The sequence below is a fragment of the Vanessa atalanta genome, chromosome 5 (genome assembly GCF_905147765.1).
Source record: "Vanessa atalanta chromosome 5, ilVanAtal1.2, whole genome shotgun sequence".
Classification (NCBI taxonomy): domain Eukaryota; kingdom Metazoa; phylum Arthropoda; class Insecta; order Lepidoptera; family Nymphalidae; genus Vanessa; species Vanessa atalanta.
In genome coordinates this window covers 1,454,015-1,514,962 of record NC_061875.1, presented here as the reverse complement: position 1 = coordinate 1,514,962, position 60,948 = coordinate 1,454,015, and the positions used below count along the sequence as shown (strand labels likewise).

General features: G+C 32.2%; 4 protein-coding genes across 4 annotated transcripts in view; all 4 read left to right on the top strand.

The window, feature by feature from the left end:
• Positions 1 to 9,092: 9,092 nt before the first annotated feature.
• Positions 9,093 to 16,908, top strand: LOC125064095 (cytochrome P450 4c3-like). The gene is made up of 10 exons (XM_047670883.1): positions 9,093 to 9,249; positions 10,455 to 10,544; positions 11,643 to 11,753; positions 11,989 to 12,174; positions 12,673 to 12,869; positions 12,943 to 13,012; positions 13,473 to 13,674; positions 14,400 to 14,548; positions 16,104 to 16,289; positions 16,736 to 16,908. The coding sequence occupies exons 1-10, from the start codon at positions 9,093 to 9,095 to the stop codon at positions 16,906 to 16,908; spliced, it is 1,521 nt and encodes a 506-aa protein (XP_047526839.1).
• Positions 16,909 to 22,940: 6,032 nt separating this feature from the next.
• LOC125064293 (putative gustatory receptor 28b) lies at positions 22,941 to 25,344 on the top strand. Its single transcript, XM_047671255.1, has 4 exons — positions 22,941 to 23,930; positions 24,016 to 24,084; positions 24,566 to 24,655; positions 25,276 to 25,344. Exons 1-4 carry the CDS (start codon positions 22,941 to 22,943, stop codon positions 25,342 to 25,344), a joined length of 1,218 nt encoding a protein of 405 aa, XP_047527211.1.
• A 3,938-nt stretch (positions 25,345 to 29,282) lies between these two features.
• On the top strand, positions 29,283 to 40,686 carry LOC125064094 (cytochrome P450 4C1-like). Its single transcript, XM_047670882.1, has 10 exons — positions 29,283 to 29,744; positions 31,024 to 31,113; positions 32,528 to 32,638; positions 32,980 to 33,165; positions 34,332 to 34,528; positions 34,605 to 34,674; positions 36,797 to 36,998; positions 38,607 to 38,755; positions 39,766 to 39,951; positions 40,269 to 40,686. Exons 1-10 carry the CDS (start codon positions 29,588 to 29,590, stop codon positions 40,439 to 40,441), a joined length of 1,521 nt encoding a protein of 506 aa, XP_047526838.1. The 5' UTR covers positions 29,283 to 29,587; the 3' UTR covers positions 40,442 to 40,686.
• Positions 40,687 to 45,432: 4,746 nt separating this feature from the next.
• LOC125064292 (probable tubulin polyglutamylase TTLL2) overlaps positions 45,433 to 60,948 on the top strand; it is a 17,948-nt gene continuing 2,432 nt past the window's right edge. The window contains exons 1-9 of the mRNA XM_047671254.1: positions 45,433 to 45,513; positions 45,668 to 45,790; positions 48,858 to 48,961; positions 52,390 to 52,540; positions 56,629 to 56,791; positions 57,357 to 57,470; positions 57,614 to 57,819; positions 59,355 to 59,503; positions 60,941 to 60,948. The exon at positions 60,941 to 60,948 is cut by the window's right edge and continues 20 nt beyond it. Coding sequence (XP_047527210.1) covers positions 45,433 to 45,513; positions 45,668 to 45,790; positions 48,858 to 48,961; positions 52,390 to 52,540; positions 56,629 to 56,791; positions 57,357 to 57,470; positions 57,614 to 57,819; positions 59,355 to 59,503; positions 60,941 to 60,948 — 1,099 coding nt within the window. The remainder of the gene's footprint in view (positions 45,514 to 45,667; positions 45,791 to 48,857; positions 48,962 to 52,389; positions 52,541 to 56,628; positions 56,792 to 57,356; positions 57,471 to 57,613; positions 57,820 to 59,354; positions 59,504 to 60,940) is intronic.

Here is a 60,948-nt window from a genome sequence, read left to right as displayed (position 1 = left end):
CACTTCAGCTAAAGGTTACAATTTAACCCTTGACTGTAAGTGGAATCTGAAGATTATTTCATAAAAATGTGTTTACAAACAATAATACTATCGCATAATTAGTAGTTTTTAAGCACGCAGTTAAATTGATTTTTTTTAAACGAAGATCTGCTAGATCTTGTCATTACTTTCAATCATGTTTATTGAGATTATTTGAAGGAGTATAGCTTTCTAATGCTCTTTAATACTCTACCATATCCCCAATTTAACTACCAAATTGAAGTTCATCCCAGTAGAGTATCTAATAAACAAAAATTTTAACAGAAAAAAAAGTCGACTTCAATATACTGCTATTTCAAATCAATTAATATGCACTAAAAAGTAAAAAATAATAATTGCGTATTCTTCTACAACTTAATAACCCACTTACTGTTTATACTCACTTATATGTAGGTACGATCTATGAGTTTACCACGCAAGAAGATAGGTAGGTCCCTACCCACTTTAAATCTAACTCAACATATACTGATGAACCAATAATCAAAATATTTTTTAGAGTTCTAAGTTAAATGAAATGAAAAATATTAGGCTGCTTAAAAGTCGATTTACGATTACATAATACAATTATTGATATAATTATTGTTATTTTTGGAGTCGGTGTCAGCCACGAGTACACGCCATTTTAGTGAATTTGACATAACTACTCTAACTATTTTTTCTTAATTTGGGTAGACCCACTAACCGTGGTGCTTATATGAGACAGCGCTGTTTAAATGAAGTAAACGAAGTCAGAAACGCATATCAAAAGATAAAGACTAAGAACTAAGACTAAGATAAAGAAAGACTTGCGAAAAGCACAAAAATAGACGTAAATGCGGCTTTATATGAAAAAAAAAATTAACAGGGAAAATATAAAGAAAACAGTCACCGTTTCGGCTTTATTATTAAGCTGAGCAGTTAAAGTCCTTAGTCCTTTTTACCTTAATAAAAAAAACGTTGCAAAAGAGCAACTATATGTTGCACTAAGTCGTGTCAAAAGTTTGGAAGGCATAGATTTATCAGATTTGGAGGCCGACAAATTATTAGACCCAACGATGATAGATCGTTGACGGAAATAACGAGACTGCGAAATCTGTCTTCCGACGGTGAAGGTCACATATAATGTCGTACATCATAAGATCACACATCATGTTGCAATGCAGCAACGAACGTAAGCACATTAAAATTTGATTATAGACAGTTAGAAATTCTGCCACATATCGCACCCTTACTGTGACTCAAATATATATAAGAGATTCGGCCGAGTATCGGTAATTTGCTTCTCAGAATTGAAGAGTGCCGTTACTTTGTCATGGATATCATACTCAGAATCAAACCAAACTTTCACCAAACTACCCTTGAAGTATATATTTTATAATAAAAAAAGAATCATCAAAATTGGTTGACGTGATTTTCAGTTATTCGTTGATTTGTCGCGCATATACTTAATGCAAATTTAAGACTTATATGTTTTTTTTTATTGATGTTATTTTATCAGAACTAGATAAAATTTTAATAGGACCACACGGGAAGCACTAGCTTTCAAATAAAATAAGAATCATCAAAATCGGTTCACCCAGTCGAAAAAAATACATTCGAATTGAGAACCTGCTCCGTTTTTGAAGTCGGTTAAAAACGCAAAATCCAGTTGCAGTTCGGTCAAAGTCGGATCGGAATATAATGGTGATCGTATTGTAACCGATAAGTATAATTGTTTCTCGGTTAGGATAAAGCTGAAGTTAATTTTTGTGATGAATAGTTGAAGTTGTATCAGAATAGAAGTAGAATTGTCCCCCCCCTTTCCGACGGCGGCTTCAACTATGTGTGTACCTTAAGTACATAAATGAGATAACTATAACTTGACATAAAAATAAAACTCTTACATTTGTTTTATAGAAACAAAATAGATCTTTTTGGTTTTATTAGTGTATAGAATAAATATTTATAATATAATGACAAAGTTCCTATTTTAGCCCCCAAAGGTCATGACATCGTATTGAATTTATTTACCAAAAAAACTCCCTATTCACGATATTTCATCATTCGAATGGATAAAAGTGAAATTTGAATGGAAAAGATGATTTTTTGAGAACCTCGGCCATAAAAAGTAGCAATTATTGTAGATATTACTATTTTAGACAGGAGAGTAGTGTGATACTCAAAAACAATGCGTAGCACGCAGCGGAATTCAGGGCTTATCTTAATATTATATTATAGGTACAGTCAGAGTAAGAAAACCTTCGTCAGTTTTCAAATTCATTCCTTTATCAAGTCGTAAACTCTTAGTACCTTTTGAATCTAAAGCACTAAACAGACAACTGCATATAAAATTAAACTAACATAGTATGATAACTGGGTTCAAAATAGTGTAACATCTTTGGACTACGTCTAGTGTCATATCAACATAAAAACTTTTTTATGGCCTAATTTGTCATTACAAATTTTAATTAGATATGATATCTTCTACTGAATTGTCAAAGTCTCTCATTGTCATATATTTTCTTGCAATATCTTGCAATCTTAGAATAAAAACGCTTGTAATATTATTCGGCCGTTATTTTAAGTGACGGTTAATGTAATGATGTGACGTGGATGAGTGTATAAATGAGTGTGAATAACGATAGAACCAAAGCAGCTGTCGTAGAACATTGCCGAAGTGTCTGGAAGGGCTTCAGAGGAATCGAAATATACTCTCGCCTTGTTGGTTCAATGCGACAGCGACTACAAGCTGTGATTGATACGAATGACGGATACACTCGTTTTTAATAAAATAAGATTTGTTTAAATGAATAAATTTTACCATAATTACTATTTATTTTTGCTATTTTATGTACTACTTCCTTCCTGTGGTTTCACTCGCGTTCCAGAGAAATTTTATGTTTTTCTGGGATAAAAAGTGTCCTATATTATTCCAGTACATATTCTATCAGTGTGCCAAATTGTATCCAAATCCGTTCAGTAATTTTTACGTGAAAGAGTAACAAACATACATCCTAGAGAAATCAGCCAGATCCATACACACAAACTTTCGCTTTCCTGTTTATAATATTAGTAGGAAGTAGGATTACTACTATGTACTCTCTTTTATAAAAGACAAGACAATGTTCTAATGTCCAATGTTACACGAGCATTCACGAAGGGCTATGAGGTTTCGTGAAAAGTTATTTGTAATTATCATCCCGATTCACGGCGACCGACAGCCAACCGGAACAATTAGAGGCTTACTAGATGCGAGTATATATTATTTTACTCTATCTTATTATTATTATAGCTTTTAAACGCTATTTTACTCTTTGCTAGATGCGACTTATGATGACATTGTGACGCAATATGTCATACTCAATCGGTAAAGCAGATTATCGCTCATACTGAGCACACGAAAAAAGATCTTAAGGTGACGAACCTTTTCTTACCCTGACAGTACATAATTATAGGTAGTACGCATTACGTACTTTTTCAGATGTTATAAATACGACTGTATCTTTATGTATTGTCAACACACCTGGCGCTTGTTTAGTGATCTTTTAATCAATCGTCTACGACTAGTTTTGATAATTGAAATATATAAATAAATTTTAGTTACAAAACACATTGTCTATACACGTAGAAGTCTTGTTGGTTATTCGAGTCGGTTCTCATTAAATATGTGTATGTCAGTCCTCCTATCCGTCATAGTGGTCTCAAATAAGTAAAAATATCCCGGTGGTACTGTGGAATTTCCATGCAGGATAGTTCAACAGTACGTTCGATGGAGCGCCATGTCTTTTCGCATTAATATTAATAAGCCAACACGGTTAGCGATCCCTATTAACAGTATACTTGACAGTTTAAAATTTTATATATTTTGAAAATATCAAATCTTTTAATTCAGTGCTCTGTAAAACCAAATATATGAATTTTATAACACTCACACACACACACACACACACACACACACACACACACACACACACACACACACACACACACACAACACAAATAATTCTATTTCATGATCTTTGCTCTGAATATTTCGATGTATAATATTTATGTACGAAGGCTAGATTTTGTAATTTTGTTTAGTTTGAACTAGGAATTTTAATGTCTTCACTTTTAAGAGAGTTAATATATTATTATTATTTTTTTATTACAAACATTATCCTTGGTATCATTACATATAAAATAATTGTTTAATATTAAAAGTGTAGAGGTTACCTATTTGTCTTTTGAATTTTATTAGTACCCTCTTTCAACTTAAATCTATTAATTATTTTATTTATGTCAAAATACATAAAATCATTGCTATAGTGTGGAGTCAAATTATATAAGCATACACTTTTTATAAAAATGAAAATTCTATGCATCTGTTTAGATATGTGAATATGGAAATGTACTAATTATAAATTCGTATATCTTTTGTTTTTAAATTATTGAGTATGTAAACAGTTATAAGTAAAAAAAAATTGCAATTTTTTTCAAGTTAGAGATGCTTAGCTTAAGGAGATTGTTGACTGCATGTATGAATATACTCGATTATTTGTTTTTGTGCCAAGCCATACTTTTTATATACAAATTTTAGAAACCTCTGTAGGCTAGGAATTTTTAATTGTAGTTGTTTTATAGCATCGACATGCTATAGAACAACTAACAACAACTACATAATTATTTTTTTGTTATTTCTTATCACACGATTCAATCATTGTAATTCATCAAATGTAACCGGTCTTTTTGCATTTTGTAAATGCTGTGATATTTTTTAGTTTTGTTACTAAATTTAATAATTTTATGTATTTTTTCACCTTATTATGTTAATTCATATGGATTTGAATAATTTTAGGGTCATCAAGGGATCAGAGACATGCGTAGCTAACTCGTTATATAACGTGTTTTGTAACTCACTTTGGGCACTCACATTTGTGAAGGTTGCACTTTTAAGAGAAAAGTTCTTGACTTTCTTGTCTCTTGATATTCTTATTATTAAATTCCTGCTGAACTATGAATAATTCCACGTGATTATTATTTGAATCAAACTTAGTTGAGTTGGATAAAATTCATTCGAATTCAGATATTAAACTCAATAGCTCCAAACCGTATTTTTAACGGGCTGTAATCAGTAGTGGGACCTACACCCTCAGCTGCTGTACTCTAATATATAAAATTAGTCGAACTTAAAATCTAATTTTTTTTTGTATCATGGTTGTGTATTGCTGTTGGCCCTACTGGTCTTTACAGCGTCACCGAACGTTGGGGCGAGTGTTAAGACTCTGCCTTAGAGTGAACCCTTTTGGGCTCGAGAGTGACGTTCGTCCTGAGGGTGTCCCCTATGAGATCGCACCTCGGCTTAGAACGTAGTCGGTGGGGTGTGAATTTAAGCACTGATAGAATTTACTGACGTCACGGCCGCCTCCGTGACGTCGCCAATCTGGGTCCTCGTTTCCGCCGGCGGAAACGCTGTGAGTGTGAGTTGTGTAGTGTGGTGGTTGTTTTCCTTACTACTAATGGCGCATTTGCGATAATGAAGCTATCGTCTTCGTCGTTCAGGACGTGCATAGGTCGCCTGAGTCTGTTAGGGAAAATCTAATAATTACATCTTTCTTTTATAGTCCAATGGCACATTCTCGAATTTTATATTTTGATTAATAAATTGATTAATATTTTGCTATTTATATGATTTTATAGCATTGTTTATAAAGAAACTCCTACTAACTTTGTGCAAGCCCAACCGGGTAGGTACCACTCACTTAACATATATTCTTCCGCCAAACAGCTCAGTATTGTTGTATTTCGGTTTCATGTGTGAGTGAGCGTAAGTACAAGCACAAGGGAAATAATATTTTTTTTCCCAAGGTTGGCGGCGCATTAGCGATATAAGGAATGATTAATATTACGCCTACGCCATTTTCTATGGGCGGTGGTGACCGCTTACCATCTGATGGCTCATTTGCACGTCCGCCTACACATAAAATATATAAAAAAAGCTTGACATATTTAGCTTTCATAAGTGGCACGCAATTATAAAATTGTTATTGTATACAGGTGCAATTGATGGCTATTTGTAGCATGTCATATCTACGTAGTTGATCTGTATTATGACCACAATATCACATTATAGTATATTACTAGATAGTTTTATTTTTATTGAAGAATAAAAACATTTCATACATTTTTGTTTTACTATTATTGTACAATAAGTTTTCTTTTTTACAAATTGTAACTTTGGGTAAATATAAATTGAAGTTTAGACGTTCGATGTTTAAGAGAAAATTGAAATTTGTTTTGAGGTATCTGTTATTAAAGGAATTAATTTTGTAAGAGTAAAATGGAGGATAAAAGTTTGTATGCCATTATTTTGTCGCCGTTTTTGGCAAATTAAATAAAACGTTTAATAAGAACATTAAATCTCATCAGGAGTTTACGTCTTTATTGTAGTTAAAAATATGGAGGTTTCTAACTAAAAAACTTATTCCTTGCTACGACCATAGAGTAAATAAGTAGAGGACATAGGTGAGTAGATCATCAAAATAATTCGACAATTTTCTATGCGTAAAAATCAATTCCTTTTAGTCTCGCTAAAACTCTAAAACGGCTTGAAATATTTGAGTAATTTTGGTTTGTTATTAAAGGGAGCAAAAGATCGCTTTAATACGGCGGTGGTTTAAAATTAATATGTATAGCAAAAACCCTAAATAATACAAAAAAATAAAAAAACTAAATTTGATAATTTTACATGGACAACGTCACTTCCTATTCTTACTTTACTATATTTTTAATAGCGTTCCTAGGTTATGAAAAATTACAAAGAGCTTTTTGTTCTTTTTTTTGTAAAAAAATTATAAAAATACGGTTAAGTGAATTTAGGTCCATTGGACGATTATTTATTTTGATCTGTTATTGTCCTATATTAACTTTGATGATATAGACATATGTATAACCAAAAATGTTAGCATTATCTCGGGAACTTACTTTGAGATATAAACATTCACATAATTTATTGACTGTAAATATAATGCCGAGGAGAAAATTAGCTAACATAGGTCGTTAAAGTAATTAATCATATGTGAGACGAGCAACCCTTACAAACCGAACTGACGATCACCCAACGTTTCATAATCATAACAGGCGTATTTGAATAATGCTTTATACTTGAATAAAATAAATTAGATTTGGTAACCGAAAACTTCAGGCATTTAGATAGCCAATAAGGTGTATGAATGGGAAATGCCGTCGGGTATACGACGAGAAAGTATGATATAAGATAAGACGATCTGTAATGGCTCTTACATATTAATATGAATTCTATATCTCTCGCTTAGATTTTCAGTCCATAGTTTTGATCTATCATTCATTCTTCTGAGATGAAAGAGTTACTGGGTGCGTTTTTTAACCTTGTATTATTATATATATTGGGTAAAGCGTTTTCTTTATGTAGAATTATGTAATTTCTAATGGGTCACCTTATGGTAAGTAACCACATCCTCCCATATATATTGTAATGTTCACAACTCACTGACTCACTACTAAACGCAATAGGGCGCAGGCGCACGTCCCATCAGTACGGTGACTAACACCCGACAACCTGATTGACGACTACCCCCTCCACTTGTGTACATTAGACAATTATATCTATTGCATAGATACAAACACATGTTAGAGACTAGCCCTAGCCACCAATACGGTGCTACGTCATAGGATATCATAATTAATTATATCATTAATAATATCACATTATTATTATTATTACATATTATAAATATATACAATTATTATTGTAATTAATTGATCAATAATTTGTACAACTTTAGTTAATATTATTTTATATGGAATAACATTTAATACTGGCATGTAACACTATTTCTTATTTTAAAAGTGATTGAACTGTCATAAGGTAAACAATTGGCTGATTGTGATCATTGTAAAAATATAGAGAGAGATTGAAACATCATTGTATTTTATTTTGCCATCCCGAACTACTGAAATTACACACTACATTTATGATGTAATATTAACCATTCCTTAAGCCGATACTAAGTTGCTTTCTACGGGAACTAAGGTGTTATATACCTTTTGGGTATAAAGAATTACATAAGTCTTGTCATTTGTACAACTTATTTATAGACAAATTGATAAAGCGATATCTAGACGATTAGCCCAGAATTCTACCACCGGATAATCATCAGACTGCATTATTAACAATTGCATTTTTTTTGTAAAAATATTATTTAGATAATAATATTTTAAATAACATTTCCAAATATATAAGAGTTTATTAATGGATTAACTGGTTATGCTATAACTATGATGATATTAAGCATTGATGTTATTTTTTTATGATAATGCATGTTACGTCATCAGCCTACTGCTGTCCACTGCTGGACATAGGCCTTCCCTAGAGCGCCACGTTGCTCGGTCTAATGCTTCCCTCATCCAGCTTCTACCGGCGATCCTGCGAATGTTGCCGGACCAGCGGCTTACGACTTTACGCCTACGGAGACGCGGATGTTACGTGGATTCTATAAAAACCGGCCATTGAAAGAGTGCCGCACCATTGACTAGGTTAACTGCAGTAGGTAAAAACAATGGCAAATTTTTTGTATAGGAGTCCCCCTTAAATATTTATTAAATTTTTATTATTAAAGTAAAAATACAACTGACTATTTGTTGAACGTTTCAAGTACATACAAGTTGTCATTATTGATATCGAACAAAAAAGGGGAAAAAATCGCCCTTAAATATGCTTTTTATTTTTAGTATATGTTGTTATAGCGGCAACAGAAATACATCATTTGAGAAAATTTTAACTGTCTAACTATCGCGGTTCTTGAGATACAGCCTGGTGACAGACAGACGGACGGACAGACGGACGGGCAATCAGCGAAGTCTTAGTAATAGGGTCCCGTTTTTACCCCTTGGATACGGAACCCTAATAAAAAAGCAATATCCATCACAACTAATTATCATACAGTACATAATAAATATACAGCGTCAGTCATGTCTTGTCCTTATATATTTGAGCGGTAATTTATTTTCACACATACGCTTACCGCACTCTGAAATATACTCGCCTGGCATTCGTACTCAAATATTCCTTATTAAAAATGATCGCCTATACTTTGTTTGTGGTAGTTGTGTTGTGGATTATAATGTACAGATATCGAAGGAGAAGAATGTATAAGCTGGCTTCGGTCATTCCTGCGCCGAGTGGCGAGTTGCCCGTTATAGGAATAGCGAGTCAATTGACGGGTAATACAGAAGGTATATACTTCATTTTACTTTACTTTCTTAGATAATTTACAGCCTGCCATTTAATACAATAACTAGCAATTTTCGCTTTATCGTCGCTAAACATTTATTTTTTATCAAAATGATTTACTCTTCCTTTTTTTGATTTCTTCATTTGTTTTTTGTTTTTTTTTTTTTCTTAAATTCACAGTTACTTATACTTGATATTTTATTTAAAAAATACTATTTTTTATTTGTTGAAATTATTTGCTGAAAACCAGTGCTGCGTTTTGACGCAGCTACACTAAGCCGGCCTCTTTTCGACTCAACATTTTACACAAATTTTAGCTATATGTATTAGTCTTCCCTACTTTATACACGTAAAAGTAGTTTAACGAATAAAAAAAAAAAAAAACAAATAAATTATACAAAATTGAAATTATACGTTATTGAAGTAATAAAATATAATTATTTTTATTTGCATTAATTAGCGATCATTAAAATTCAAACTGTTAACTTCTTAGTTTAGTGGTTTCTACAATTTTAAACAAACAAACAATTATTTATGCTTTTATGAGAATATTTTGACACATACATTGATATTGCTCAACGGTCCACCTTAATGAGGTGATTTAAGAAATCATCTATAACAAATATCTCTAAGAAAATTTACCTAAATATCGTAGTAAATTTTCCCTTACTTTGAAAGACTCTGCTTCAGCAATCAATAATCACACAATAAGAGATGTATACGAACCGTTGGACATTTTTTGGCGATATAAGGAATGCAATCGTGGCCGGGTGGTGTATTCGATGTTTTGTTACGAGGTTGATTATGTCTTCTTTTTTGTATATCGGTTCAATGACACAGAAATAAATCATTGTTTAAATACACAACTCCTAAACAAAGTTTTAGTAAGGCCCAAAATCTATACCGCGTATTAGTTCGTTTTTAATTAACGTCTATCTTTTAACAATAGAAAATATGATCATCTAATATTTCTTAAACATATAACACTCTATTTCTCTTCACCAAGCTTGTTCTAGCTTTTACTAAGAGGACTGGTATCGTAGAGTATCAGAATACAGATTGAAAAAGAAAATGCTACCAGCAATCATGTACGGAGCTATTATAAATTTTGAATAATATATATTATTTGACCAATAAATTTAATTTAATTTTGTAGAATCGAATTTCTTGAACGTAAAATTAGATATTAATTAATATTTGATTTCAGATATAATGTTCTCATTACAAAGATTCAGCTACTCAGCTATGGAAAACGACGGCATAAGCAAATGCTGGTTGAATCACCTTCTTTACTTCGGTAAGCGTTATTTAATTATTATTATTTTTTATTTATGAAAGGAAATATTTGGTGTCCTATCTAATTGTCCACTTCCTTAGTTTTAATAAATAAACTTATATTTAAATCTAACTTAATAATATTTTTAACAAAGTAGGAAATGCGTATTGTATACTAAACTCTGTAAGTCAAGAAGTGGTCAACTCCGGTCACAAACATAAGCAATGTATGGGCTATACATTGGCATTAAAAAATTTATATTAAAATTAATAAATATATATCATTTTATATACCAATAAAAGTAGGAAAAACGTTAAACAAATCTTAGATTTACGTATTTCATGCGATTTGCTAATAAATCAGCTATATTGTGAACTACTACTAAGAGTTTATGATTAATATATCTTTATTTACACTTAACTATTTATTTCCATTTTAATTTTACTTCCGAATTTCCGATCACGTTTTTCTAAAATCCATAGTTAATATAATAGATTAATCAAGCTCTCAACAATAATATCGTGTCTAATTGCTATTATGTTATGGTTGGGATAGAGTATAGGAATATCAGTCCTTACATAGAGTAATAAGCTTAGTTTTTTACTGAATACGTCGTAACAGCCGTTTTTTAAGAGACTTGGTAACTGTGCAGGTGATTTTATATCGCACAAGCGTGGGCATATAAATTTTGTAGTTTGTACACTCCCTCGCCTCAGAAAGCACGTATAATGCCTTTAGATTTGCGCCGGCAATATTTCTTGTCATAATAAAAATATACTTTATTCAAGTAGGCTCCTACAAGCACTTTTGAATCGTCATTTCACAGAACCATATTAATTCGGATTTTCAGATTGAAGACATATAGAGTTGTGCACATGCTTGTGCACTTTAATATGTCCTGCGCAGTTGGCTAGTCTCAATTGAGCCCAAAATCAGTTAAGAGTAGAAGGTTGGTCATCATCATCAAATTTATGACAATTCCGGACTTAGGTACATTTCTCATAAGGTGTTGTTCGTTGAAATAATTATCTCTTTAGTTCCCTCTATTTAGCCTGATATTTCTTAGGATTTTTATATGGATAAGAATTAATACAGAATAGTCACATATTTTCTCAACAGTAATATGCAATCCTGTCGATTTAGAGATGATACTGAAAAACAGCCTTGAAAAAGATGACGTACATAGATTTTTGCAAAAGATCATCGGTTTTGGCGGTATTTTTGCACCAGGTAAGTTTTAAATTAATGTAATGCAATGCAAATGCAATGAATAGTAAAGCTCAGGGGCGAGATAGCCTAGTGGTTACAAGGCGACATTTTACAAGTGTTATTCATCAGTCCGCAATGGAGCAGCGTGGTGAAATTACCCATAAACCTTCTCCTCAAAAGGAGATATCTGTTAATTATTTTTCTTACTTAAATATATAATGTTGTCCAAAAAATGCAATTGTTCTCTTATTTTTAGTTTCGATATGGAGACGGCGCAGAAAGATCATGATTCCAGCTTTTACCCCAAAAATAATAGAAAATTTTTTTGAAGTTTTTTCGGAACATAGCGCGAATCTTTTAGAAAAATTGTCAAAAAAAGCTGGAATAGGTTATTTCAGTATTTATCCATTTTTAAGTGCTTATACTTTGGATTCAGTTTGTGGTAAGTTACATTATTACAATATTAGAGCATGAAGTTCACGCTTGTCACGTCTTAGAATCAATTCTAGTAATTATGTATGTGCGAAGCCATTCATAACTTCTTAAAAATTTCCTACCGGCCAAGACTGACCGACTACGTCTACTGCATTGAGCAAAATCAGCGTATTTATCATTAGTATTCGCTTGCCATTATCTCATTTTAAGGTGTAGTGTAGACGCTGTTTAAAAAAACGATTTTGTAGGAAGATTTACCTGCCTGATACAAACTTCTTGGAAATGCTTTTAAAACCCACTTAACGGTGATCTACTCACTAGTTGTTAGATCCTCAACGGTATATGTAATTTGATGCTCACGTTAAGTATGTATGTATTGATGGAAGAAATTAACACAATATTAAAACTCTTAATTGGATTTTACGATACTTATTCAGCGAATCAAGCTTTAAAGTCTTTATATTTATGTGAATTTAATTATAAGATATTCATATTTTGTTTTTAGAAACAGCAATGGGGGTTAAAATTAATGCGCAGAACGATTCGAATACACCGTTTCTGACGTCACTAAATTTACTTATGGACATTGTATGTAAAAGAACTTGTCATTTATGGTTACAACCTGACTGGCTGTTTAAATTATTTCCACAATATTCAAAACATGAGGCGGGAATCAAAATCTTACACGATTTTACAGATGATGTAAGTTTCTATAAGCATTATCGAGTTTTACTTTATAAAATAAGTATACATTAACGTATTATTAAATTAATAGGTAATACAAAAGAAACGAGCCGAATTAAAGAAAGACAAAAACCTTCAGCCGAAAGCCGTTGTCCATTACAGTACGTATGTTGATCCAAATATAATATTAAACATTATGATATGTAATTCATTTAATGATAATCGGGGTTTAGTGTCTTTGTTTTTAACCAAAATCACGAGTAACAAATTTCCTATATACTTTTTGGACACCTCAGTCAAGATATTTCTTTATAATTTATATTTTTCAGATTTATCTGACAAATGTTCCCAAGTCGTAAATCTTTACTGTTTTAAGACTTATATAAAGTCAACAGATTGTTTAACGAATATATTTTTTTGGTTTATACGTAATATTAATTATTCATTACTTTACGTTATCATGAATCTAAGTTTACTGTACGCAAGAACATGTGAATTTCTTATTTTATACTAATCTTGTAAATAAATCAGATTATAATAATCAATAAGCGGATTTCGCTTGAACATGATTTGCGCCAACGGCCTGCACAGCGTGTCCTTGTAGTTTTCTATAATTTACAGATTTAGAGGATTATCAAAGGAAGAATTTACTTGACCTATTAATATATCTCTCTGGAAGTGAAAAAGGATACACAGATCTTGAACTACGTGAGGAAATTCTGACTTTGACTATTGCTGGCACAGATACCACTGCCGCTTGTTTAGGATTCACCTTACAGTTGCTGGCTAGGTATCCAGAAATACAAGAAAAAGTATATGAAGAGTAAGTACGCATATGTTTTATGTACGTATTGTTGAATAAGCAGAAATAAGAGTTACGTTAGAATTAGGTATAGATGCACGCACTATTATTTAATTTGATCGATATAACTAAACATTAAGAATACAGTTATTAAATATTAGTTAATTATTTATAGTTAACTTCTTAAGTTAATTTAGCATTTTAAATAGTAATCATTGCCTAAAAATTCAAGAATATGTACCTGTATTGAAAAAAAAAAGTTAAAAGCCTACAAAATAATGATTTATTCAAAATACCCTTGAAATGAAAATAGTCTTTTATACAATATTTCTACCAAATTTATTTTTTCTACGTTACGTTTGTAATAGTAAGTTAGCTGGTGTAATTACAAGCACTAAGTACACAACTTTTTAGACAATATTGTTAGTGGTACCACTTACCATCAGTATCCAAGTGAAGCCAAATTGTGTGCGGAAGGTTATTATACAATTTACGATTGAAAGCGCACCTGGGGAATGAAACGATCGCCTCCTGGGTATATATTTTCACATTGAATATATGTAAATAGTAATAAAATTGACAACCGATCAGGGTATTTTCGTTCGGTAGTGTAATTTGACAATCAATAAGTAAGTGTAATGCTTGTTATATTGAATAAAGGAATTTAGTTTGTATTCGATCACGTGTGCTCCACTGCCTATCTGAATGAAAAAAATGTTTGATATAAAATCGGAATTCTGTTTCAGGCTATCTGATGTTTTAGACCCAAAACGGCCAATTGTTAAAGATGATTTACAAAAATTAAAATATTTAGAGAGAGTCATTAAAGAATCTCTAAGGCTCTTTCCTCCCGTACCTTTTGTCGTTCGAAAAATAGAGACTGACATTGCGTTACGTAAGTATTATAATTATGATATATTATCTTGTTGATAGCTTATAAAACTGCAAGAACCAAGATCTGGGTTTAGCTAATAAGAATTTATTATATATAGGTATTTGGTAAATAAATTGTAAATAGTTAAAAAAAGGAAAAGGCTGAAAGTAGACACTGTTGACTCTCCCATGTCTCGGAAAGCACAGAAAGCCGTTGATTCTGTTCGTGAACTCCTTCCCGTCATGTCAAATTTTTAATGACCGGAAAGCTTTAAGAATTTTTATGTAATCATTAATTTTTTTATATATAATATTTGTTTGCGAACACATGTATTTAAGCGCTAAAATATGTCGCGCGTATATTATAGGCTGTCATCAATATACAAAAAAAATAAACCCTAACAGTGGAGAATTTATTAACTTTACCGAGATAACCGTCCTTTGCCCAACATTTCGGTAGACTTGGAACTACTGCTGAAGCAGTTTACCTCTCCCGCTTTACGAAAGAAGGGTCACTTTTAAATATCAAAAATATAATACACCACCAAAATTGAAATAATGAATTAAATGTAAAGCCACCGAAAGATCAAAATACAGATTAAACCTACGTCATTCTGCAAAAAAATTAGATTTTATCTGTTTTACAATTATTTTTATGTACAATTAAATTTTATTATTCTGCATTGAAATAAATATGTACAAGCTTCACACATTTTTAACTTCACACATAATGTATTGTTTATATTTTTTATTCCATTGTTTAAATTTTAATATAACATACATAGAAATTGTTAATTCAATTCGCAATGAAAATGCATTGTTGACTGTATGACGTCATTCTAAATTCTGCATGGCGGAACACCCAAATTGGCAGATACTTTTTTAATTCATTACTACAATATGGGTATTAAATGAAAGGGCTTACTAAAAATAAGTCAGGCTGCGTTCTATTACCCGATCTGTGTCTTCTGCATATCAATGACTTATTGCAAATCAGAAACATTCACTGCTATGCAGAAGACAGTACCGTAGATACCTTATACAACGACCGTGCTAATATTGCTCGGGAAAACGTCGACGAATACCGGAACAAACTTGTCTGAAATCGAGTCTTCGTTAAACAATGTCGGACCGGGGCCGGCTAAACCTATTCCACTTCGGGCCAAAAAAGGCGCAAGTTTGCGCGCTAACCGATAAAAATCACCATTTGTCGTATCTCTTCGTTTTGAGAACATTCTGATAGCCGCCACAGCCGCACAACGGAATACTTGGAGTTGATGACTCGAGCCTCGTTCAGTACCGTGGTCAATTGGAACGTAAAAACAATCTGGCATAAAAAAAGATCGGTGTGTTCAGCAAGGCCAGACAGTATTTCACGTCAGCCCATCGCCACTCTGCATCTTCCACGGATTTTTTTACGGGGAATATTCCGAGGAATTGTTTGAATTAATCCCGGCTGCTGAATTTCACCTTCGGACATCTCTTCAACATTCTAAACATATATATATAAACTCATCAAGCAGAGTCGTTTTATAAATAAAAAAAAAAAAACTTTTTTTTGTATTATTTTGTTTTAGCGTCTGGGCGAGTATTGCCCGGTGGTTCAGGTATATTGGTGTCTATTTGGGGATGTCACCGTGATCCAAAGTACTGGGGTCCGGATGCCGAACACTTTGATCCGGACAGGTTCCTTCCAGAGCGTCTGAATTTGAAACATGCCTGTTCTTTTATGCCATTCAGTAATGGGCCAAGAAACTGTGTCGGTTTGTATAATTAAATAGAAAATTATGACATTGATATGATTATATGCGTTGTAGTTATTTTTAGTTAATTTAAATTGCCTTTCAAAAACATTTATTTTAATACATTTTATCCAAGAGAACCAATTATTTTACAACCTAATATTTTATCCAATAATTTTATTCCACTTGGAGAAGGTTTCGGATTTAACCATAATAAATCCCTATGCCTAGAAATTGATTCGGTGTTTTAATCAGGGTCGTGTGTGAATATCAATGTATTTGATGTATTTATGTTCGTGAATTTATTATGTTGGCATGACTTAAGAACCAATGATGATATTCTCATCAGTGTAATATTACCTGTCGCATAAGAAACCCTGTTGATTAAGACGATTATTTTTCGTAAAATTTGATGCAGCGGATTTTTATATAACATTGTATAAACTGTAAAGCATTTTCTTTTTCAGCTACCCAATTCGCTTACACGTCGATCAAGACGTCACTATCGACCCTACTTCGTAATTATAAAGTCATCGGAGCACCAGAGAAAGGTCCGATACCTCAAATCAAAGTGAAACTGAACCTTATGCTGAAGGCTGTTGACGACTACCAAGTTTCTTTGGAAAAGAGAAAAATTTGAACTGTCGACATAGATGTTTTTGTTAACATAAATCTCACTGCAGTAGCGACATATATATATTATAGTAGACAGAATTTAACTTTTTCCATGGAAGTCTGTCTTATCTCGGATTATATTATATTAACTTTTAATGCAATATTTGTTATAGTTTCACATGAAAATCAAATAAATCAAAATGCAGTTGTCCTACATAGCCACCCATTTACGTAGTGATATAGGTCTAGGTTTCTATATGAAAAAATAATATTAAATATGATTAAATCTCCATATTATTTTAGTATAACTATGTGTGGAGTGATATACTAACAAAAAACAATATTCTTACCAATCCTTCTCACTTGATAATACAATACAGCAGTTACCCGTCCGCTTCAATGGGCATTAAATATTTTTCACACTTACTCAAATAATGTGTGCCGTTATGTGGTAAAGGTTACTTGTTTTGGTAAATAACATTATGATATATGAAATTTTAATGTAATATTATATTTTTTATATATAGGAGTTTCCATGAAATTCTTTTGTTAAAAATTGAATAAAATTATCAAAGCTCAGTTATATTATTTTTTTATCTTACCTAAATTATACTAATTTAAATTTATACCAACTAGTTCTTTAACAATTAAACAACAACAAATAAGACTACTGGTTAACAGGATATCATAATTTTTCTGGTCCATTATTTCCAACAATGTGTTAAAGAAATATTTTAGTTAATGAATCCCTTTTAAAATATGATTTAATTATAAAAGTGCATTTAATAAACCTGTTTGATTGTAAGCATATATTTTCCTACTTATGGTTCTATATATTTAAACTATTTGATAATTTTCCCTAATAATTGATACATGTTGTACTAAGTCTCAAATAAATGTTGTTGTATTTTTTTATGAGATATTTTAAAATTGTTGGCTAGAATTATATAAAAAAATGCACAATATGCCTACTTTAACTTGTATGCCATATTTTTCCAAATTCCCAGTAAATGTAAGTAGGTATATTAATACTTGGCAATGCAGAATTTTGATATAAATTTTTTTTTTGAAATAGATGTTTTGGAATTATTTTTTCCTTAGATTATAATGAGCATTGGTCTTAATGCTCTAAGTCGTCATAGCAATCACAATTTGTAAAAATTTTCATATATTTATCCTAAATAAATAAATTAAATATCTATATCCATAGTTCGAAGGTTCAAAAAAATTATGTGGAAATCCTCGCTATTATTACCTTGAGTGCGGGTGCCGCTTAAAAATTAAATTAAATTTTGTTTAAAGAGTTTAGTTTGTTTCAGATAGATCATAGTTGAAAATATAATAGGTATACCTATATCAATTATATTCTACGCTTACCCCCAAACTCCGGGATAACTTGTAGTCACATCACACTATTAAACTTTTAACTTTGAAATATTAAGGAACTCTTTTTACTCATCATATTCACATATTTATAATTAATTAATTATTTAAATCTTTACTGCTACTGAGAACTGCGACATTTATACAATAAGTTTTTCAAAATGGCGCGAAAACTTCATGTCGTACATTGGTCAACTACTTTCTAATAATTAATAAGAGAGGAAGACACCACTTATATCAAAACATATAGTTTTGATATAAGTAAGAAAGAGTCAATATACTCTTTAAAGTGTTGCAAGTAGTACAAATTAAATAATACGTCTGGTGTAAAATAATAATGTCCAAAATTGTCAACAGGTTTCTGGTTTAGAATATAATAGTAATTAATTGTTGCTTAAGAATCAAAATTAAAATGCACTTTATTCAAATAAACTGTTCCAAGTACTTTATCATTATAATTAATAACTATATTACTATATACCACCGAGAAGAACCGCCAAAAAACTCAGTAGTTACTCTTTTCTAACATTTGATATACATTACGTTATTATTTATTAAATATAATTAATACATTTACATAATAGCCTGTCTGAAAGTCAACAATATTAGATTCATGCTTTTTTGTCATCTTTATAGTCTTGTTTTGAATAATTTGCTTTATTTATTATTATTTTTTAACAAATGATTTGGATTCATTATTCGGCAAATCTTTAGAATGTTATTATTTAACCGAACACCTTGCCCCAAGAAGGCTTTTGATTGCGGAGTCGAAAACTTGGCGTTATACATACAAGCACACGAGACGTAAAGGTAAGCTTATAATGATTATTACGGATTCTATGAAACTTTTTTATTATTCTATTTTTTATCTAATTTGATTTTGAATATTAGTGATATTCATTTCATAGGTTTGATACTGACACCTTTGACTACCACATGCCGTCTCGAAAAAATAATTATCCTTTTTTCTTCTCAATTCTTTCAAAAACAGAATAGTAGATAGTTCGTAGAAAGCTATACTTTCAGTGTATTTATATGTCTTGATAGGCTGTCAAAGCTGAAAAGGCGTGGCGTCTTTATGAACCTTTTCCCTAAACCGTTCCTTTGTCCGAAGTCATATCTTCCTGTTACTAGTTTTTCATTTTCACTAGTTCCCATCTGTTACATTCTAGCTTTAGCGTGTCTTTAATTATTGGCGAAACGCTAGGCTTTCTTAATATATTTTATTACCTTTTTCTACCCCGAAAAATATCGCATTGCTTTGCCTAATGTGTTTTTCTGTCAATAATTATTTTGTCATGTGTGGAGTTAGTTCCCATGATTAGTTCCAGTTCCTCTTGCACTAGTTTTAAATTTTGATCTATTCAGTGATACTTCTCTGTATCTTTTCTGTAACTCGTTTATCTAATTTTAGTTATTTTTTCTAGAAAAACTTTTTTCTATTTGAGGCATGGGACGCCCTCTCTATTGAAAGCAATGCTGATATATCGACGACAGTGATCTCTTTGCTAGCATTTCGCTTTATCGAAGACAGATGTCGCTTTTCCTTGCGTCTTCTTGTGAACAGTATGTCGCTAGATGTCGTTATCGGATTAGCTTTTCATAAATTTTTATGTTTTGGATGTACTCATCCATACTTGAAATGAATATATATAAATATTCATTTCATACTTGAAATGAATATTTTCGGCCACGGCCAGCTCTGCGGAGTTGTGGTAATTCTAGCTATACGAGCCAGTGTTTCGAAGTCTGTCTTTAATAATAGTATCCTGCTAGCAGGCTTGAGCCTAGTAAGGCGTAGGGGCAGGATTTTAGAATTCAGACGTGACGCACTTTGTCTCTCTCACGGACTTGTGGTGGCGCGCAAGCATTTAGTGTGTGAGAGAAATTGAAGCTTATACTGGTCGGTATACTAAATATAAAGATATTATTAATTCTTAAAATGTCAAACGTTGTATTATTAAAAACGGGTTTAAAAATATAAATGACCTGGATAAATGAATGGATTTGTGACCGTAATAACAACTATACCTATTTAAAAAATGTTAGAATATAATAATTAAATATTTACGATCTATTCCAGTTATAAACATAAGTTTTTTGTAGAATTGTATTACTTTGCTACTGTTATTTTTTGTAAATATTCTAGATTTAAACTATGGAGATGATATTGTTGCCTTTTAAAGTTAAAACATTTTTTGACCCACGATGCGAATATGTGACATGGAAAAATTATAACAAAGGCGAGAAAATTATAACTACATATTCTCGAGTTAATATCGAGTTGACCATGATGTACCTACTATCTAGACTAAAGAAATAATCAAATTAATATAAAAATATATAAATTAGTATATATTCATAGTGATATATTTTATTTGCCTTGTTTTTATAGTACTATAAATATTTATTGTCAACACGTTGGTGTAGGTACCTCCACTTACGATATATAAAATTATTTAAATTAAAATATCAATTATAATTCCTATAAATCAGTATGATTTGAGATTGTATTCGTGTTCATTTTAGCATATCTGTAGCGACCCATTTACATTTAATCAAACAAATTCATCTTCCTGCCCTTATCCCAATTTTACTTGGGGTCGGCGCAGCATGTCTACTTCTTCCATACTTCTCTGTCAGACGTCGTCTCACAAGTAACATTCTTTCTAACCATATCGTCTTTCACACAATCCATCGTTTCTTGGGTCGTCCCCTACCTCTATATCCATCCACATCCATACTCAAAACCTTTCTCACAACATGGTCCTCATTCCTCCGCATAACATGCCCATACCAAGACAGCCGGTTTCCAGATAGCTTCTCGGTTACCGGTGCCTCTTTCAAACTTCCTCTTATGTACTCATTCCTTACTCTATCCATTCGCGTAACACCACACATTGCTCTCAGCATTCTTATCTCCGCCACATGCAATTGTCTTTCAGGCATCCCTTTTATAGCCCAATTTAATCAAACAAATTATGTATACTATATTCCCATCAAAGAAGGAGTAAAGACAAACATATTCAATACTATTTGCTTGTAGCTCTGCTATATTATGTACTACAAAGAGTTTTTCATTAATATATCTTTATATATCTTTATTTATAATACAAATCGTTTCCACTTAATTGCACTTATGGCCTCATAAACAGCATCAAAGTTTAGGATTACTTTCTATTAATATCTTTGATAAGTATGAAAACTTTTTAGATTAAACTAAATGAGAATTTCACAAGAAAAAAAAACAAAATTTAAAAATAGAACTGAAGTAAAATATAAAATTTTAGCCGGTAAAATAAACTTAATGCATAGTCTTAAATTCGTGTGTTATTTGAGTAAAGTTGAAAAGTAATTTCTTTTTGTTTTTATTTTTTTCATTTGCAATTTAAATTATTGTTACAAATGTCCTTATAAGAGTAAGTAAGTAGTTGTTTCAAATAACAATTTTATTTAACTTCAATTTAATTTCTTTAACTTCAATAACATTGGATTTTCATTCAAACTATAATCCCCTGCTTTAACCCTAAAAAAGGGTTGATTTCTCAAAATATTTTATTAGTGCATCTCCACACCATCTATAGAGCATACTTTTTAAATTTCAAGTCTCTTACTTCAAAAACATATTACTTTCACAAACAAACTTTCAATCCCTATTTTTCCCCCTTAGGGATGGAGTTTCGTGAAATCCGTCCTTTGTGGATTTCTACACCCTATGAGGAACCTACCTGCCAAATACAGGAATTTCATGAGGATGTAGTAAATAAATGTCGAAAAGGGTGTATTTATTTAACAATGGTAATAAACATGGCGCTATTGGCGCGCGTGGATTTAAAAACTAATCAAATTTCTATGAAGATAGCAAAGTAGCCAGACATATAAGTTTCCACGTTTTATTTATCTATGGGATATTTTCATTTTTGTTTACATTAACAGCCAGTAAATTTCCAACTGCTAGGGCCTCCTTTTAGGAGAAGGTTGGGAGCATATTCCGCCAAGCTGCTCTGAAGCAGGTTGGTGGAATACACATGTGGCAGAATTTCGTTGAAATTAGACACATGTCGGTTTCCTCACGATATTTTCCTCCACCGCCGGACACGAGATCAATTATAAACACAATTTAAGCACATGAAAATTCAGTGGTGCTTGCCTGGGCTTGAACCCGAAATCATCGGTTAAGATGCACGCGTTCTAACCACTGGGCCATTTCGGCTCATTGTCTATGGGACAGCACCGCGAAATATGAATACTGTATTTAAAAAGAGTCAGGAGAACCTTAACGATGGCAACACAAAGTTACCTTAGGTCTTAAAAAAATAGTCATTACAATTAATGAAGCAATTTGTTAAAGCATTATTAGACCAAGTCTTATAGTATTTAAAAGACATACTATTAGGGAAGTGGCGTTATTAGTCGATATGAGTTTAAAAAAAACGGTGTCTATTCCTAAATGTCCCATAAAATACTAAAGTTATCAACTTTATTGGTCTAATGTAATTTTGTAATGAAGGTAATGTCGTATTTATTTCAAATTGTGTAATTAATTGAATTAAAATGCTTACTGCTGATGTTATAAGCTAGCTAAGTCATTTAAAGCTTAGGAACGGTCGGTAGCGGAATAAAATGTTGCTTCGTTTGCTTAAGTTCGTAAGTAAAAAGCTTAGACCGAAGCATATGCATAATATCGTGGATGCTACATATTTAATTCGATATGTGAGAAAATTCGCAGGAGCCTCCGTTCTTACTATTGAGAGTAGTTCAGTCGGTATCATTACCACCACATTTTCACTTTTTGGGTGTATTTCATTCATGTTTTGGTATTCCTTATATTTTTATTGCTTATACAAGATCCACGCGGAGGACCAGACTATACTTCGAACTTTGTACAATACAAAGTTACAACATTACGGAGATGAAGTTGAGAGATTTACGAACAATATGTTCATTTTATATGCTATATGGAAGGTTCCATTTGATTTGAGCGGCAGCACAGTCGATATGCAAGTGATAGTTGACATCGATAGAGCCTTGAAAGCGTTTGGTGAAGATGCGTATTGTTCGAGACATTGGCGCTTGGTCTCCGTCGTTTGTCTTGCACAGATTTTTATCAGTGTAACTCGAATTTTCAGTGTCTGGATGTCACTTCTTACTTTAGGCTCAAAAATGCCAATCGAGAAAGTATTCCAAATGGTTTTTACCGATTCTATTGTTTTTATAATAACGACACAATACTGTTCTTACTTGTTGATTTTGCGAAGAAGATATAGAATTCTGAATAAAGTACTGAATTCTGTAAAACGGAATAATGTCACAGAGTTTTCCGTAATCGGTTTCAAGGATCAAAGATTTGCCGATAAACCATTTCTAGTACAAGAAAAGCATGTTTCTAAAAAGATCACGGCTTGCGCAAAGATTTATAGCATGATATATAAGGCTACAGAAACTGCCAACGAGAAATTCGGTTTTGTCATATTGTTGACGATGATGATGACTCTGCTACAGATCATTTTGTACTTGTATTATTTTATGGAAGCAACTGCCTCTGGATTATTCCATGATTTCCAAAATTATCTAGATTTCTTAATTTACGTTTTTTGGCAAATCGGATATGCCTTAAGTATTATATATGTGTGCATTTATTTTAGTGATGCCACTGTTAAAGAGGTGCGTGAGGAAATATTAATTCATGGATTGCGATATAGTGAGAAATCTGTTTTGCATATGTTTTAATTTCTTTTTATTTTCACAGGCTCGGGTTACACCACACGTAGCACATGAAATTATAAACAGTGGTGTAGACTCTACAGTTACATCGGAGGTAATTTAATTTTCATAGCAGCCATAAGAAATTACTATTTGATTTTATTCTTTATGTAGTCTTAACAATCAAATTCTAAACATTAAAAATAACTTATTACATTTTAAAATGACCGACTGTCATACAACTCACCTCCTAAGCCGGTGAGTTTTACAGGATGAAATTTTGCACAAGATTTCCTCATTTAAGCACCAAGAGAGATTTTTCCATTTTTATTTTTTAAAGGGGTTTAAAGTCGTATTCGTAAACATACTACTGAGATTTCCTTTGACATTTATTCAATTTGAATTTGAAGCGTCCTATGTACAACACTACAATCGTATAAGCTTGCCAATAAACCGACGAACCGGTGTAATTAGTTATAGGCATAAAAGGCATCACATATTAGTTCCCGTAGCTGGCAATGGTTAATATTACTAACAGGGTCATGCTTACTTGTTTCTATTTTATAAGACTAAAATAAAATCATCAAATATTTTAGGCAGTTCATTTATCGCTACAAATTCTACACCAAATACCAACATTTACAGCGCATGGCTTATTCAAACTGGATTATATGATGTTGTTGGAAGTGAGTATTTTTTATTATTTAATCAAGTTTAATAATGTTTTTGTTGACTTGTTTTTTATCGTATTTATAGAACAATTGAAATAAACAGTAAAATGTAAAACAGTCTGTTAATTTTCTACTGCTAGACTAAGACCGCTTTTGATTTCGAAGAAGGTTTTGGAGCGTATTTATAAGCATGTATGTGTATACGCTTGCTTTGCTAGTTTGGGCCTTGACTCATATGATCTAACGACTGTATCATGTTAGCTTCTATTGAAATCTAATCATCAATGAATGAACATAAAAATTCACTTAGATTATCTCAATACGGTAAACAGATGTAATTGCTTATACCTATTTTGTTTCATAAACACCTGTGTGTCTAGAAGTTTATTTTTTATCTATGCAATAACAATGTAACAGCGAAATGGAAGATAACATACTGCAAGTGATTTTTTTATATTGTATGTGTGCTAATCTTTATTATTGTAAAGAGATATATATAATTTATTGTATATAAGAGTTAAAAAGAAATGCTACTTACTAACATGTCCGAGCTTGATATAAGAAGAAATAAAGAGACACTTACCAAATGTTGTAAAACTTCCTTCAAAAACATTCATTCGATAAATTTGTTTCAGGGCGCTCGTTCTGTAACTACTTTTCTCGTGATTCTGCTGCAGTTCGTTACGGACAAACATTCCAATTAAAACGGATAGAATTACATACATTTATGTTTAAAATAAAATAAATCCACTTGGAATTAACATAAGGCTTTTATTTATAATACTTTCTTATTTGAAGTCTGATAAAAATACTTTTAAAATTGTTCTTCGCGGTCGCCGCACACATCCTGGTTATTATATTTATTGTCACTAGCGATTGCATAACTTATTATTCTAGGAGAAATATGAGGGAATTCCAAGAAAATAATTACAGTATATCATTCGTAACATGTATAGGTGTCGTTACCATATCTAATAATTAATCTAAAACAAGAAACGCATTAATCATTTATAACCAGGGCCGGACCGTAAGTTTAGGGCGCCCTGGGCTAACACAACTTAGGGGCCCACTTAAGACATATCTGAACGTAGACTTAAAACCATACGACCTGTTTAAATTAATAAAATTATGGATTCTTTCGCATTATTGTCTATTTTTGACTTTGACTTAACTTAGCTGGGTCCCCTTGAATCCATGGGGCCCTGGGCTGAAGCCCAAAATGCCATATGGTAGATTCGGCCCTGTTTATAACTTAATAAGTGTTATTTAGAAAACAGATAAGTTAAGAAGTTTCAGTCTGTAAATGTCCAACTGCTAGGTGAAGGAGAAAATTTGAAACTGATTCCAATACGACACTCCTATGCAGGTCGTATATTAAAATATATATACATATACTTACATTTATTTCTTACATCGCCGCGTATGGGACTAATTATTATTAATTAATACAAATCTTATATATTAATAGTGAAAACCGAAAATTTTTGTCCCATTGATTATAGGACGATGGCTGCATATAAAAAATCGTTTAAAGTCTCATTTTGAAGAGAAGAGAAAGAGAAAGCAGATGCGGAGAAAATTAAAGCGGATTCTTGATTGTAATTTACTAAATGCTTACGATTTAATAAATAATTAATTTTAGAGAGCGGTACGGAGTACGGCTGTGCAAAAAAAATAATACAAAGATAAACATTCTAACTGAACTAATATATATTATTTGATATTAAAAAAAATCATTTAAAAGAGCCTTCATCATTTTGGCTCTAAGCTTCTTAAATAATCTTTTGAATCGTTTTGCGGGAGACCCACTAATTATGAACCTGAAAATTCATTGGACACTCACTGACTGGACTCGATCTACCTGTACAAAAGTCATTTAGTTAATATGAAGATTATATAATATAATTATATAATAGAAGATTAATATATACAAATGGTTTATCAAAGATTACATTTTATTTTAAAGAGTCTCACCGGGTTTTTCTTTGAGTAAGTGCACTGGCATTTTTATGACATTGGTGCCGATATTATGTTGCTGGCCACTTATCAAACTCCTCCCATTATTCGTTTTTAAAAAATAAGGGGTTACACCCTGTTACTCTATTATTATTTTTCTTCGAAACTAAAGAAGATTTTTAAATAAAACCAACGCCTACTTTAAATTTAACTGTTGAAATAATTTAATCCTCGTCACTATTTTCTCATAGGTACAGTAGTACAGTAACATTTGTAACATCAAATATATGTGGTAGCATTTCAGCAGCCTTTAATATTATCTGTTGGCTATAAAGTGGGTACAGTTGTAATATTTATATCAAAATGTCCATAGAAAAGGTATGGTATTTCTAACAAGTAATCATTCATAGCAGGTAAAATAATTAAATATTATAATTGTATGCTAGAGAAGTGCTTTTTATGCAGGACTAGTTTTATTGATCGTTTTGCATTTGTAAGCTAAACACAACTTATAAATGAACTAGTATGTGTTTAAATTATCACATTTTCTGTCTGAGAATAGAAGGGTCTGCTTTGTTATTTCCTTGAATATTAATGAATATTATTATTATATGTTTAAAGTAGTATTAATATGATGAATGAACTCAGACAATGATATTCCAGAGCTGTGCCTCCACAGGATTTTAGGATGAGATTTAATATTGTGTATATTTCGCACCACGCTGATTTTCTTAAATTGTTTGTGTTTATATTCTTTCAACGTTTTGTCCCAGATGTTTTATTTCCAACAGGCAAAGCAACAGCATCGACGTCCATTTTGCACGAGCGCAGAAACCGAAGTGATGCAATTTGAGTTGCTCTGTGGGGACCGCGGGGTAGGAGGGAAGCCCATTGGTGCCGGCTTAACAGCGTTCACATTATGTCCGAAATATGTCCATGTTTTAAGACGGCTCTACGACGGCAGCGGCAAACGCACTGTTCCGTTCCTTTTCACGGACCTGTCTATATCTTTAGACGGATACGATTTTTGATCCGATATTTTGACTATCTATCTATAATTCTATGTATAGACCAGTCATTATTTACCTTTTGAAATGTAAATGAAACCAGTAGGATGATTTTTGTATATATTCTAGGTAGAGTAAAGTAGGCTTATAGAAGCTTAACTAGAAGTTGTCGACCTCGATTTCCTATGTGACCCTACTTGAAATGAGGGTTGAATTTGGTTATTTTATGATAACTAGGCTGTGCGTCGTGGTACGAGAATTATGATAAGATACTTTTTTGATGCTTAATTTACCCTCTACAATTTAGGTTCTATAAATTTTTAACCTACCTTTGATGATTATTGTGATATCGAATGTGAAAGTAAATAAAATAATGTTTTAATTTTTTTGGTATTTTCATTTTTCTTATGGTATACATATATTGAAAATTCGTATTCGTTTATAATGGCTGTATTAAACGACGGAAATAAATGCAAGGTTAAATTTTTGTTTTTTTTTTCTTGTGTCCTGTACTCTGATGATTGTTGTCGATACGAAAATGAGCGAATTTATTTATGTAACGTTATGTGGTAATTCAGATACTTTTTTTATGCGTACCGTTGAAACTTATGGTTTTTATTAACTCGCTTTAGGCAATACCCGTGGAGGTTCAAATCCTTGAGGTGCCGTGCCTTTAAGTAGTATCTACTTCTATGTGCAGTATCAATGGCAGAAAAAGTGAAGATACGCAATCCTCAGATTTACATTTTGCATATTCCATGTTATTTGTTAATAGCTCTTTCTTATATGGACTATATTATGCGATACACACATTACTTGATTAAAATTTCTTCAATTATAATACAACAGATACATTATAAATTTTACAATTCCACATCAACATTAAGTGCTTAAATATATACAAATATGAATTAAAAATAGTTACTGTAAAAATCTTGGCTGGTTCGTTTTTAGCCCAGAGTTGAATTGCGATTCAAATTAAATGCTGCTAGCATTCTTGCCACCATTCCACTTAAGTACTTATAATTTTTTTACGAAACAATAACAAATATTGGTCATGTTGTACATCTTGAACTGTGGTCAAAGTTGTTTATTTTAAAGACAGATAAACAGCTAAACAAATAATTATCTACATGATAGGAGAGTCGGATAATCACTTAGGTGTATAAATGGGAAATCTCATCGGGTACACGGTTAGTAGTTATATAAGGCAAGGCAATTTGTAATGGCTCTTAATAACATTAAATCGCCTTGTTTGAAAATAATGCATACTTACCTAAGTAATCACGTATCAGACGTTACCATGATACACCGAAGTGAAAATATTGCTACGTGTTTATTTTTAAAAATAAAACGTATGTTAGAAAGACGATCTATACATTTGAATCTTTGCCTTTGAGAGTCTTTGTATTAGGCTGAATTTTAAGGAGTCCATATGACTAATATATATTGGAAAGTATGCATTTTAATATAAATTGATCCAAACGGGCACGTATTGGTAAGTAGCACATCCTTTGGGTAGATATATAAGAAATATCAAGAATTATTTTAATCGACAACGTATCCCTTATGTTGATCTGTTGAAAAAGGTAATATATATCTCATTAACTGCTAATTATCATACAGTTGATAATACATATACAGCTTACTGTATCTGTAAATAGACAGTTGAAAGCCAACCACGCTTGTAGGCTAGCCTACATAATACGTCGTATCCGTAATTGTAACGACAATAAGCGTTCATATAATACATACCGCGTAAAATACACAAATGTGTTTTCCTAGATCTGAAGGTTGCATCTTATGCGCCATGAACCTGTGACCCTAAAGTTATTAAAGCAAGAGAAGTTGTGCGCGTACCGACGGTCGTCTAAAGGAAAATGTCCTTATAAAATGGAGCGCTATTTTTTTTTGTACATATACGCTCACTGCATTCTCTAAATATACTCGTCTGGCATTCGGATTTAAATATTCTTTATTAAAAATGATCGCCTATACTTTGTTTGTGGTAGTTGTGTTGTGGATTATCCTATACAGATATCGAAGGAGAAAAATGTATAAGCTGGCTTCGGTCATTCCTGCGCCGAGTGGCGATTTGCCCGTTATAGGAATAGCGAGTTACTTGGCGGGTAGTACGGAAGGTATTTATTTTTATTTTCCTTTACTTTTAATGCAAAAGATAATTCAATGCCTGTCATTTGTTAACATAATTAGCTAAGAAAATTGTTGTCGCTTAACTTTTATTTTCATCATAATGATATTTTCTTCGCCTTTTTTTTTTTTTTTGATAACTACACTAATAATTTTACTTAATGTTTAATTTAAAAAAATATAATTTTTTATCTGTTATTCTTGTAATATCACATGGACCAACTGAAATCTAGTGCTGCGTTTAGACTCAGCAATACTAAGCCGGTTCCTTTTGATTCACATTTTATGCGAAATTTAAATAATTAAAATCTTAGTTTACTGGCTTTTGTTTATGGTATTTCGATTCACATGTATTTTTTTTATTTAAAATGTCAGTTTAAATACATGGAATATGTATGACGTTATATTATGTTATTTTTTCATATTGAATATATGTAAATAATAAAATTAATAAAAAAAAACCGCTGCGTTTCTTTCTCCGGTTTTTCTCAGGTCAGAATTTTATTTTTTTGAACCGTCGGTAGTGTTTAATTTTACTATCAATGAGTAAGTGTAATGCTTCTATATTAAATAAAGGAATTTGAGTTGAGTTGAGTTTGAGTTTTGTGCTTGCCCACTTGAGGTACCTCTGTCATTACACAGTATTTCCATGTTTTGGGTGAATGAGTTAATGTAATTCCATAATTGCGCCCATGCACAAGGGACCTTTTCAGTCCCCAAGGTTGTTGGCGTATTTGTGGCTTAAGAAAAAGTTAATATTTGTTTCAGTGATCAATTAATTCATACACATAAAAGATAATCAAGTTTGGACCGCCTTCTTTTTATTTAAATATGAAGAAAGAATCGGATTCACTGACAAATGTTTTTAGGAGGATAAATAATGTTTTGACTTCTTCTTTTTATATCAGTTAAATGATGACGTAAATAAATCATTGTTTTAATACAAGATTTCCAAACAACGTTTAAATAAGACCTAAAAGTATATCGGCTTTTAGTTAAATACTATTAACTAAACTTTAACTAAACTTTGAAAATGGGTAATAGGCATGATAACCATGATTTCTATAACATATAACAACATTCCGTTTCTCTTACTTAAACTCTTCTTATCACTAAGAGGACTGGTTCATATTTCGTACAGAGAATCCGAAAAGCGATTCAAATGTAAACTGCTGCTAGCAATCTTGACCCCGTGCTCATGATTTGTTTTATTTTGTATAATATATCATGAAATACAAAATAGATTTAAAAATATATATTTAATTACAGATATAATGTTGACATTACAAAGATTCAGCTACTCGGCTATGGAAAACGACGGGATAATCAAAGGCTGGTTGAATCACATACTTTACTTTTGTGAGTGTTCTTAATGTATATATATATATATTTAATTACGGGTGGAACGTCCGTTATGATTTGATCGTAGTTAACGTAAGCAGGTAACGACAGGGCAGGACTCCGACCCCATAAAAACCCTATCAAATTGTCCCCATCCGTTTTATTAAATAAACCTATTTCTTTACCTCACTTCATAAAAATTATAGCAATTGAGTAAAATTATATTGTAATACAGTAAACTCAAGAAGTGGCCGATAAATATCAGTCAGTTCTTACACAGAACAATCATATTTGCGTAAAAGTCTCTCAATGTGGCGATTTCTTCCTTACCGAATTCATGCATGACGATAATTTTCAAGTGACCAGCCAACTGCGCCGGGTATATTATAATGCACAAATATGTGCTTAAGCACAATTACACCTTCTATTTTCTGCCCCTCATAATGACGCCAGGACTTAGGAAGTTTTCGAGGCGTGGGAGTTTAAACACAGCTAACTTTCAAACTTCGAGCTGCTTCTGAGAATTTGACGGAAAAACTTAGTTATTTTGAATGAGCCATGACGCACGTAGATTTTTAACACAAGTATGTGAATTGATAAGGTGAAGTAGACTAGAGGGTAGACGTAATATATATAATAATTTACTTTACAATACCAGTCTTTGCTCGCTTATGTTGCAATAACGACAATTCAATCATTCCGCTCAACAAGCGTTGATCTATGTACCTCGTGTCAACCTTCAGGCTTGCAACCACTATTAGTTTCATTTTATAAATGATTTCTGCGCTAATTACAACACATAGTTTAATAGTTCAAACTTAGGATAATTATTTTTAATACCTGCTATTATTATTGTTTAAAAAAAATAATAGGCGTACTTCTTGAATCTAGTTGAGGAAGGTATTTGTAGTCGTATAATAATTATAGTTTATATCTAGAAAATGAGTAGAGTAGAAGCGTACCATAAATTTTAATTATTTGCGTAAGTTGAACGAGGCCGCTTGTTGGTCCAGCACTTAACCACTCGGTTAGCCTGAGTTTCTTGACCTTAATGGTGATGCCAAATTTTATTGGGCCTATAATTGGATTGGCGCGATGTCTAGGCAAAAGGCAACAGGCTATTTGACTATTTTTCATGGGTTATATTAGTGAGGAAATAGAGAGTTCAGCACTATAATATGTCCTGTGCAATATGCTACTCTTCCTTGAGGCTGTAATCAAAAGAGGAGGCAAAGGCATCAAAATTGTGACAGTTCATAACTGGAGTACATTCTTTAAACATGGTAAATGAAACAATTTTTCCTTTACTTCCTCTAAAGCTTCATGCTCCTCAGTGTTTCGTATGGAACAGAATTTAGTCCGATCCTATAAAACTTATTATATATATATTTATATATTATTTATTTATATAAGATATTTATTTTCTCAACAGTAATATGCAATCCTGTTGATTTAGAAATGATACTGAAAAACTGCTTGGAAAAGGATGACTTACATAGGTTTATTCGAAAGGTCATCGGTTATGGCGGTATTTTTGCACCAGGTAAGTTTTAAATTAGTACAAACTCAGGATTTAATCTTATTGTTTCATAAATATTAGTCTCATAATAAATTGGAATTATTATAATTTTGTGAACAATGTTTAGATATGAAGGGTCATCGCAAAGACCACTGAATTTTAATGTGCTTAATTTTTGTTTATTTATAATTAATTATTCGTGCGCGGCGGTGAAGGAAAACTGTAAGCCAAACTGATCGAGAATGTCGATTGAGAATCTTGTCTAGCTTAAGCCCAATTGTGGCATATCAGTTACTTTAATTTCTTAATATATAGTTTTAATAGAATCTTAAATACCTAAATGCGATTGTTTTAATATTTTTTAGTTTCAATATGGAGACGGCGCAGAAAGATCATGATTCCAGCATTTAGTCCAAAAATAATAGAAAACTTTTTTGAAGTATTTTCAGAACATAGCTTAAATTTACTAGAAAAATTAGAAAATAAATCGGGGACAGGATATTTTAGTATTTACCCATATTTGACTGCCTACACTTTGGACTCAGTTTGTGGTAAGTCAGTTTAAGCAAAAGATTGGTCATATCGCAGTTATAAGTATCGCCATACGAGAACAATTCGTGAAATTCAAAAATTAAAAATAAAAATTAGAGAAATTCGTGCTTGCTTGTCCACAAGATAATTGTATTAAAGTAATTATGAATAATGAAATAACGAGATATCACAGACGATGGGGCAGGTGGATCTTAATCTTCGGTCTGGACTTTATCATAAGGAAAGAGGAGGCTCCTTGAACAGCTCTGGGCCTAAATATTTTTTTATACTTAATTATAGATAGATAATTTCGAACTGTACAATGTACACGTATGAAATATATTAATGTTTGTTCTAGATACAGACATATTTTAGCAAACGTCGCTCGTCTGGTTTCACGGTGATTTATATACGTTTATCTATCATTAGACACACACGCGAAGTCAGACTTTGAATTATGACATTTCTTTGTTTCACAAAAACAATATTATTTTTTACCTACTTCGAACAAAGTGTACCTATACCGAGACTCATATTTTATTTAGAAAACTTCGTTATTTTATTGTGTTTTTTAAAACATACCTATACAATTTTTTTTTGTAATGAATCTCGTCTAGTTCCTCGTCAGTTGATTCACTGACGGAACATAATGGGCTCATTCTGAATAAACAGCCTGTATATATTCTAAAGTAAAGATGGAATAAAAAATGTTTGTAATTAAATATCTAGTCTAGTCACGTTTGTGAAAACATGTATCGTCGTATTGTATAATACGTGCATTCTATGTTGACCGGCTTGTACGAGACATTCGCACATGTTAAGCGGTAAAGAAATACGATTTTCGAATATGTCTGTCATTGTGTCATATTGTGTTTGAATCTCTTGCATAAAACTGCGGAGCATATCAAAATGGCCTGTGGCTATTAAATTAAATAATAAAAATGGAAGCGCTAGACCAGCTGTAAAAAAAAAAATTGCTTGAAAATTCAATTTGTCCCTTGTGGTGAAAGATTTTGCTAGCTGATTTTTTGGCGTTTATTTTATGTATTCGACTGATAAACAAGATGCACTTAAGAATTTTTAATTGAGTGTTACGCTAAAATCACACGGTGTAAATTATTTATATTTATGATAAATGTTTATTTATTTATGACTTTAATTTATGACATTCGTATTACGTTTTTAGAAACAGCGATGGGTGTTAAAGTTAATGCTCAGAATGATTCGAATTCACCGTTTGTGACGTCACTAAATCAAGTTTTGGCCATTGTATGTAAAAGGATCTTTCATTTATGGCTACAACCTGACTGGTTGTTTAAGCTATTTCCGCAATATTCAAAACATGAGGCGTGTATCAAAATCTTACACAATTTTACAGATGATGTAAGTTTGAAGAGGTATTATGGATTTTTACTTTATAAAAAAAGTGTTTAATTTGATCGTATTATTAAATTTACAGGTTATACAAAAGAAACGAGCCGAGTTGAAGAAAGACAAAGATGTTCAGCCGGAAGTCGATGTCCATTACAGTACGTATTAAATATCATGTATCATTTACATATATTATTTTTGACTTTATCTAAAATCACGAGTAACAATTTTCCAAACAATATTCCAAACTCAATTTCTTATTAGGGCTAGACATTTGAAAAATTTATATGAGCAGGTATTCTTCTCTTTCGTTATCGAGATTGCACAACTAAAAGCCATTAAACTAAGAATTGAATTGAATTGTTATCGAGATTATGTTTCAGTCAAAAAGTATTTTAATATTATTAATTTATTTGTTCTTTCTTGCACACCAATACTTTAAAACTAAATTTAACATTTGGACTAACAAAAATTGCATGAGGTGCAACAGGCGGCCTTATCGCTAGAGGAGCGATCTCTACCAAGCAATCTTTTGGTAGACGACCGATTATAAAAAAATATGTGGGGAGGGGTAGAATTATCTTGAATTGATAATAAATAACATACTGCATATATCATATAATAATACACAATAGACACATTGCCATTAATATAAATAAATAAATACGTAAAAAACTATATTGAATATATGTACTTAATTACATTGTAACTTTATATAACATACTTACATTGAGTATGTATGTATAGGAAGTTTGAAAGTGGCACCGGTGACCGAGAAGTTATGTGGAGGCCGGCTGTCATGGTATGGACATGTTATGCGGAGGAATGAGGACCATGTAGTGAGGAAGATCTTGAGCATGGACGTGGATGGATATTGAGGAAGGGGATGACCAAAGAAATGGATGGATTGTGTGAAAGACGATGTGGCTGTGAGATGACGTCAGACCGAGAAGTATGGAAGAAGAAGACATGCTGCATGAAAATTGGGAGAAGGGCTGGAGGATGATGATGCTTACATACCCATATTATATTAATACCCATATAATACTTATATTACTTCATAATTTATATCGTTTAGATTTATTTGACAAATCGAACTCACTTCGCAAGGCTTTACTGGTTCATAAGTTATATCAGTTCAGTTCAGTCAACTATTTATTGTGTGTGGTTGAGTTATTGATTTAACAAAACGTGTGTTCGTAAGTAATGTTACATATTTATTACTTCACGTTATTTTGAAACTTTCAAAGTAGAGACAAGAATGAAAATACAATTTTATTTCACGCAAGCTAAGTTTACTGTACCCAAGGATATGTGAATTTCTGTCCGAATACCATTCGTTTATAAAAATGACTAAACGTGAATTTATATTATTTAATAAATAATACAATTTCATGTTTAATCATCGCCTCGATTTCACTCGGTTATTTTACGAATTCTGTCATACATGATTTTTGCGTAAAATTAATCGTTTACGCAGCGTACGCAAGAGAAGTTATTTTCTCCCGTTTTTGAAATATTTTTCCTCGATACCCCACTGTTTTTGGTCTGTAGCCTTCCTTGATAATATCTAAATCAAAAAGTTTTTTTTTTCAAATGAGACCAGTATTTCCGGAGACCCAAACAAAACAAAGAAATTCTTCAACTTTAGGCTTTTATTATAGATAAAAGTTAGCAATGTCGGTAAAAAAAAAGGTTAGCTGGTTTTTACATATTAATTTAAGAAAAAAAAGCAAAATGCTGATCTGAAATTCTTCCTCGAAAACGTTACTATTTCTCGTACTGTAATCAGTAAACGTAAATAAAATTTATTATATAACTGCATAGCGCTTGAACTTGACCTATTTCTTTGCGGCCAATTAATTGCCTTAAGTAACAGGCTTAGAGACGCAGCCTTTTCTTATAGCAAAAATGTTGCTTCTATTATACCTATATTTTAATATTATATACGCGTAGCACCAATATTTTTGTGTTGTTATGAATACTACAAAATTTTATCGTTAGTTGTAAAATCTAAAATATACACTGCGTACGCCAATAACACTCGAAGTCAGCATGCGTCTTTCCGAGATCACACAAAACCTTAATTAATTATACTCTTAAACCTTCCTCACGATTCACTCTTTTCATTTGTGAAAACCTTTTTGCGTTTATCACGTTAAGAAAGAGACAGATGAGGGACTTCGCTTATAACTTCGCTATATTATAAAGTGATAATAAATATTTATATAATTTTTAATTAATTTAAATAATTATATTTTAATTAATTATAATCTACAGATTTAGAGGATTATCGAAAGAAGAATTTACTTGATCTATTGATATCTCTCTCTGGATGTGAAAAAGGATACACAGATGTTGAACTACGTGAAGAGATTCTGACTCTGTCTATTGCTGGTACGGATACCACCGCCGTTAGTATAGGATTCACTCTAAAGTTGCTGGCTAAGTATCCGGAAGTACAAGAAAAGGTATACGACGAGTAAGTATGTACATATATATTGTTGTCTTAGATTTTCGCGATTATTACACATTGAAATAAAACTAGTTTTTAACGGATTTAATCGCGTATATTAATTATTTTTAACATCCCGACGTTTCGAGCACTTTGCAGTGTTCATGGTCACGGGCAGACATGTCTGACGCGATTAAATCCGTTAAAAACTAGTTTTATTTCTACATATATATTGCTTAAAACACAAAAATAAGAGTGACATTTAAAAAAAATAGTAATCAATTTTTTTGCGTTAAGATTGATACCAAACGCTAACCGATAAGTTAAAAAAACGATTAGGTACATATTTGTTTTGTTTCGTTTTAAAAAACCCGATGCGAAAAAATATTGTTGCACTCTTAATATTTTGTTTGTTAGAAATTTTCCTGTTTGTTGATTCATTTTTTAGGTCCAATGTAATATTTTAATATTACCTGATTACTTACGGCATGTCGCGATACTGACGGCTCTCAGTCTAGAAATGTTCAAGAGCGGCGATGCTAAGTTTACATTTAATTAACATTCTCGCGGCTTTATCGAGCAAATAGGTCGCTTGATGGTAAGCGGTCACCACCGTTTAACGTCTAGATTACTACAAACAACATACTATAAATAATATTTCTTACATTCAGTGCGTCGACAACCTTGGGCACTAAGATCTTAAGTCCCTTATGTGCCTATAATTACACTAGCATACTAACCGTTCAAAACAGATAATAATAATACTGAGTATTGTTGATTGACGGTAGAATATCTGGTGAGTGAATGGTACCTACCCAGGCGGGCTTGCACAAAGCCCTATCGCCAAAAACTGCCCAGAATTTCACGCACGAACAGCTAGTTGCTTTATGAGCTTGACAAATTTATGTAAAGATTATTATTTAATCATTAATATATAATTTATTTATATTATTGATTATATTTTAATTTATAATATTTAACTTATTTACAGTTTTAATGAAGTTTCATGTAATCAAATAATAAAAAATAATTATACTAAGTTAATACTATGAAGTTATTTAGTTTTTTTTTTCTTTATAAAGCAACGGCATTCATGATTTAATATGAACAATTATTTATAAAGACCCACAATTCAATACCAAAGGAAATACGCACCATGTATTATTTACATTACTTGCATTTTGCAGTTACATTATATATCAAATAATTATATATAGGTATTTTAATTATTTAGTTTGTGAATAATATTTAAAAAATAAACCGATCACTAGTTATACCGGTAACTCAGTTAGAACTGTAGTTATAGACACAAGAGATATATGTCTTTTGTGCGTATATTATGTTAGACGATAAAAAAATAGTTTATTTCTTAAAGATATTGTGTATCTGGGCGACCACTTACCAATAGGGACACATTTGTACGACTAGTTTCCTAAAAAATGAAATACAATATGCTCATTTAATCAATTAATTATTATTAAATATGTACAAGAAAGTATAAGTCGTTTAACAACGGGATTTCTCTTTCTGTCTTCAGTTAGCTGACATTAGAAAGAGTTAGACAAAGCATTGTGTACGATTGACCGCCTATATACGATAAAATAATAAAAATAAAAAATCGTAATTCTGTTTTAGGTTACGTGAAGTTCTCGACGCGAGACGTCAAATTATTAAAGATGATTTACAAAAATTAAAATATTTAGAGAGAGTCGTTAAAGAATCTTTAAGGCTCTTTCCTCCCGTACCTTTCGTCATTCGGAAAGTGGAGACAGACATTGCGTTACGTAAGTATTATAATCATAGCAAATTTGACTGCCTCGATTTTAGCGTACAAAGCTGCAGGGCTCAAGGAACTGGGTTTCATCTCCGAGCTACTATAAAGTTACTGGGTTCAAATAATTCTCAATAGTTGAAAACACAATCTAAATAAATCACTGTTGACACTCCCGTGCCTCGGAATGCACGTAATGCTGTTGGTCCTGCTTGTGAACTCATTCTCATCATGTCGGATTTCTCATCCCCCCGGATTATGATAGTGCATTTTAAACCTTCACATTGTTGCACTATATATGTTGTTGCACAATGTATATTTCCGTATATCTATGCTAGTCTTCTTTGAGAACGCCTCTTTAATTACCCAATGTTTTGGTAGACAGGTACATGTGAAGGGTCTTAGAAATAGAACATGAGTTGTTAAATTCCTTTGAAAGCTAATTTTGTGAAAATGAATTTTATTTACTTAGGCGTTATTGTTATTTAAAACTTAAATACAGTTCTAATATTTAGAATTGTTACTAAAATAGTTAAATACAATATAAAATTGAAACAAAATCAACGTAAACACGTCTTATGTACTTCAAAAATGATCTAATTTAATCCATTTTAAATACATTTTTAAAAAATGAAGGTAGTATTGTAACGAAACAATGAAATGGGCTTAATGTTTTTTTCGTCATTTTAATCATCCGTGGCCACGTATACTGTTGGACTAAATCTAGCCGTAAGAGCACAAATGAAAATCTTACCAGGATCGTTATATATAGTAATTCTAAAAAAGACCCCATTATTGTTTCTAATGTCCCAATTGATCTTAACTTAATATTTTATGTTCAATTTAAAAGTGACTATTGTACTGTTACAGCGCTGCCTTCATTTCGTATACTTTTGAACACGTTTTTTTATTATTATTCAGGGATATTCCGCGTATTTATTTCTAGCATATATGTTCAGCAAGAGCATGCTAGTTTTAAAGATATTTTTATAGTTCAAATTAAAATTTTAATGGGCTTTTTAGCATCTGGGCGCTTGTTGCCCAGCGGTTCAGGTGTAGTGGTGTCTATTTGGGGATGTCACCGTGATCCAAAGTACTGGGGTCCGGATGCCGAACACTTCGATCCGGACAGGTTCCTTCCAGAGCGTCTGAATTTGAAACATGCCTGTTCTTTTATGCCATTCAGTAATGGGCCAAGAAACTGTGTCGGTTTGTATAATTGAATATACATAGTTAATGCGATATAGGTTTTTTATACAATTTTAAACATCTATACAATGCTTATAAATTATTTTTCTAGTTATTCCACTTTTTTTGAGAATGTTATCAAAGATTACCACGTTTCCAAATCCGTAGAATTTATTCTGTGTTAAGAAAGAATATGTTCGTTTGTGTGTCTAGTGTTGACATCCACTTATAGTTATGATATTGTGTCGCATAAAATACCTGATTGATTTTCTTCAGATTTTTCCATTGAAAAAAGAACATAGGTTCAAACACTTTATAAGTATACGTTTTAATTTCAGGTTACCAATACGCTCTCATGTCGATTAAGACGGCACTGTCGACGATACTCCTTAATTACAAAGTCACCGGAGAACCAGAAAAGGGCCCGATACCTCACATTAAAGTGAAACTGAACATTATGATGAAGGCCGTCGACGATTACCAAGTGTGTTTGGAAAAACGACAATCATAAACAGTCTGACAAAAAGGTTCTTTGTTAACTTTACTGTACTAGCAAAATATGAATTAAGTATCCAGAGCTGTTCAGAGAGATCTGCTCCTGGGAACCGTCTTATCTCAGATTATATTATATTATAAATCTTAGTGCAATATTTGTTATAGTTTTACATGAATATACAATTTAGTGGTAATTACGAGTAGAGAGGGCTTAATTAGTAATAAATACATACTTGGATATGTGTCAAAATATTAAAAACATTTGAGTGCAATTTTGTTTTAATTTTTATCCTTATTGTTTTCATGATTACTTAAAAAGCCACAGCCGTATTCTTTTGTAAGAACTCATTGTAAATCTCACTATTATTATGTCAAAAACCGACATAGGACAATATTTTGCGTTCACCTACACTTTAAAGAAATATGAGAAGCCTGATCGGAGCTGTTCGGATATGAGTATCGTTTCACCTTGTGTAGGACTCAGCTTTAGTCTCGATGGGTCCCTTCAAAGATAATAAAATAGGGTAATGTGCAAGTATTGGAAAAAAAAATTAAGGCATTTTGCGGAACCTGTCTTCCGTATAAAAAAGATTGGCGTACAATATTGTGTCTAGTGTTTTTAACGGTTTACAATATAATAGTAATAAACCGTTGCTATTTTATTATTCTTTATGATTACGATTACGTGCTCTTTTGAATACGAGGATAAATAATTATGATATGTATAAAAGTTAATAGCTGTGTGACCCTATGACCAGCGATTTATATTAGATATAATTTTGCATTGAATATTTGCCATTCCTTGAAATATAGTATAAAGTATTAAGACAATTTTATGCTTAATTTAACTAGCATCTCAAGAAGAATTTAAAATGAAATGGCAAAAATAGCTTCATATCAAACAATCTATAGTTTTATATTTTGTATTATTAGTGTTCCTTAGCTTAAAATATTGACACATGCTATTACATGCATTAGGGAAATAGTTTTCGATAAAACACCAAGAAAGTATATACAAACTTTCATGTTTTATCGCTTTCTCTTTTAGTAAAAACCGTATCCAAATTGCGTTGATACTTTATTTATTGCTTTAGAGCGTTTAGGAAAGAGATGAAACTCCGAATAGAAAACCCGGATAGACCGGATAGGTTAATGTTCAATCACGCCAACGATATTTATGATTATTGATTTTGCGTAGTAAAATAAGCATTATATCACAATAAATATCTTGGTTGAACTAAGGGTATAAATTATAATTGAAAGGCTTGGTTGACGGTTAAAAAACATCGTCAGGAAATCTGCACTTGTCACATAGGATACTTATATACGTCAATCTGTGGTTAAGCGTAGCAATGGCGACATTAGTCACCTCTTTGCTATTTTAATACATATAGTTGCACTATCTGAAAAACTTAAATGCATCGAACCAAATTAAAGCATTGTTGATGTAATTTAATCATTTAAAGTTCATAATAAATACGTCATGAACAGGATTTGACTTTCGGAGTCGAGAAATCTCACGGCTTTGTAGTAAATGAGACTTGCAAAGAGGTTTTGAAATAGAAGCGAGTCTTGTTCGGCATTATGCGTGTAGAACGTATTTAGAACATCGACATCCGAAATCAATTTAAAGTGAAAGATAGTAGAATCATACATTGGTTTGGAAAATTAGCGATAGGTAAAGTCTAGTCTCGTCTAGTCTCGTCTAGCGTGTTTTATCTCGTAGTATCTCGCAGTGGATGAATCAGACAGCGCATAGATTTTTTAGATTTGTTATAGTCAAGTTTAAATAAAGAAAACATAAAAAATAAAGATAATGATTATTAGAAACCTTAATAGGTGAAACCAACTCTTTCATCCTAAATGTGAATAATGTTTTTTTTTCTGAATGTTGTCATGTAAAAAATATCTATGATGATGATGTCGTCCTAGCCGATTCCGGTCACGGTTGGCAATCTTAAAGGAGACTAGCCCGTACTAGCCTAACTACGAACGATATATTATAATGTACAAGCGAGTGCACAAACATAGGGACACTTTCTAATCCCTCCTTTCTAATCTCCACTCTCATAATATGGTGGAACGACTACTCCGACACAACTTACTTACTTTTTGAGGCACGGGAATGGACACATTTCCAACTTTAATGCTCTGGGCTATTAATGACAATTTTTCTATGAAAAAATCCAATAACCTTTGGTTGGCCCGACCTTGGGTTCAAACCCAGAACCTCGAGATCTGTGGAACAAATTTAAGAAAATGCGTAGTTCAAATTAAATATACTATATTTTATCATATTTGAGAAATTGACAAAACGAATTTTCCATTGTTATTATTCGACTCCTATTTTTTTTATTAATACTTTTAACAAAAGAGAAAAAAAAATCAAATTTAATTTGTATTTAAAATACCAATTTTAAGCAAATTTTTAATGATACGACCTTTTTAAAGAGTTATTCGTTTAATGCAGCTTATATTCCTGCCATTAAAACAAATTGTCAACGTAAATTCGTTTGCTTTATGGCAATTGATTCAGAATTATGGTTCGGTGATTAGTCTGCATTACTGCCATGACATGACAATAATACGAAGACGAGTTATTTGATAAGAATTGTTATGAATAAGCAATACTATTTTTACTTTACAATCTGAAGCTATTTAAAGGTAATCTACATTTTTAAAAAGATTTATTTATACATTTTTCCTCTGTGGTTTTCCGATTGGTAATGTAAATTTTGTTAAACTTATTTTGCATTTCCCGTTTTACATCGCGGTTACTAGGCAATCTAACTTGTAAATATAATAAAAATGTCTTCCATTATAATGTTTATGGCAACCATAATTATTATATCTACGTTCATTTGCTTTACTAAATCCATCCGTGCAATGTTGATCCGAGGCCATTGTGTATATAATTATATGAATTAATATTTCGTCTGCTATGTTATTATAAAATGTACCATTTAGTTATGTTTATGTATGTCACCTGTTTGATAGTTTGTCTAGTTCACGGAGTAAGACCGTTCTAGGAAGTAATTGATAGCTACTACCTCATAACAGTAATGATACGTTCATTCCGATCCGACTTTGATTCCTCATAAAAATTGACCCAAGCTTGATAACAATTGGGGGAAAAATTCCACTTATTTATATCTGTATTGTATACGCAGATCTATAATAACATATACATTATTATTAGATTTATATCTTACATGAATTATGCATATATTAAATTTGTATTTATGCATCTGTCATCTCGAGAGACACACATCGCGAATGCGCGCGAATTTAATATATTATGTAAAAATTTGCGCGCGATGAAGACTGTGCGTGTAAACAGCGATATTTAAACATAATATATATTTAATCTAATTGCTAAATCGTCCTTACATGTGAACATTACAAGTGGCGATGAGAAAAATTGTGAGTTATTTTATTTTATGTATTCAATTATAGGAAAGGAAATTCCCTTGCAGATATATTCGCTTTCCTAAAATTTCTAATTGTCTCATTGTTATTTATTTAATTATACTGATGTTCAGTATAAATTAAAAAAATATAATAAATAATTTAATATAATAAATAAACCTAATTAGTCACTTTGTAATAAACGAGTCAATACATTCAAACTCATATATAATAATCATAAAAGGGTTAAAGGTTAAAACTTATTGTTATTGAATACAAAAAAATACACGAATTCGATTTCCAACGAAGGTGTTAAAAGTTAAATATATATATATTGGACATCACATACATTACTCTGATCCCAATGTAAGCAGCTCAAGCACTTGTGTTTTGGAAAATCAGAAGCAACGACGGTACCACAAAAACCAAGACCCAAGACAACAAAGAAAACTAATCATGAGCTATTTTACTTTTATTTATTATATATTTATATAAGTATTTATAGCTATGGTAGGTAATAACTATAATATTGTAGAAGATGTTTGATGTTTAATTTAAGATTTTATTTCAAAGGACTCAAGTCTATTCCGATTACATAGGACCGAAGTTAATGTAAAGTTACCGTCAGTTAAGAATGTAGATTCCATCTAGAACAACCAATACATCTCAGTTGATGAATTGTACCCATGTAATAGTATACATACATACTTATATAATCTCTAGGGGATTCCGATATTGATTACGAATTTTGAGAATACCAAAACGTTTTCGTTTGTAAACTGTCTTATAATATCCCCCTCCGCAATAGCATTGAGTAGGGGACCGAAAGTAAATTCCAGAGGGTGCATTTATTGACCCATTGATGCATCCTTCATCGTGTGTCAGGTGGTTTCCTCGCCCACCAAGTACCCTGAATGTGCCCTTTAAATAGCTGATATAAAAATTGTCACATTATTGTAGTGGTTGCAGGAAAATACAACCTATTTGAAGTATAATATCGAGCCCCATATACAGCTCAAACACGACTAAATTTACTTTATTTTTTAGGCAAATCGTTAGCAAATTCGTTTATTAATATTCATGCTCAGCGCTCTGTAGTGTAACTTTGGTTTTCTTACATTTTCCGCTTTAAAGGTCAATGTGAGAAGTGCAATAGATAAAAAATAGAACCGTCACGTTATTACATTAAACGAAAGGCATTTAACTTAGTTACCGATTTTACTAAAAGCAGCGTGTCACGAATGCTCGGCTATAAATCACCCGGGTACCTTTGATGCTTGCAGGAGCAGTGCCGGGTGGGCTCGCGGCCGAACTAGTCGGGGCCCTGTCACGGGATTCTGAACGAACCAATACGTAAACGCGAAAGTTACGTGTTTCTATAATGTAGGTTTTAAATATAAGTCTAGATGCGTTCAGTACGAGTTGATGTGCGATTTTCGCATTTCGGAATAATATTTCTATAAAGCAAGGAATAATGGGTTCGAGTTTTTTAAAGCCTCTTTCGTACGTATTCTGTTATAACTATTATTATAAATTTAAATCAAACTATTATATTTTTAAAATGTAATATTATATTATGTTTTAGATAAAATAAAAAAAATGGCGCAAATATTTGATAATGACGAGCCCTTTGTTTACCGACTAAATGATAACGGTTTTGGACCAAGTCTTCTTGTGAAGGTATGTATGAAATGCAGATTACCTACATACAATATATTATTAGAGTATATATAAAGTAACAAAACAAATGAAATATAATTTATATTATATTAAATTCTGTTTTATCAATTTATGGTTTGTTAAATGTATGTATATATATATTTTTGGTGCCTAGGTTTGTACTGAGCGAGGCTGGCGATTGTACCAGGGTTACAGCGGAAGTGAGGAGAAGTGGAATCTGTGGTGGCGAACGAGCGCTTTCCCGGCCACTTCATACAAAACATTGGGTGAATGGCAGGTGATAACTTTTTCATTTATATTTAATTGTGATCGTCTTACAATGTATTTACTTAATTAACTTTTTTGTAGTTTAGCATACATACTTGTATATATATATATATATATAAACTTAGCCGTTATAAGTAGGTAAAGGATTTCAAATATATCGGAACCTAGGTTTCTTGGTACTTTTGGTATTAGTTGAGCCTTATTGTATAATTATATTTTTTTTTTATTTGAGAGTTAGGTTCGCTTTAGAGATTGAATCGTCGTCTAACCGATAGATACTGACATACCTTCTCTGTAATTAAAATGGTGTAAAAGAGTAACTATTGAGTTTCTTGTCGGTTCTTCTCGTTAGAATCTACTTTTCGAACCGTTAGCATTACATTTAATTAAACTCTGTAACATGACGACTCAAAAGTGCTCTTGCAAGCCTACTTGAATAAAGGATAGAAGATAGAAGTTTTTTATATCCTGTAGTCGTGTATATGCATTGAGATAAAAAAAGTTATTTCCTCTGTTATAATAATAATGATTAAGTATCGATAACCGAAAAGTCCAGAAAAAAAAATAATGTCTTTAATATCTCGACTTACACCTACGTCCTGAATGACGATTCTGTTTTTATGACACGTGTGTTATGTATTACTAATTATATTGAAATAAAACTAGTTTTTAACGGATTTAATCGCGTATATTAATTATTTTAACATCCCGACGTTTCGAGCACTTTGCAGTGTTCGTGGTCACGGGCAGACAACTAAAAACAGTTAAAAACTAGTTTTATTTCAATGTGTAATAATCGCGAAAATCTAAGACAACACTAATTATATTTCCATTAAAAAAGATTTTTAGGACGTTTAATTGAATATTATATTGCTTTTGGAAATATATAGTCATCATCAATTCTAATCGTAGTCCTTTTCCGACTCCCGCATCCAGTCGGGTTCTACTATGATGTCCACCTAGCTGTGTGTGTGTGCTGTGTTTACTAATCTGTGGTCTGTATTCTAGGACCCGTCAGCTTTAATAGCCATCGCTAATCTAACATACGTGTCAAACTCAATGTCGTTTCAGTTCGCTAGTGCGATATCATAGAATATTTACGACAATCTAAATTATGAATTGAAATCATGAATATACTATAATAAATTAGATTTGAGAATTTTCTAGTCACATACAATTATATGATATGAATATTTTGTTAAAATATGTTATAAGATGTAAGCTTTCTTAAGGCCATTTTATTTAATTAAACGAATACTTTTAATAAATAATACTAGCTATAATTAATTAATGAATTACTAATATTCCTATTTACCCCTCTTTTTAAGATTATCACTTGTGTTAGGAGTGGGTACGACAATAGCCAAAGGGTCAGAATTGATCCTGCGACTTTTTACGCTAGGCGTTGTGTAACCATTGCGATATTGACGCTTCAAGTATAATATGATATATAATGGATCACTTGACCTCGGTGGTCTAGTGCTGTGTTATAAGAAAATATATTTATATATACAGATCCCGAGGTTCTGGGCTCAAACCCCAGGTCGATCCGATATAAAGTCATATATAGAAACCATTATACGCTCAAACTATTAGGGTTGACATAATATTGTGTACCAATAAAATAAACAACACATAAATCATTCAAAAATATATTTTGTTAACGAATAAACACTCAAAAATTTTATATGCAATTTTGATATCACACTAATCATATAGTTTATATATATAATAAAACATTTTTATAGGTGCTAGAGGATTGGGTGGGGTGCTTAAATTGTCGAAACAGCTGGAACTGTAGTTTGTTATAGATATTCATTCACATTTTCTATTGAGTTTTCTCGTGTCTACGCCTAATCCAAAGTTATGACACTGTGACAAACGTCGATAGTTTTATGACCGATGTTGCTGTTTAACAATATTTTTATTCATGTGTAACATTTTATTATATACGTCACTCGTAAAGCGAGCCTTGTCGCAATTCCGAATGAACTGGATAAATAACGTGTATACGCATTGCTTTATTGTCGACATTTTATCGGGTGTTTAAGTTTATTTTTGAGTTGAGATACATTACAAGCGAATTATTTAGAATATACTGATATCAATCATCAATGGTATCTATATCAATATGGCGGAAGTAGTTCTGTCTGTTAGGTATTCACGCCAAAACCATTGAATCGGATTTGATGAATTTTCTCCAACTTTCCGTTTGCATACGGTACAGAGAACGTTTTTGGGCAATGGTATACGCATATATAGTAAGATACCGGGAAATGTAACCAATTTACCATTTACGAAATTTAAAAAGTTTATTAAGACTAAATTAATAAATAAGTCTTTTTATTCATTAAAAGAGTACTTTTTAGAAAAAAACGCCTGGATTTAGACTCGGTTTCCATCACAAGACACTAATTATTGTAAAAAAGACAGCATTGTAAATCTGTTTATTTGAAAAGAGGAACTATGCGAGTTTCTTGCCTTTTCTTCTCGCTGGAGGCTGCTTTCCGAAACGGTAGTAGTATTTTAATATTGACGATTCAAAAACGCTTCGTTGTGAAGTTTACTTGAATAAACTTGATTTGATTTGATTTTGTATGAAGCAATCTTGAACCCCAAGGAAGGGTTTTTATCTAAGGGCATTCATGGGATATTGGTTATACCAAAAAATCACCCATGAAACTGGAATTTATTTGAGTTTATATAACGAGAAGGTTAGGAACTTATTCCACCACGCTTCTTCAATGCGGTTGGGATATACACGTTTCATTCGCCTCGTGCAACCATCATACGATGTACGATTTCCTTACGATGTTTTTCTTCAATTATAGACATAAATTAAGTACATGTATTTCCTGGCGCTTGTCCCGTGTTCGAACTTAGAATCATCGGCTTAGATTCACGTCTTGTAATCAATGGGTCAACACTATACATAATATAGTTTATAACACTTAAATCTAACAGTTAGACTATTTACATTAGCATATTTAAGAAATAAACAGATACATTCCATTCTTAAACCTTTTATTTTATTTAATATAAATTCATAAAATTGATTTTTTTTTTTTTTATTTCAGTTCATGAACCACATTCCTAAAGGAGGTTCGATATGTCGGAAGGATAGTCTGTCTCGTTTGCTGCGATGCATGAGGAGAATTTATGGATCCATTTATGATTTCAGGTAAACATTGTATGTATTTATTAAATATGCAATTCTTTATAACGGAGGTCTTGGACTCTAACCCCGAGTCAATAAAGATATTACTTAGCTACTAATAAATACTAATAGATAGTACTTTAATTAAGAAACTAGCTGTGCCCGCGACTTCGTGCCTGTTGGAATATAAGTTATTTTGACATTGCAACGTGACTTTATTTTTATTTCATATGTAATGCTAAAATAAAAGTATATGTTACTCCTTCTTACGTCAGCTATCTGCCAGTGAAAGACCCATTAAAAAAAAATAAATAATTTGTAAAAGTAATTTAAAAATGTCAGTTGAAATAAACTATAGAAAATATACATATAAATATATATCGAGTGCTGAATAATGATGGATTATTACATGACGTATGTAAAATCTATTCAAAATACATTTTATAAATATGTCAATTATACTGTCAGTTAAAAATAACTTTTAGTTATTGCGATATAATGTCGTGAATATATACGTAATATTGTAATTTTATTACCTTTACGATTTTAAAATACGTAATTAATAACTTGAATAGAGTATTTGATGACAAGGACAAGGAACAAATCATTGAATTTAAAATGTCCGATAAAAAATCAACACGCAAAATCATAAATTCTAATCGAGGTTGTAAAATGAAGGGGGGTAATTTTACCCACAATATTTTTGTACTCGTCGTGCTACGTCGGAACTGAGAATTTCAATAATTTAAAAATTATTTAACTTCTGATTGATTACCTGTTGCTTGGATATTTATGACTGGCATTTTAAGCGTTGACCTTTGGCCAATAAAATATTCATATTAATCCGGCTGATAAAAACTTAAAATGACAATGTTTTTTTATGGTTTAGGTGGATAGGCAAATAGTGACGTTCCTTACATTGTCAGTCCGTCACCAACCTTGGGAACAGAGATGTATCATTTATTTCCTCTATTTACGAATTAAATTATTGAAAACTATTTATATCTATTATGATCTATTTATAGCAAATGCAAAAAATTAAAAAAAAAATCTTATTTTTGAATCCGTAATTTTATTAAAATAAAAACATATTTTTATGTTACGAACGTATTGCAGCGTCGACATCTAGTCAGGGAAATCCCCTCGTAACCAGAAAAATTAATATTTTATTATAATATTTAAGTTATGTTATGCTTGTCAATAGAAATTGGTAGACATTATCCGTTATTTCCTATAACATCTAACTATAATCGAAGGTTATAAAATTAGCGAATTATGCATTATACCAATAACAACAATCAACAAAAACTTCCAATACGAAATATCAAGCTATTAGGCAGAATAGTAACTTTCGTTGATCGTATTTTGTTCACGCATGTTTTGATCTGTCAGTTCTTATTGCGCAGGGAATAGAGTTCAGTTTGTTCCAAGTATTTGTGGACCTCTATACTTTGGGGACTCGTGTCAATCGTTTCACGTCATTGGCTATTTGAATGAACCCACGCGGTTGTTGCGTGCGGCACGGTATTGTAAATACTTTTCAAAATACGCTGAAAAATATCGAAATCGTCTCTTTAATTTTATTCAAGTGTAATGAGAAATTTGTCGTCGATAAGATGTCAATAATTTATTAAAAATTTAAATTATAAGCTTTCTTCAAACCATTTTATATTACTAAGAGGATGATATCGGTGGATGACTTGACGATTGCCTCGTTGGCCTCGACGATTGGATCGTCTAACCTAACCTAAATCGAGAATTGGGTTTTTCTGTCAAAATTCCCTGTAACAGCACGAAGCTTAGTAGAAGCTGAAATTCTGTAAACTACCGTGACAGAAAAGCAAGCAACTGGACACCTGGACTCTTTCCGTGTTGGATTTGCCTTCCATCGGATTATGAGAGTGCATCTGTGTTTACGCACACACTTGTGTTTGTATGTGTAGTAGGCTAGCCTATAGATTGGTGATCGCGTTCGAAATCGGCCATCAGTAGTGAATGGTACCTATATACATATATGCTTACCCATTAAGTCAACTAATTCAATTGCTAATTCTTGATTCGAGTTATGGGTCTAAGTCTCATCTAATGGAGGTTTGGAGATTATTTTACCATGCTGGTTTGGTGTCATAAACACAAATGAAGTTATGAATATTTAGTACTTCTTACCTGGTTTGAACCCATAATCTGAGCTTAATATTCGTCTATTCTTACCACTGGGCCATTTCGCCATGAAATTATAGACAACATTAATTTAAAAGTATCAGACCGCAAAAGTTCTGACGACATAATTCCAATATTAACCTATTTATAATAACTTCAGTATAATTATGTTTAGAACAAAATAGTAAGAAATTAAGTTCTCGCGGATATTAAATTAGCGAAGTTTATTTAAGGTCGAATTAGGTATTGTTCGTACGGGGACGAAGGTGAAGGTTGGAGGGAATATTAAATTATAGTCGGGTTATATTAATGAATCGTAATTACGCCAAGTGGTACCGCGGCTCGCGTGACTCTCCCACGAAAAAGTCAATGCCATAGTTTTGTTTTATAAGGAATTATTGTGATGACGTTTTAGCTATGAGTAGCAACTGGTTTGCACGCTACTTTCAGTTTTTAAGCAACTAGAAAGAAAAAATTAAACTTTTTATTTTGTTATAGAATTCAATTATATATAAATTAGGCAAATTAATACGTGTCTCTTTTCGACACGAATTCTATTACTATTTTCAATATTGTAAATTTGAGGAAAACATATGAATTAGCGTGTTTTGAATTATTTTCTTCTAACCTTATATCTTATATTTTAGTATATTTTAGGGTTCCGTACCTCTAAAGGAAAAAAAAAAAATAAGATTACTTCGTTGTTAGTTTGTTTGTTTATTCGTCAAGACCATTTTTCCTCAGAAAGCGTATACATATAAACATGAAATTAATATCAAATACTGAGGTCTGCGGTCCTTTAGAGCTGTGAAAATATCAAACTTCTAATCTACGCAATCTAAAGATAGGGCTTTTTATGTTACATTTGCTATACATTTGCAAAGGGAATCAAAACAATATATGGTACTTCCCGTTGATCTAGAGATCATGAAATTTGGCAAAAAGCTATATTTTCTAGGAAAAAATCCAAAAACCGTAAATTTCTTGCTAGATCAGTGTATCGGTACGTATCACCAGACAGATGGACAATCTTCTCGTACATTTGTTGCTCGACTACTGCGCACTACCATTGTCACTAAGCTAACACCGATCATAATGAAAATATGATGAATTGAGACCTGAATTCTAGCTAAATTCAATTCTAAATTCTTGGATATACAGGAAAATTTTGGAAAAAATATATTGTATGCGAACTCTACTTAAGTCTCGGATAACAGCTAGTCATGCCATAATAAAAACGTGTTAATACATTTTTTTATAAAAGTATAAATATGTACCTATAACAATTTCAGCCCGCCCTGCTTTCATCTGCCTCTGGAATACGCGAAGTTGGTTTCGGAGTGTTCTCGTTTAAGACGCAGTGACGACACCACCGGGCCCAGCGTGGTATGGATACACAAGCCAGTCGCTCAGAGTCAGGGACGAGGAATATTCCTATTTAGGGTAACATATATATACAATTATTATTTCTATATTATTTATTTATCCCACTTCTAAGTAACACTAAAAATGATATAATACGTTTATTTATTTGCTGAACTTTCATCGAACATCTCAACCGATCGTCATGATATTTGGTGTACACGCTGTCAGAGGTACAGTAAATGGCGTAGATGACCTGATCTCATTCAAACGTGAGCGAAGCTGCAAAGTGAAAACTAGCATATTATAAGATTACGATGATGATTACGATTGTGTCGTTTAAAAAAAAAATGTGTTATTTGGAATGCTAAATTGAATTGTCTCCAGAACTGAAACTCTTTGTAAACTTTCAGCTCAATTGGGTTGTAGCTTAGAAGTTAGATGAATTTAAATGTAAGCTATATGAAGTCTTTATTTTTTTTTACGTTTTCTTTATAAGCTTTAGGTAATGTTGCACTTATGGATAAATACCTTATTCCGTGTGTGAGTCTGGATTAGTGGTCATCCATTTGGCAAGGTCAAGTAATTGAGTACATTTTTTTTTATAGTGTTATAGGGGGCAAACGAGCAGGAGGCTCACCTGATGGAAAGTGATTACCGCCGCCCATGGACATCTGCAACACCAGGCCTTTAAAGGGGTACAAGGGGAGCTCGCAATAACTCTGTTTGAGTGGGCGTTTGTTGTGCTTGAGACGGGGCTAATTATACTTGCATAGATCTTTAGCTTAGGTAGACCTTCGTTCTAATCATTTAAATAGCTTAGTCTATTTATATATAATACTTGTGTATATTTAGTAAACTTATTTTATGCAGTGTTTATATTCGCAAGGTTTATAAGGTCGTTTACGTACGTGATCTTGAACACGTAAAATTACACGAATGTGACTACTTGGATTTTTTTAGATGTTATCTGTATGAAACAGCTTATTATCTGAATACTAAGTATGGTCATTTTATATCAATAAGATTACACTTTTTACAACATTAAATGAGTTAACAGGATAAAGTGTTACGAATATGATTTGAATCTGTGTTGTTTTATGTGATTGTTTATCTTATATTTTTGTCATGTCTATGTGTGTGTGTTTTTGTAGGCACACTCTAATATTTTGGTAATTGGGTCAATAGAAAGTGGTGATAGATCAATCAGACCAATAGGTGAAGACATTGCAACTGTAAGAAATATTGACCATGCTTTACATCGCCAATTCTATACCAACCTTGGGAACTGAGATGTTATGTTCCCTGTGTCTGTAACAACACTAATCTGTTGCAGATGTGCTCGCACATAGACCTGCCATCAATAGCATGTGCTATTATATTTGGGTATGTGTTGTTATTATTTCGGCCCATTTTTAATTTTATCAATCTGTTGTATTTCACTCATTTAGAACTCAAAACTTATAAAAATAAAAATAGTAAGTTACATTTATTAATAAAACTCAATCTTAGAAAACTTAATCGACTCGACTCTTGATCACTAAGCTAGGGAGGTGCTTTAGTATCTTATGCCTTCCCAAATAGGGTATTATTGTATCGGAGCTATATGAGAGTACTTCAACAAACAATAGACGGCGCCATTTTAGGTACTGTGTTTACCTCGAAAGATTTTATCGTCGTCGTTAGATGTGATATGACTAATAAGCTTGTCAGGTGTGAGGTTCGTGCGTACAGCTGACGCATACAATGTCACATATTTATGCAAAATATTTACGTCATTATTACTTTTTTATTCCACATTTGAAGCCTTATATTGCACACCAGCAGTATGTTTCTGTAAGAATTAACTTTTTATCGATCGAAATGTTGACATCTGACTTATAGTCATACGCCATTTTAATACGTGTATCCTATCCTATCCATTTTTTAATTATTATAGTCGATGTTGAAGTTACAGAATGTGGTCTAACATTTTTACTTTTTACTTAATGCTCTGCGGTGGGTTTCGAGTATCTTCTTACAGAATAGCTCTACTGAGCTTGATAAGTTAACGTTCGCGGTTGACCCATTGCTTTTACGAGCTCAATTATTGTCTATATATTAGCTAGTAGAGATTCTACGACTTTTCCACTTGCAACGTCAGAGGTAAACACAGCTCAGAAAAAAAACAATGTTACAGATATTTCCAGTGTTGCTTAAAAGCCTTTATTGCAATGTTACAAAAATAATCTATTTTCGGAATTCTTGTTTTTAATGAGATCAGAAGTAACATGGCATTATTTACAAATCCATAATTTATTGTTAACAATATCGCGATCCTTACGTTTGTAATGGGCATAAGTTTTAGGCTGAATTGCTGTACAGAGTACAAGTAAACACGCGATTGAGGCAGGTCATACGTTCCGCCTACGTTAATGCTTAGAAATATACTACAAGTACGCATAACATTAGTATACAAGGGTAGGTCTAAAAATCCACGACATGTAAGATTTGAAAATAAAATGATGAAACTATTATTTTATTATATATAATATAAATAACTTTAAAACATTTAATCGGTAGTCTTCGTGAGTTAATTGTCGTCTGAATTTTGTTATCTATTTGACTTTTTTCAAATTTAGAAACAAATATGTACTACGTCTGAAATTGTGCATGTACGATAGGTGCACGCAGAGTTCGAACCCGATTTGTTGCAATGTTAGTGCCGTTTATAAGCGCGTTATCTTGCGAAGGAACGCTTTTGAATAATTTTCCTTATATTTGACAACTTTTTTCAGTCCTGCTAATATGTATTGTTCTGTTGTAAAAAGTGTTGCTCTGTATCTCGGTTATTGTAGTTTCCTTTTCTTTATATTAAATTAGAAAAATCTTTTATATTCTGATGCTGAGTGGTCTGTAAGGAATGTTAAATACTCCTTGCATCACCAACGCGCCGTCAAACTTGGAACAAGGGTGTTATTTTACCTGTAGTTATACTGGGTCATTCAACCTTTAAACCGGTTTACAACAATACTAAATGTTGCTGTTTGTGGTAGAATATCGAATTAGCTGGTAGTACTTACCCAGACGGTCTTGCACAAAGCCCTACCAGCATCTTCCAAAAACATATAGGTACCTACTCGTTTAATATACCTTAATTTTATGTTTAAAATACTGTATTGTATATTTTCGAGTATGTTTAACTGATTGATTTAAAACTTTGGATGGTTGTTGTTGGAATATGTCACGTGCTCGACGATTTCTAGTATGGTCGTACACGCGAGTCGTAACGAATTATTTACAAACAAAAAGGAGGAATTAGGTACAACGCGACACGCGGTTTATTTAATATATTTTAACACGAAAGTTGCGATATTTTGGTAAAGTGCCTAAAGGTCTGGTCCTATATATAGATTTTGTTTTTCTTTATAGAAACAACATTCCTATGTATAAAGTTTACATTGTAATCGACTAAAATCTTTTTAGTTTGTTTGCTAAATTTAAAATTTTCATGTAAAGGTGTGTCTTCATGAAATGCCTTCGAACCTAAGAGCAATTCCTCACCAGGAGCATGCGATTTTATTATAACAATTCAGATTCGAGCATCAACTATATGAATGAGGAGAACTGAGTATTACAGTGTGTAACCTGTAATTATACAATTTGTAACATTACATCATGTGAGACAGAAAACAAGCATTACAGTGTAACTGAAAGCAGTTAACTGATTCGACTGCGAATGCTCAAAATTTGACATGGTTTCACTACCGGAGAACTAAACAGTTGGTAGGAATTTTAAATTAACATGGTTATTTTTATTACTATAAGTATTTAAAACGGGATATTTAACATGATTTTTATTTTTATTTGGTGGAGGTCGATATTTCGACATTATCTACAAATGTCTTGTTCACGAGACTGTGAACAAGACGTTCGTAGAAAATGTAAAAATATACCCGTTTTAAATACTTATAGTTGGTAGGAAGTACAGTAACGTAATGCTTAAAATCAAAAATAGTGATGAGAAAATATGAACCTGTGCGATGTAATCTACTTCAGCCGGAGAAATAAAGTAAATAAATAAAATAGGCAAAACGTCAACACGCGTTGGTGACGTGTGTAAAAATATGACAGATTTTTCCTTAAGGGCTTTTTTAATTTAGTTTTATTTTTTCTAAATTTAATTACAGAGTGTGTGCGATATGCGATGTGGTGGACCAGCTGTTGTTCAGAGATACATCGAGCGTCCGCTTCTCATCGCGGGTTACAAGTTTGATCTTCGTCTGTACGTCTGCGTACCTGGATATAGGCCACTCACAGCTTATATGTACGCAGAGGGTCTCGCTAGGTTCGGTAAGTCGATAGGAATGTAACGGAAAAAATCTCATCAAATGTAACTCCTGTATTTTTTTATTTAATAACAGAGAAGTTTGTTCGTTTTCGGGAATTTTCTTGAAAAACAGTGGCGTAGCTTGATGGGCAAGGGCCTCGGTGCATAGAAAAAAAATCGGCCACTCACCCCCTCTTTAACTTAAATTTTGCCTTTAAAAATTATAGATAGGAATAAGAATAGGGTACAAGATACAGTGAGTTGAAGTTATAAGTTATATTAGTAGGCTAAATCCATACGTCATCTATATTTAAAGCTCGTTTCTAAGCTTATTTTAGAGGGTTCTCTGAGCTCCGGGGCCCTGGTGCGCTGCACCACCCGGTCCTACGATAGCTACGCCACTGTTGAAACCATTGCTCCCATAATAGAGTTACCTACTGACTTTGCGGAAGAGTAACAGAGATAATTAGTTTGTATTCATTCCTAGTATCTTATAATGTAATGAATTTCATATAAACGGTCGTTCTAATTTTCAATGTTATTTTAGAATAACCTTCCTTTGATATTTTATATTTTTTTCTATTACAGGTACAGATAAATATACATTAACCGATATCCATAATCCATACAGGCATTTAACGAATTCCTCGCTTAATAAAACTGGACCGAGGTACGCGGAATGCAAGGACAGGATTGGCAGCGGTAATTTTTTATACTAGTTAAACACGTCTTACTATAAATACATTCAACTATCAGTGCCATCTGAACGTTAGTTGAAGCTCTCCTATACATTTGTGCAAAGTGTATTTAATAGATGGCGTTAGTAGTACGAGTCTTGTATTCAGGTTGTAAGTGGACTCTGAAGCAAGTGAGGCGCGCCCTCGTCGGCAGATGGGGCGCGGTAGAATGGCTCGTCTGGCAGAGGATAAGGGCTCTCGTCACGCTGACGTTGCTGGCACAAGCAGCGGGAACTCCCCCCGCGAGGAACTGCTTTGAATTTTATGGTTTTGATGTACTGCTTGATGATACTTTGAAACCTTGGCTGATTGAGGTAATCATTAAATGAGTTTTAGATACTATGAGTTGTAAAACAATGTCGTAATAATAGTATGAAAATATTTTTAAAAAATAATAGAATAAATCATTTATTTCAGACTATATATCCATTTTGTTAGTAACAATTATCTTATCCTAATGTTAGTACAATAAAAGCCTACTTGAATAAAGTATATTTTGATTTTGATTTTATATATGGTGTTGAGACATAGTTACATTATTTGATGTATGTTATCTTTAATTTTTTATTTTAGTATGCCTGCATGTTTTTGGAAACTGACAGTATAGTTAGACAAACATAACAACAGTAGGTATAAAAAATAATGACCGATCAAAATTATAATATACTTTATTCAAGTAGGCTTTTACAAGCACTTTTGAATCGTCATTTAAAAACTATATTAATTAAAGCTATCACCGGTTCGGAATGTAGATTCTACCGAGCAGAACCGGCTAGAAGCCCAATAGTTACTCTTTTCAAACATTTAAAAATATAAAGTCGTGTTAGTTAAATACAATTATACAATTATGTATATAATACATACTGACTGGAATTCCTGGAAGTCAACGAGTATTAGCTCCACGCTTTTTTATCATCTGTATAATCTCGTATTGAATAATATGACTTCTTTACCAATGTATTATTTACAAATGATTTGAATTATGAATGACTTGGGCATATATAAAATATGGGCAGTTTGCTCAATGCTGCAATAGCTCTACTATATTGTACACTAATTCTTGATTAATAAATATTTATTTATTCCACGTAATAACTTACATCTGCTTTGATTTTATTTTCAAAGTTCCGATAACAGCTTCGTTAATGTTCAAAGCGTCATTTTTTAAGTCCATAATTAATGTTAGAGCCGAGATGGCCCAGTGGTTAGAACACGTGCATCTTAACCGATGATTTCGGGTTCAAACCCAGGCAGGCACCACTGAATTTTCATGTGCCTAATTTGTGTTTATAATTCATCTCGTGCTCGGCGGTGAAGGAAAACATCGTGAGGAAACCTGCATGTGTCTGATTTCAACGAAATTCTGCCAAATGTGTATTCCGCCAACCCGCATTGGAGCAGCGTGGTGGAATATGCTCCAAACCCTCTCCTCAAAGGGAGAGGAGGCCTTTAGCCCAGCAGTGGGAAAATGTACAGGCTGCTAATGCTAATGCTAATGTTATAGATTATTTGAGCTCTCGACCAGTATACCGTGATATAGTTTGAATCTAAACGACATGATTAGAGTATAACAGTGCGTTTGTTGTAAAGCGAATATGATCTTTGTGTAGTAAATAAATTAATTTGCCTTAAAATGCTATAAAAATAAGTTTGTTTCATAGAACTATATTCATCAAAGTCGTTTTCGGTCATAAATGCTGTGGCTTAAAATGTGTCAATGTTGGTGTTCCACAAGGCTGCGTTCTATCACCCACTGTTTTTCTTCTGCATATGAATGACATGTTACAAAATAAAAATAAGATTTTGGTTGGACAATTATTTTTTTTAATTACACACAATATACTTTCAGGTTAATTTATCACCAGCACTTGGTGCAGATTGTGAGGCCGACGTTATCGTGAAACAACCTATGCTGCACGAACTATTCGACTTGTTGGGTCTACCCATGAGGCACACGGGCCTCAGCTTACTCCAGGGTCCTACACAACCTCTCAATAAGTACTTTATCACTAATTAATATTATCATTTAATTTTTCATTTTTAACAGAAAGGCAGCTTTCTAATAAGATCCAATATAATCAGTTCAGCTCATTGACTTGAACCATACTTTGTACCTACTTAAATAATCCTCATTGCCATGTACCTAATTAGATATTTCTTTATATAACTTATAAACTTATAAATTCATATAAAGAAATGTACAATCCTCTTAAAGATTTCCTTTAGCCAAAATACAATCTATGATAAATATTTCTTTAATTTTGCCTGGAGTCTATCTAGATTAAAAATTATCACCACCGAGTAAAAAATAGCCAAATACTCAGTTATTTATTTCCGATACGTCTTGTGCTAAAATATTTTCAAATGTATACCAAATATAATGGCGATCGGTTAAACCTGTACAGAACGGTAGAACAACATAGTTGATGTGCTGCAGTGCTATCTAGGAGCGAGTTATAACAAAATGGATTTATGAATCTTCACCACGAATATACATAATATATATGGGCAACTGCCCAGCCAAGCCGAGATGGCCCAGTGGTTAGAACGCGTGCATCTTAACCGATGATTTCGGGTTCAAACCCAGGCAGGCACCACTGAATTTTCATGTGCTTAATTTGTGTTTATAATTTATCTCGTGCTCGGCGGTGAAGGAAAACATCGTGAGGAAACCTGCATGTGTCTAATTTCAACGAAATTCTGCCACATGTGTATTCCGCCAACCCGCATAGGAGCAGCGTGGTGGAATATGCTCCAAACATTCTCCTCAAAGGGAGAGGAGGCCTTTAGCCCAGCAGTGGGAAAATTTACAGGCTGCTAATGCTAAAAAAATAAAAAAATATGGCAACTTTCATTGTGATCGCTCAACCAGGATCGAAGTCTATTAATGTCAAATGAATATATAGATATGAATCTTCTGTACTGTATATATATGTAAGGACACTGTTGGACCGATTTGGATAAAATTATATGCATGTATTTGATTGGGTTGGTTTATTACGACCTCCATAGGTGTTGCGGCAATTAGGAAACAAATAAAATTCTTATTTTGACCGGACGAAGTCAGGACAAGCGGCTTGTAACTATCTTTTAGATCAATTGTTATATAGTAGTTAAAGTTAAACATTGTAAAATAGTTCTTAAATACAGGTATTTTTTTAATTCCCGCCTTCGACTTAATATAAATATTAAATTAAATATATTTTGTATCAAAACTTGGTCAAATATAAATTAGGTTCTAATATTAATCTTTACTTTAAGTGAAACTAAGTTTAAATAAATTGAAATACAATAAAACTCAATTTAATATTTGATTTTGATTAAATCAACGAAGTTCCACGAATCGGTCGTTAAGTTAAGGCAAATATTATACCATCGTTCTAAGAATCATTGTTTTATTACGAGTTTAAATTAAGAGCCCTTTGGTAACTTCAGTTACAGTT

Coding starts and splice junctions, on each gene's coding strand:
- LOC125064095 (XM_047670883.1), top strand. CDS start 9,093: ATGATCGCCTATACTTTGTTTGTGGTAGTTGTGTTGTGGATTATAATG. Junction 12,870..12,942: donor TACACGATTTTACAGATGAT/GTAAGTTTCTAT, acceptor TTAAATTAATAG/GTAATACAAAAGAAACGAGC. Junction 13,013..13,472: donor GAAAGCCGTTGTCCATTACA/GTACGTATGTTG, acceptor TATAATTTACAG/ATTTAGAGGATTATCAAAGG.
- LOC125064094 (XM_047670882.1), top strand. CDS start 29,588: ATGATCGCCTATACTTTGTTTGTGGTAGTTGTGTTGTGGATTATCCTA. Junction 29,745..31,023: donor CTTGGCGGGTAGTACGGAAG/GTATTTATTTTT, acceptor ATTTAATTACAG/ATATAATGTTGACATTACAA. Junction 34,675..36,796: donor GGAAGTCGATGTCCATTACA/GTACGTATTAAA, acceptor TATAATCTACAG/ATTTAGAGGATTATCGAAAG.
- LOC125064293 (XM_047671255.1), top strand. CDS start 22,941: ATGCATAATATCGTGGATGCTACATATTTAATTCGATATGTGAGAAAA. Junction 23,931..24,015: donor GTGATGCCACTGTTAAAGAG/GTGCGTGAGGAA, acceptor TTATTTTCACAG/GCTCGGGTTACACCACACGT. Junction 24,085..24,565: donor ACTCTACAGTTACATCGGAG/GTAATTTAATTT, acceptor CAAATATTTTAG/GCAGTTCATTTATCGCTACA.